This window comes from Bos indicus x Bos taurus, chromosome 18 (assembly GCF_003369695.1).
Source record: "Bos indicus x Bos taurus breed Angus x Brahman F1 hybrid chromosome 18, Bos_hybrid_MaternalHap_v2.0, whole genome shotgun sequence".
Classification (NCBI taxonomy): domain Eukaryota; kingdom Metazoa; phylum Chordata; class Mammalia; order Artiodactyla; family Bovidae; genus Bos; species Bos indicus x Bos taurus.
Window position 1 is genome coordinate 6763794 of NC_040093.1, and position 66127 is coordinate 6829920.

At 43.9% G+C, this 66127-nt stretch overlaps 1 protein-coding gene and 1 long non-coding RNA gene across 3 annotated transcripts; one reads left to right on the forward strand and one right to left on the reverse strand.

Moving 5' to 3' along the window:
- Nucleotides 1-36906: 36906 nt before the first annotated feature.
- Nucleotides 36907-39483, reverse strand: LOC113875622. The gene is made up of 3 exons (XR_003506316.1): nt 39292-39483; nt 37835-37931; nt 36907-36961 (listed from the first exon to the last, which is right to left on the reverse strand). It is a non-coding gene; the product is annotated as an uncharacterized LOC113875622 (long non-coding RNA).
- Nucleotides 39484-43506: 4023 nt separating this feature from the next.
- Nucleotides 43507-60681, forward strand: LOC113875589 (zinc finger protein 347-like). 2 transcript variants are annotated; one of them, XM_027514123.1, is made up of 5 exons: nt 43507-43591; nt 44724-44799; nt 45398-45448; nt 48275-48401; nt 55944-60681. In XM_027514123.1, exons 4-5 carry the CDS (start codon nt 48368-48370, stop codon nt 57527-57529), a joined length of 1620 nt encoding a protein of 539 aa, XP_027369924.1. In that variant the 5' UTR covers nt 43507-43591; nt 44724-44799; nt 45398-45448; nt 48275-48367; the 3' UTR covers nt 57530-60681. The 2 variants fall into 2 exon arrangements, with proteins under 2 accessions (XP_027369924.1, XP_027369923.1); XM_027514122.1 differs by lacking the exon at nt 45398-45448.
- Nucleotides 60682-66127: the final 5446 nt, after the last annotated feature.

The following is a 66127-nucleotide window of genomic DNA, read 5'->3' on the forward strand; positions in this document are numbered from 1 at the left end:
CAGCTTTGGGATGAGCTGAAGTTCTTTCTCGAGTGTTAGGGAGGCATATTACTGTCCTTTTTTATATGAGCATGGTAGCAAACTGACTACAAAGACTTCATTTTAGGAGATTATTTTCAGTGATGCTGATTGCTTGTATGAGCATAAGAATCAAAGAGAAACATAAAATGGTCGCAGTGCTCACTCAGATCTCTTTGAGATCCCCAGGGTCTGTAGCCCGCCAGGCTCCTGTGTCCATGGGATTTCCCAGGCAAGAATACTAGAGTGGGTCGTTGTTAATCCGCTCAGTCCTGTCGGACTCTTGGCAACCCTATGGACTGCAGCAGGCAGGGTTCCCTGCCCTTCACCATCTCCAGAACTTGCTCAAATTCCTGTCCATCGAGTCCGTGATGACATCCAACCATCCCATCCTCTTTCCCGCCTGCTTTCCATCTTTCCCAGCATCAGGGTCTTTTCTGATGAGTCAGCTCTTCACATCAGGTAGCCAAAGTATTGGAGCTTCAGATTCAGCATCAGTCCTTCCAGTGAATATTCAGGGTTGATTTCCTTTAGGATTTGTTATGGAAAAAATGAGAATCCAGAGTCACAAAGCACACCTCAGAGGACACTCAAGAAAGCAGAGTACGGTTTATTACGCCAGCACGTCCCAGGGGAATCAGCTCCGAACAAGGACCCCAACATTTTCTAGAGATTCGGTTTTACATCCCTCACTAAGTGAGCGTTTATATGTTTGCAACTTTTTTTTTTTTTGATGTATATAATTTAGTTTTACAACCTGTAGGTGTAGGGAGAACTAACAATTAAGGTTAAAGGGGAACAGTAATTATACTTCAAGGGGGATATCTTCATTGTTAATCTAACCAGGGCAGCCTGACCTTAACTCCAATCTTTGCCATCTGTGGAGAAAGAGGTCTCCAAGGAGACCTGGTTTTACTTTAAGGATGGTTTCCTCATTCTTGGGCAAAGTTCAGGCCCAGTTTACCTGCTGTCTTAAGATGGCTGATAGGCCTCAAGATGGAGTTCTTCCTGTTCTCCTAAAAGCAGCCCCAAGGGATTGGTGGTCCTAGATGACTCGCCTTGCTGTCCAAGAGACTCTCGAGAGTCTTCTTCAGCACCACAGTCCAAAAACATGAATTCTTCTATGTTCAGCCTTCTTTATGGACCAGCATTCAAAAAGCAAAACTGTGATTCTAATTTTTATATCATAGGCTCTTCAGATAAAACATTCAGTTGCTTAAGCACTGCATAAGAACATTATAAAATTTTTATTTTCTAGTGTTCCCCTTACATAATTGTTGAAATGGAGATGATCTGTAATGTATACATAATATTTAAGTCATGAATAATGTTGATAATGCCATTTATCATGTTTTAAAAATAGTCCACAAAAATGTCGTCTTACCTATTTACACCTCTCATACAGAGGGTTACCATATGCAGCTGTTTTTGGTTAGATGCCACATCCAGACTCAACGGCAGTATGTTACGTGACAGGTTAAAGCAAAATCAAACAAAAAACCCATGAATTAAATTTGAAACTGTATATGATATTACATATTTGCTAGGAATTTGATATTTGGAGAGAAGAAAATACAATGGACCCTTCGTATCTGCATATCCATGGATTCAATCGAAGCATGGAAAATATTTGGGGAAAAAATTCCATGATATTCCAAAAAACACAACTTGAATTTGCCACTCATCTCAACTATTTCCATAGCACTTACATTATATCTGAGCTTCCCTGGTGGCTCAGACAGTAAAGAATGTGCTTGCATTGTAGGAGACATGATTTGATACGTAGGTCAGGAAGATCCCCTGGAGAAGGAAATAGCCACCCACTCCAGAATTCTTGCCTGGAGAATTCCCGGGACAGAGGAGCCTGGCGGACAGAGGAGTCTGACTCCATGGGGTTGCAAAGAGTCGGACTGAGCGACTAACATTACGTTATTTTGACTATAGGGACCTTTGTTGTCAATGTGATACCTTTGCTTTTTAACTTCCCTTCCAGGAAGCAGACATCTTTTAATTTCCTGCAGTCACCTTCCTCAGAGATTACACTATTGAATTGTTCGGCCCCGCCCGCCTCACCTTCCCATGGTGCAGGGCAGACCCGGCTTCCCTCCACGGCCCGCACCGTGACAGCTTGTCTCCATTTAGGCCGCTTCCCCAGGCCGCCCCCGCTGTTTCACTGCCGGCCCGCGCAGCTTCCCACATCTGGAAGCGGAGAGCCAGCAGTGCAGCTGTCTCAGCAGCGCGGCCTGAGTTTCTCTCTTAGTCGCACGTGCCGTTCTCACTCGGCTTCCCTCGGTACCCCGGGTCTGAGGGTCTCTGCTGACTCTAAATCCCCAGGCTCGCCCTACCAACCCCAGCAAATTCAGACGTCTCCGTGAGCGGTGAAGGGGCGCCTCCCTTTTGGTTTAAAGTCTGCACTGAAGCCGGTTCCTGCTTTTGGAACTCGGAAACGCTGTGTTTCGCACCTCTTTCCATCTTAAAACCATTTACTGTCCCATCTGTACTGCATAAAATTCTCTTCCACGAGGTGGGCATTTACGCTCCGTGGTCCTCAGCCTCGCCTTCTCGGCCCCTGGAGGCCACGTCCTCTCCCAGGTCCTGGGATTCTGGGGAGTGCGCCCCACTCCTGAGGCTCACTCCCTCTCAGCGGCCGTGTCTCCTCCGGCGTTGTCTTCATAATGATCTTTCCCCTGATCCTGTGTCGGGGTGGGTGACCTGGGCCAGCCACTTGACCCCCATGGTTCTTCCATCCCAAATTCAACCAGCTGGAATTTGGCTCTTGCAGGAGGAGGGCTTCTAATTCAGCAGCCATTCCCGTAAATAGTGGGGTGGGGTGGGGTGTGGTGTCATGAGAAGCAAAGACATCCACTTTGAGAGAAATAGGAAACTGAAAAAAGCCTGAGGAAGAATCGATGACAAGAGAGTTGATGAGGAACTTGCCAAGAGACGGTAACATGAAAGAGAGGAAGTCTTGAAGGTTGCGGGTAGTCAAGGACAGAAGTTTAGAGAAAAGCAGGATCTCCAGAGAGTTAAAGGTGAGCAAAATAGGAAGGTGTTGTGCTGGGAGGCAGCGTGAGGAACTCTGCCCATGGCAAAGGTCATGAGGAAGGAGGCTCAGCATATGCAAAAGCGGGATCGAGCCTCAGGAGTCCCCCTGGAAATTCTCAAGCATCTACCCCCAAAACCAGAGTCTGCCTACTTTACTGCTTTGTGCTGTCACCTACACCTCTGACTTTACGGGGGGCTGTCCCCCACCACCTCTCTCTGAAAAAGAGTTAATTTACAGTTCCAGTTACTAAAGTTCCTGTGGGTGACAAGAGTGTTTCAACCTATAAACTCCTTTGGAAATCCTCTAGCGTGCCTGAACAGGTTCTTCCAGCCACATGTGATTGTTCACAGCCTCCCAACTGTGAGAGGCATGAGATGTTCTAAACTGTCTAAATACAGATTCCGCTGAACAGTTAAAAGATTGATTAGAAATTGTATTGGTGAAGGGTTTTTCACTTGTTGGGTCAATGTTTGCTGCTAAGTTTCCATATCCCTTACCTACTGTGTCCCTGGGAGTATATTGATTAATAGAATTGGTATATAGGAATATAAGTAGTAGCTTTAATGTTTGTAACCTTGGACCCTTGAGTTAATTCTTTTCTTATTATAGCCCACCACACCTTTGCCCTATAGGAATGCAACTTTATCTAATGCTTTCAAAGGGTGGCGCCTGACTTTAGAATAATCACCTTTAGAGAAAAATAAGTTTTCTGAAGAAAGGATCTTAAAATGTTAACAGGCCTCTTGGCCAGAAGATGATGTAATTCACCTAAACTTTTGCATATGATAAGTTTGCAGGAAGAAAGCCTGGCTTACTGCTGACTCTACCCCTTCCCCCATTATCCCTATGCACAACTTAAGGTATAAAAACAACTTTGGAAAATAAAGTGCAGGCCTTGTTCACCAAAGCTTGGTCTCCTCATGTCATTCTTTCTCTCACCTTCTGGCTGAATTCCCATCTGAAGCGTGGAGGCTCGTCAAGCCTACTAATTATGCCTGGGCTTCTAAGATCTAACTGGGGAGGCCTTAGTGTCTCCTCTCCTTTGGGAGAATGGGAGGACGCCTGCAGCCTATGTAGGTGACGCAAGTTCCTTATCTTGGAATTTAATTAGCTTTTCACACAAACCAAGTTATTCAGCCTCTTTTCTCCACTGAATTTTCTCACTGAGTTATCCTTATTTAACCACTCTTTATATCTTTAATTCTATCATATCCTGATCGCCAAAGCCGTCTCCCCTTCGAATCCCCTGAATCCTGCTGGGGCTGGACCCCGGTAGTGTTGTTCAGTCCGAGTCTTTGCGACCCCTGTATCTCTCAGAGTTTGCTCAAATTCATGTTCATTGAGTCCAGGGATGCTATCTAACCATCTGATCCTCTGCCGACCCCTTCTATAGCCTTCACGTAGAGGGGCTGTAAATCAGGGGTCCCAAAGAGGGCGACAGTGGAGAGGCAGTTCACATAGAGAGCCCGCAAAGGGGATACAAGAGTTGGAACCTTGGCTTACAGAGCAATATCCTGCTGGGTGAGAAAGGGGACTCCTAGTGATCGGGCTTCCCTCGTGGCTCAGCTAGTAAAGAATCCGCTGGCAATGAGGGAGACCTGGGTTCAATCCCTGGGTTTGGAAGATCCCTTGGAGAAGGGAACCCACTCCAGTATTCTCCAGACCTGGAGAATTCCATGGACTACAGCCATGGGGTCGCAAGAGTCAGACAGGACTGAGTGACTTTCACTCACATCCAATAATTGGAGGAGCTGAGAAAGCAAGCAAGGTGAAAGGAAGCATAGCCACTTGGGGGTGCCAGAGAGTTGGGAGGAAGGGAGGGCAGAGATGGAGGAAGAAAGGCAGAAATTCATGGAGATTTAGGATCATCAAGGAGGTTGGATTAGAAGCATTTTACAGGGAACAGATGGCAGCGAGAGGCTGGATGGGAGTCAAGGAAGAAGTAGAGAGGAGGACAGCTGGAGAGCAGAGGGGAAGAGAAAGAGAGACTGAGAAAGAAGTAGGGAAACAGATCAACTAAATGAAGTGGGAAAAAAGTGTGCAGGTGGTGGACAGGACTAGATCCAGGAGAGTGTTGAATTGGTACAGTCTCCAGACAGAGTCCTGGTTCCTACTCAAAGAAATATGCATAACAATGTCTTTGAGCCCCCACCCAGGTGGAGGGTGGTAACTTCAGACTGAAGACAAGATTCCTGGAGCACAGTTCTGTTGCCTCACCACCAACCAATCAAAAAGGGTCACAAACCCTGCAACCCTCACCCCAAATGTTGCCTTCTGTTTCCGGGGACCAGAGATGACCATCCTGTTAGGTCTCCTGTTTGGCCCCTGTCTGTTTCCTCTCTGAGAGAGGCCAACAGTTTCAAACTAAATTGCTGTTATTATAAGGGTTAATGCTGGTTTCAGGCAAAAAATACCTTGACTTAGATCTGGTAGACAGAGACTTCTGCTCTGCTAGGCAGGCCTACGCCCATGCATAGCAGGAAGAAGTTACAGAAGAAGGAGACCTCTGCCCTAATTTCCAAGAAGTATCTTGAGTATGAAGTCTCTCAGGGGGGAGTTGATAGGGGAAACACACTGATTGAAACCGCCCACCCTGGCCAGGTACCATAGTAACCATTTGCATGAGTTGTTTTATGACAGGAGATCCTGATAAGGAATACGGAACTAATAAGCCACCACCAACTGGAAGAGTTCAGGAAAGGTCTAAAGGAGACATTGCGTGTCCATCCAGTTCCCAGAATCCCTCTCACTAGCATCCATCTTGGCTGAGCGATGCGTGCACCACCAGGAAAGACTCTGAATTAGAATGATTGGTCAAAGACCACCTGGAAACTAATCCCATCACCATAAAGCCCGACATTGCGAGCCATGCAGCAGAGCAGTTCTCCTGGGTTCTCTTACCCTACTGCTCTCCACCTGGGTGCCCTTTCCCAATAAAATCTCTTGCTTTGTCAGCACATGTGTCTCCTCGGACAATTCATTTCTGATTATTAGACAAGAGCCCAGTTTTGGGCCCTGGAAGGGGTCCACCTTCCTGCAACAGTTGGATAAGGATTATGAAGTCGTAATACATTGATTTTTGCCTTACCTCATAGCTCAGTTGGTAAAGAATCTGCCTGCAATGCAGGAGACTTGAGTTCAATTTCTGGGTGGGGAAGATCCTCTGGAGAAGGAAATGGCAACCACTCCAGTATTCTTGCCTGGAGAATCCCATGGACAGAAGAGCCTGGTGGGCTACAGTCCATGGGATCGCGAGAGTCTGACACGACTTAGTGACAAAACCACCACATTGATTTTTGTCTTTAGGATCTAATAAATTTAAAACTTGTAATAAATTTAAAACTTGTTTCTTTACATTCTACTTCCCTGGTGGCTCAGATGGTAAAGCATCTGTCTACAATGCGGGAGACCCGGGTTCGAGCCCTGGGTTGGGAAGATCCCCTGGAGAAGGAAATGGCAACCCATTTCAGTATTATTGCCTGGAAAATCTCATGGACAGAGGAGCCTGGTAGGCTACAGTCCATGGGGTCACAAAGAGTTGGACACGACTGAGCGACTTCACTTTCCCTTTCTTTACATTATACAGGTGAGAATTGCAAAACTTCTGTCTGTAAGGCTTGTGCCTTTTGTAATTATTTGTATTAAAAGATAACATCCATGTGTAGAACTGACTGACTCTTACTACATTATGCCTTTTCCAGGAACATTAAATATGTTCTTTGTGATCATTTTCCTTTTTGCTTTCTCCTTTACGTTTAATTCTTTTTATAGCTTGGGATAGATTAGATCATTCAATACCGACTTTCTTGTAAAGAATTATTCGCTTCTGAAATAAGATTTGTTGCCCTTCTGTAATTAATTCATGTCATTGTTTTCTAAGTATGCTGTGTTTTCAAAAGTTTTTTTTCACTTGACACCATAATTCTTCAGTGGAGAATTTTTTAACAAGCTGATTCACTTTAGGTCTGTTTCATGTTTATTTGAGGCCCATTTGCTGTTTCTTCTTGATGTTATATTTTCGAAGCATTTTTCTGGTAACTAGTAAAGAGAAGTAGACTGTTTTGATGAGTACTTAGGAAGAATGTCAGTGATCTTTTATATTAAGAGTCACGACCTAATTTAAGCAGTTCGTCTGATACTCCATTTTCCTCTCTTTTATGTGATCTGGTAACTAGTGAGCAATGAGGTGGTCTGATGATGTTTCCCTCGGGTCCAGAATCTGAGCAACAGTGACCGCTGAAATGATTGGCCAAATTGGGTGTGGGACTGTGTGTGGCAGTTCTTCTTTGAGGGAGAGCCCAGTTGTTACTAGAATTTGAAATGGGTCCGTTTTGCAAACTGAAAACGGACAACAGTAGGATGGAGGCAGGAACATATGCTTAGAGTGAGATAGATTATCTTCAAATGTCTTCTATGAATAAGGGTCAATCTGCAGGGAGGCCTCCCACCTTTACTGGCTTCCCCGTGTCCTCAGGGCAGCATCCTGACTCCTCAGATGGCTCCACAGCCCTTTGTCACCCTCAGGTCGCTGCCAGTGTCTCCAGCCTCATCCTGGGAGCTGACCCCGTTCTCATGGTCAGGCTGTCCTGGTCACATTCACTTAGTCCTTGCTCATAGACACCAAAACCTTCTCTGTCTCAGATCTTAGTTTCTATGCCTGCCTTTGGTCATTAATCACCGTGGCTCTTGCTCTTTCTGTTCCTTCAGGTCTAGGCCAGCGAGGTCTCCCCGTCTCTTTCCCATATTCTCTGTCACATTAACCAGGTTTACTGCCTCTATATTAACCACCTTCATCAGAAATGCCCTTGTCCTTTGACTGTTTGGAGTCTTTCCTCTTTTCCCTCCATTGAAGGATGCACCATGTTCCTCTTCCTCCATGGATGCTCACAGCATCTCACTCTGGAGGTGAAGACTGGGAATGTGGGTTGGGCTGAAGAATCCTCAGGGGAGACAGAGGGGACAGGGTAGGTGATGATGGTTCCTGTATCTGTTCTGGACATTTAAACTCTAATTGATCCTTACCCCGTTGTGGACACTTAATTACTGAAAAGCAAAAACATATGGGGAGTCCTAATGAGCCTGATAGATCTAGTGTCTTGAGATGTCCCCATGTTTTAGTCTGCTGTGTCACTCCTCACTGCAGCCCCCAGGTCTTCTAAGCTCTGTCCATCCAGGGACCGGTTGCCATCTTAGACAGCAGCTCTGCCTTCCAGCAGTTTATCTGCTCAGATCAGGGGATGCTGAGTTTACTGTGGTTTGAATGGCCAGGAGGTTTGGAATCCAAGGGGATATTAAGGAGTCCCCCCTCTTTAAAAGATCAGGGATATCTTCCAGTTAGCTCTCACTGGGGAGAACAGGGATCAGTGAGACTGGGGCCTCTCTCTTTGTTAATTCTTCACTGAGCTCAATCCAACCAAATCTCAAGGACATGTAAAACATTATGATATCCCAAGTTGCTGGCAGGTTTTCCCAGGAAGGCCAGCTTCTTGGTCTCTGTACTGAGTGCCGAGTGTCCTTGGATTTGCAGCTTGTGCGCAACTCTGTTGCGATGCTCATGCCCTTGGTCTCTGCTGTTTAGCCCTCTTGTTCAACCATGCATGAAGAGGTAGAAAAATAGGGGAAAGTGAAGGGGAGCTTGTCAGAGTCTCCAGGAGGGCTGTGGCAGCAAGAGTAGGCCTCTGGATGAACCCAATGAATGGGGATGTGTGTGTGTATGTGTGTGTATGAGAGAGAGAGAGACATTCATACTTGTGGGATCATGTTGTGTGGAACTGTTGACAAAGGTGGTCTCAGTTCTACCTGGAGGACCTGGGTGTGGGCTCATGGCCAATTGTGGGCTGCATGGAACTGTGGGCATGCCATAGTGTCTTAGCTCAGTTTCCCTGGGACACAGATGCTGTGACTGAGGTTTGCGTGACTGGGTTTCGTTGGGAAACACATGATCACACCTCTGAAGGAAGGAAGGAAGTGGAATTGGATTGAGGACTGTTACCCTGCAGTGTGTTAGAATCAAGGCCTGAGCTGAGCCCACAGGGAGGTCTGGGTGCAGGAGGATGGGCACAGTGGTCACAGAGAAGGGGGATGGGATCCAGGAGGTGCCCCACAGCACCCTCTCCACACAGTGGATTCTGTAGTCTTTAGGGAAGGCGAGAATTAGGCCCATAGAATAACTGTCGTTAAAATTCCAGAGATCACTTTGTGGATTACCCATAGTTTTTCTCTTAGTTTAAGTTACTAATGAAGAAGATTTCAGATGGAAGGTAAAAAAAAGAGAAGTTGGCGTGTTCCTTGGAAGATGTTGAAGTTGCACTGGGGCGTGTGCATCAGCCTACACATCTGTCTTGTATTATTAGATTTTTGTGATGACAGTTTGGGGCTGCTGGGGTCACTGTGACTGATAAGATGTCTTGAGTCTGGTTGGTGTTTGGGCATCTTCGTGTATATTATTCCATCATTAACACAGGGGTTGTTAAGGCTTGGAACCTTCTGGGGATTGCATAGCAGGATAGGTGGATTATTACTACATCTCTGGGGAGTGTGTTGGCCCAGATGCAGGTTTGGAAGTTTCTTTCAGCCTCAGAGGGTAATGATTGGGCCTCAGCTTTGATGGTAGAAGTTTCGCATGATGCACTGAAGGCTTGTTCTTAGAATCCGAGGGTTATCAGCTCCACAGTAACCTGTAGTACAGAGGCTTATTCTGGAGATGACGCAGCTGCTACTTGTTGCTGCCAGCGCAGTGGATTCCTCTACTGTTCTCTCATCATCTTTACAGGTCTCGGGCGTCTGCTATGTACATGCACAGTACAGTTAATGGTTGTAAACGGTTGAAGGCAAGTAAATGGTACATGGAAAACAGTACTGCTGCTACTGCTGCTAAGTTGCTTCAGTCGTGTCCGACTCTGTTCGACCCTATAGACGGCAGCCCACCAGGCTTCCCTGTCCCTGGGATTCTCCAGGCAAGAACACTGGAGTGGGTTGCCACTTCCTTCTCCACTGCATAAAAGTGAAAAGTGAAAGTGAAGTCGCTCAGTCGTGCCTGACTCTCAGCGACCCCATGGACTGCAGCCCACCAGGCTCCTCCGTCCATGGGATTTTCCAGGCAAGACTACTGGAGTGGGGTGCCATTGCCTTCTCCAGGAAAACAGTACCGAGTTACCCAAAGATTAAAAATAGAACATGCATAGGATCGCGCAAGCTCACTTCTAATTATATAGCTAAGAAAAGCAAATTTTTAAAAACTTTATGTATTTGGCTTTGCCTGCGTCCTCCAGGATCTTTGGTTTCAGTGCACCGAAATTCTAGTGTGGTGCTCAGGCTTAGTCCCTCCGCTGCCTTTGGGATCTTAGTTCCCCCACCAGCGATTGAACCCACATCCCCCAAAGAGCTAGGCAGGTTCTTCACCACTGGACCATCAGGGAAGTCCTGTGCAAAAATCAGTATTTTGCAGGAGTAACCAGCACTCCCGTAACCCATTCTGTATGATTCACAACAGCCATGTGTTGTAGAAACAACCTGAATGTCTGTGGTCAGCCGAGTGGATGATGAAACCGTGATGTGTGTATGAGACAGGCTGGGTCCTGGGACCTTTTACTGCAGTTCTTGCACCTGGACGAACATCTTCTCGGGCAACAGACCTCAAAGAAAATGTAATTGAATGAAAAAACTATAACCACATTCATGAGCGGACAGCAATTCTGAACAATAAGTAAAAGTACCACAAACCAAGCTTGATTTCTGAGGCTCCAGAAGCAAAAGCAGGTCACTTCCCGTGATCCCGGCTCACAGCACCACCGGGGGGCCCGAGGCAGGGCAGATCACCTCAGCTTCCTTCCAGCCTTAACCAAAGGGATCAACTCACCCCGCTTTTTGGGAGGAGCAGGGGCACACACTTCTTTTTCTGTCTCTCCTTACTGCAGCAGGAGTCCCAATAAAGCCTTTCTTGAAATTCCCCCCTGGTCTCATAACTATTTCTATTGATTAAAGAGCCCCAGGATCCAGGTTGAAAACATGTAAATGTAAGTGTTAGTCACTCAGTCATTCAGACTCTTTGTGACCCCAGGGACTGTACTCTGCCAGGCTTCTCTGTCCATGGAATTCTCTAGGCAAGAATACTGGAGTGGGTTGCCATTCCCTTCTCCAGGGGATCTTTCCATCCAAGGGGTCAAATCTGGGTCTTCTGCATTGCTGGCAGATTCTTTACCTTCTGAGCTCCCAGGGAAGTCCTCACGGGTAACCCAGGCAAATATACACACATATTTGTAATGACATATTCAGTTCAGTTTAGTTGCTCATCCATGTCTGACTCTTTGCCAGCTCATGGACTGCAGCACGCCTGGCTTCCCTGTCCATCATCAACTCCCAGAACTTACTCAAACTCATGTCCATCGCATCAGTGATGCCATCCAACCATCTTACCCTGTGTCATCCCCTTCTCCCACCTTCAATCTTTCCAAGCATCAGGGTTTTTGCCCGTGACTCAGTTCTTTTCATCAGGTGGCCAAAGTATTGGAGTTTCAGCTTCAGCATCAATACTTCCAATGAATAGGAATGATTTCGTTTAGGATTGACTGGTTGGATTTCTTTGCTGTCCAAGGGACTCTCAAGAGTCTTCTCCAACACCACGGTTCAAAAGCATCAATTCTTCGCCACTCAGCTTTCTTTATATTCCAACTCTCACATCCATACATGACTACTGGAAAAACCATAGCTTTGACTAGACAGACCTTTGTGGGTAAAGTAATGTCTCTGCTTTTTAATATGCTGTCTAGGTTGGTCATAGACATAGCTTTTCTTCCAAGGAGCAAGCGTCTTTTAATTTCATTTCTGCAGTCATCATAAGCAGTGATCTTGGAGCCCCCCAGAATAAAGTCTGTCACTGTTTCCACCGTTTCCCCATCTATTTCCCATGAAGTGATGAGACCAGATGCCATGATCTTCATTTTCTGAATGTTGAGCTTTAAGCCAACTTTTTCACTCTCCTCTTTCACTTTCATCAAGAGGCTTTTGAGTTCCTCTTCACTTTCTGCCATAAGGGTGGTGTCATCTGCATATCTGAGGTTATTGATATTTCTCCCAGCAATCTTGATTCCAGCTTGTGCTTCATCCAGCCCAGCATTTCACATAATGTGCTCTGCGTGTAAGTTAGGTAAGCAGGGTAATAGTATGCAGCCTTGATGAACTCCTTTCCGAATGTGGAACAAATCTGTTATTCCATGTCCAGTTCTAACTGTTGCCTCTTGACCTGCATGCAGATTTCTCAGGAGGCAGGTCAGGTGGTCTGGTAGTCCCAGCTCTTTAAGATTTTTCCACACTTTGTTGTGATCCACACAGTCAAAGGGTTTGGCATATTCAATAAAGCAGAATTAGAAGTTTCTGTGGAACTCTCTTGCTTTTTCCATGATCCAGTGGATGTTGGCAATTTGATCTCTGGTTCCTCTGCCTTTTCTAAATCCAACTTGAACATCTGGAAGTTCACAGTTCACATACTGTTGAAGCCTGGCTTGGAGAACGTTTAGCATTACTTTGCTAGCATGTAAGCTGAGTGCAATTGTGTGGTAGTTTGAACATTCTTTGGCATTGCCTTTCTTTGAGATTGGAATGAAAACTGACCTTTTCCAGTCCTGTGGCCACTGCTGAGTTTTCCGGATTGGCTGTCGTATTGAGTGCAACACTTCCACAGCATCATCTTTCAGGATTTGAAATAGCTCAGCTGGAATTCCATCACCTCCACTAGCTTTGTTCTTAGTGGTGCTTCCTAAGGCCCACTTGAATTTGCATTCCAGGGTGTCTCACTCTGGGTGAGTGATCACACCATCGTGGTTATCTGGGTCGTGAAGATCCTTTTTGTACAGTTCTTCTGTGTATTCTTGCCATGTCTTCTTAATATCTTCCGTTTCTGTTAGGTCCATACCATTTCTGTCCATTATTGTGCCCATCTTTGCATGAAATGTTCCCTTGGTATCTCTAATTTTCTTGAAGAGATCTCTAGTCTTTCCCATTCTGTTGTTTTCCTCTATTTCTTTGTGTTGATCACTGAGGAAGGTTTTCTTATCCCTTCCCGTGTAGATGGAGATTTTTGTCACTTGGGACAGCCTGGATGAATGCAGAGAATATTATGCTAAGTGAATTAGGACAGACGGGGTAACACTGATATTGTATGGGCTTGCTTATATGTGGAATGTAAAAAAGTGAAACTCACTAGTACCAGACAGTGAGATGGTGGTTATCTGGGGCTGGGAGGTGGGGAGGTTGGGGAGATATTGGTCGAAGGGTGGTACAGACTTTGAGTTGTAAAATGAGTGCGTCCTGGGGAGGTATGTGCAGCACACTGACCTTAGTTAATCCCATTCTGTTACTGCATGCTGGGAATTTGTCAGAAGAGTGCATCGTCAGTGTTTTCACCACATACAGAACATGGGAATTTGAAGGTGATAGATGTGTTGGTTCGTAGATTGTGATAAATATTTCACAGTGGACACGTGTCACATGATCACATGGTGTATGGTATATGTACACATAACCCTTTGCGTTAGTCTCAGTAAAGCTGGAAAAGAAGAAAGTGGGAGGTGGCCTGGCCTTAATCCTTCACTAGTGATCAACCCAGGCTTCACATGAGATCATGAGGCATTTTGCCCAGGCATGTTTTGTACCCCTCCCTCAAAAAACACACTCCTCAAGATCTCGTGTGGGGTCTCACCCCAGGAATGTTCACAGGCTGCGGATGATTCCGATCTGGATCCTGCTTTGAGCACCAGGGCTCTTAGCCTCCACTTCTGAGACTGAGATCAAGCCCTGGGGGAGGGAAGGGCACTCTGCTCTGAGTGCGGCTGGACCAGGGCCTGCTGTGTGACCTGAAGGGGATTGTGGGTTGAGTGGAGGTGTCCTCTGCTTCTGTGTACATAAGGCCTCACCAGGAGGGGGGTGTGATCCGAGGGAAAGTGTGGGAAATTCCCGTGTTGGTCTCTCTGTGGGAGTTGACCGTCCTGCGTCCCTCCTGAGACAGTGGGCACAGAGGACTGTCTGTTCCACAGTGTGAGGGCTTCCCTGTATGTGCGGTTGGGGCTCAGGAAGGGAATGTGTTGACCCTAAGCACTAAACAGTATGTTTTCCACTTTCATGATAGAACTGTGAAGACTCACGGATGAAGAAGTCCAGAAGAGGAAAAAACAGGAGTCAGGCATGGCTCTTTCTCTGGTAAGGTCATATTCTCAGTGGATTCTCACACTGCCTTCCTGAAATGGCCTTCTCTGGACTCGCTAATCATGTCTGACTCCGAAGTATCCTGTCTGACTCCTGTACATGAACACTCACCCAGGGCCTTCCCTCAGGGCCTGGTGTCTCCACTTAGATCCCATCTCCCCATGACCCGGTGACCTGGACCTTGTGAGGAGGCTCCCCTGAGTGCCGTCCTGGGCAGAGCTTCTCACTCATGGGTTGGAGACGGGGTCTCAGTGCTGTTGAGCAGCAGGGGTTGCTTAAGGCCCATGTGGATACGCTGTCTGCTCTCTGTCAATCAGGGTAAAGAAGCTGTAGGTGGACCTCAGGTATTAACATGTACAGTACATGGTAAAATCTGCCAAAGAGGCCAATGAGGGGAAATCAGTTCTGACTTTTTATAGTACATTTAAAATTAAATGAGCACCTCCTTGAAAACTTAAGTGTTTGGGAATGGAATGGAAGATTCAGAAAGAAATGTCAGGGCTTGGGAGTGTTTCGTTACATCATCTAATTTAAACTGTGAAATCGGGCTTACTAATTTTTTTTTCTTTCTTTTTTGACCACATGATTCAGCTTCCAGGGTCATAGTTCGCTGAGTAGGGATCAAACCTGAAACCCTGCAGTGGAAGTGAGAGATCTTAAGCACTGGACCATGAGGGAATTCTCCAACTTTACTAATCTTGATTCAGTATTTTCTTAGTGGAATAAAATCATAAATTTTGGAGTTTGTTAATAAGTACATACCTAAAATTAATGATAAAAATCACATTATTATTTTAAAAATATATTTATTTCCTGTACTCTGACTTCCTTGCTTCAGTGTCTTTTCCCTAGTTCTGGAGAGCGGTGACCACTCTGGTAGCGGTGTGCACACTTCCCATTGTGGTGGCTTCTCTTGTCTTGCAGCCCAGGCTCTAGAGCGTGCTGGCTTCAGTAGTTTCACCTCCAGGGCTCTACAGCTCTGGCTCAGGAATTGAGACTCACGGGCTTAGTTGCCCCTCAGCATGTGGGATCTTAATGGGCCAGGCAACAACCTGTGTTTCTTACATTGGTCAGTGGACTCTTTATAACTGAGCCACCAGGGATGCCATCATATTGTTTTTAAATACAGGTATTTTATATAGATTGGCGTTAAAGTATTTTCTGTATTATTTCTGCTTGTACTACTTTTTATGTTTTTAATAGTATAAGATAATGTTGAGGACTTCCCTGGTGATACAGTGGATAGCAATGTGTCTGCCAATGTAGGGAACACGGGTTCCATCCCAATTCCTGGAAGATGCTGCAGAGCAACTAAGCCCATGCCCAACAACTGCTGTGGCTGTGCTCTGGAGCCTGGAATCCTTAACTACTGAAGCCCACATGCTTGAGCTTGTCTTCTGAAACAAGAGAAGCCACTGCAATGAGAGCCTGGGCACTGCAGCCACAACTCCATGCAGTGCAGCCACAAGTAGAGACAGCTGGGTCACAGCAACGAAGGCCCAGCATAACCAAACCAGATAAGCTGTAAAAAGGAAATAGAATGTTAACAAACTTACTGAATCAAACTTACATTTGACTCACTTTTAATGTGCCAAAGATGCCAAAATGTAGGAGAAGGGAATGGCCACCCACTCCAGTTTTCTTGCCTGGAGAATCCCATGGACAGAGGAGCCTGGCAGGCTACAGTCCATGGAGTCCCATAGAGTCTGACATGACTGAGCCAACTGAACAACAACCTCCTCACATAGCAGAGTGAGTGCTGAAAAACAAACCTAAACCTCTAACTTTCCTCCTGCAGATTCTTAAGTTATGTCCAGTTGCTTTTGAAATAACGTCTTCAATTTATACGCCTTGCAGAAATCAGCCTCTACCTGGCATTACCCCGTCTTCATTCCCACGTTGCAGTCACACTGGCTGGTTTTCTGTTCAGTAAATATCTTCCCGTGTCAGAGCACTCAGGTCTTCTCTCTGCTTACAAGACTCTTCCATTTCCCACCTTGCCAATCCTAAGTGTTTCTTCTTCACAGAGACCTTGTCTGACTTCTCGATGTAGGTCAAGACTTTCTGCTGAATCTTCTATTGGCACCAGGCCTGTTTCAGAGCACATAAAAAAATAGTGATGTTAAAACTATGGATGTAATTGGCTGGCTGGCTGCTGGATGGTAAGCTCTGTCGTGTTCACTGCTGTACTCCCAGTTAGGGACACAGAGTTGATACTCACTAAGTTTTGATTGAACGAAGGAAAAAAATAAAGACAACGTTTCTTGTTTCAATCAATTGTGTGTTTCCATGTGCATGCATGAGTGCATGGATGTGTAACTCCATGATTTTATTACAAAACCATCTCATAAATACGGTTTATGCTTAGAGCAGTTGCAGTTGTATCTTAAGTGTGTATTCCATGGCCTTTAATAGTTTCTACCTCATCACATGAGTAATGTAAATAGTAGTCAGATTATTGACATTGTGTGGGTTGTGGGGTAGAGGGGGTGACTTGTACAGTGACTATTCATGCTGTTCCATTGCCCTTCAGCTCCCCTGAACTTGTTTCAGGTATTCTCAGGGGACTCTCTGGGGATGGTCTTTTATACTGTTACTTAACTCTTTGATTCCTTAGGTTCAGTTGTCTCTCCCAACCACCTGAGCTCAGGTGCTGTTGCCTCATTTCTTAACTGTTTGATCAGAGCTATTTATTAGAGTGACAGAGTCTTCTCCCCAGTAAGATGGACACAGATCTTTCTCTACTGTTGCTGTTATGTTGATGACAAGTTCATATGGGTAAAGTCTTTAGGCTAATGCTTAGTGTGTATGAAGTGTTGAGACACCTCTCGTGAGTGTGATGATGACATCCTCATCACAGTCTGTGTTCTTTTAAAGCCACTGTGGACTTTGTCCTCTCTGAAGACAGCAGTCTTGCTGTAACTCATCTAGATAGTGAATGTCACTCAGTGTGTTGAACATAACACTTCTGCATCAATGACCCACTGTTGATTGTAATCTGTATATTTTTCATGTCTTGTCCACACTCATGATGAATTCATGTTGATTGGAGGATATCATCATCTTAGAAAAAACAGGAAACTAAATTAGAGAGCAACAATTTGCTCCATATAGATTTGCATGGATCTATCAGAATATTACTTCAGCTGAATTGACCTCACTTGTCTCACCTCTTCTCCTTTTCTGTGAAAATAATAACCCTCCTCAGGGCCCGTTGGTGACATGTGTTTTCATTTCAGGCACAGTTGACCTCCAAGGATGTTTTCATAGATTTCACTCCCGAGGAGTGGGACTGTCTGGACCCTGCCCAGAGGACCTTGTACAAGGACATGATGGTGGAGACCCTCAGGAACCTGCTATCTGTGGGTGAGGATGACTTCCCTCTGAAGTAGGGATCTACTTTGGGGTATCTCTGCATTTTCCCTCACTGTGTCTTGGGAGCCCTGTTTTTCTTGACTGAGCTGAAAACCTTGTTCACTCAGACATGTAAGGCTTCGTGATTGGCATCGGGAGTTCAAACTTGTCTTTCCTTCTGATGACCTGCCCACTGTGTGATACACAAGGAGTTTTTCCAGAGCTTGAGTGTTTATAAAGCTGATTTCAAACTTTGAAATATCCAGATGCCTTTTTATACCCCTGTATTCTTGGTCCAGTAACTCTTGGAAAGGAACTAGATACCTGATATATACTATACTGTATATTGTACTGTTCCTGTGCATTCAGAAGGAGGCAAATAGTAAAGTAATTTGTGAAATATTTTCTGTCCATCATAATGTCCTCACTTCTTTTTTGTTTGTTTGTTTGTTTCTCTTTTTTTGTCCTCACTTCTTGACTGACAAAAGATCTGGGATTTTCCACCTGCCAATGCAGGAGACACAGGTTCGATGCCTGGTCTGGAAGATCCCACGTCACAGAGCAGCTAAGCCTGTGGGCCAGAACTACTAAAGCAGCATTATAGACCTGGAAGCTGCAATTACTGAGCCCACATTGGAGAACTACTGAAGCCCATGGACTCAGGAGAAGCCAAAGCAAATGAGAAGCCCAAACACTGCAACTGGAGAGTAACCCCTACTTGCCCAACTTGGGAAAAGTCCAAGCAGCAAGGATCACTCACTGGAACCAAAATAAATGAATAAACAAAATTATTAAAGATAGCAAATGCATTTATTTTTAAAAAAGAAAGTTTGGATTCTGGAAAAAGCCAAGTATATGACATTTCTTCTGAGCAGGAATTTCTGATTCTGACCTGAATCATAACTCTATTTTTGTAGCACGAGAAAGATCCCTGGATTGTGGAGAATGAGGTGCTAATAGCAGAAAACCAGATTAATGGGAAAGGATGAACAGTGTGATTTCAGGTCAGCTGTCACAAGGACAGAGAGGAAGCCACACAATTCATCGTGTTTGGGAAACTCTTGAAGTGCTAGAGTTCTATGAGAAAACAGATATTTAGTGTTTATGAACTCTCACATGAGATTTTTCTTCTCTTCAACTTCCTGCTGTGTTCTTTGATGTGTGAAATGTACATCACCCTCCAGTGGTGCTTTACAGTGGTGCCCACAGAGACAAAGACAAGGCCTTTTGGTTTTGTTTGGTTTTGTTTTTGGCTGTACTGGGTCTATTTCCCGTATGGCCATTTCTCTATTTGAGACAAGTGGGGGCTACTCTCTGCTTGCAGGGTGCATGGCTTCTCATTGCAGTGGCTTCTTTTGTTGTGGAGCACCGGCTCTAGGCACACACACTTCAGTAGTTTTGCTACACAGGCTCAGTATCTGTCCTTCATCAGCTTAGTTGCTCCTTGGCATGTGAGATCTTCCCAGAACAAGGATTGAACCCATGTCTCCCACATCGGCAAGCTAACTTATTACCATGCGGCCACCAGAGTGTTAGGGAAATTAAATAAATAGTCCTGTTTAGGATTCAAGACAAAGAAGTGCATCCCTTTGTGCTTGCCTCCATCCTCCCTGGACACACCCTGACTGTGAGTACCATGACTGCCTGCTGTGAGTTCAAGGCTTGCAGCAACATAGATAAATTAGGACACAAATCTTGAGATTGTTCACCCTTGAGATTGTTCAAAGAGGCTCTGACCAACCCAGCCCCAGGCTTAGGAAAATCCAAGTTTCATAAGACAAAACAAACAGCATTAAGATGAAACCAGAGCTGCTGTTTGCTCACAGATTGATGATATCGGTTTGCATCCTGGGATGATAAGCAGAAACCCTGAACTGCAATGTTAGAGCCTCACCCATGGAGTGGACAGGCTGCCTGGGACCTTTATTCAGTTGAGACTCCAGATGTGCTGTGTCCTGGTACTTCTCAGGGCTGTTCCAGTCTGGATGTTGGTCAGAAGCCAATTTGGTGATTGTCAGGAGTTGTGTTAGGCATTACTGACAAAATGGAGGCACAGCCCCAACCTCCTCTCTTTGTCCTGCAGGCACGGAGCTGGGATGAAGGAGTTAGGCCTTGTGATTCTGACTTGTTTTTTCCTCTCCTCGACTGAGTTGACTGAGAAGAATATTAAGGTGCTTATTTTTCTTGAGAGGAGCATGAGAAGGCCTAAAGCCTTCTGCAGCTGTGCTCAGAGAATAATTCATAAAGTTAATCATTGACATTTGTATAAGGACTTTTACAAAAGAGTGTTCCAGAATAGTCCACAGCCATAGGAGGGATTGCTATTTGAAGCCTATTTGTGAAGAAAATGTTTATGGCAAAGGAGTTTGCTGAATTTAGGGCTTAGGAATAATTAAAATAGTTGGAAGTTAAAGATTTAAGGAATGTTGTAATGTTAGCATATTTTACTATAGCTTATAGAGGTTAGAAACTTTAGAGATATTAATAGCTAGAAGCCCTTTTTAAGAGATAGTGAGCTCAGGATACTAGGGGCAAACAGGACTTAGAAAGATAAGAAATAAGCTGAGATTTGTGGTATGCAGCCCAGACTTAAGCACGAGTTACAATGTAATCACGAGTTAAAGCAAACACTATTCTGAGAGAACCGCTGGAGCAGAAACTCTGTTTGAAGGGCAACAATGATTTATGGAGACAATAAATCTGGGTGAGGGGAAATTGAAAATGTCAAACCCCTGACCTAATGCTTTTGTTAAAGTATAAAAAGAATCTTAAGCTTGAAATAAAGTTACGCAGTCCAAGAAAATTGTGAGGCTGTGTCGTTACTCGCTGACACTGCCCCTCCCTTCAGGTTGAATCCCTGGCTGCTGGAGCTGGACTCCCGCAGGTGATGTATCCTCTGCTGTTTCTATTTCCTTGTCTTTTCAGTTCAGTTCAGTTGCTCAGTCATGTCCAACTCTTTGTGACCTCATGAACCGCAGCACTCCAGGCCACCCTGTCCATCACCAACTTCCAGAGTTTACCCAAACTCATGTCCATTGAGTCGGTGATTCCATCCAACCATCCCATCCTCTGTCCTCACCTTCTCCTCCTGCCCTCAATCTTTCCCAGCATCAGGGTCTTTTCAAATGAGTCAGCTCTTCACATCAGGTGGCCAAAGTACTGGAGCTTCAGCTTCAACATCAGTCCTTCCAATGAACACCCAGGACTGATCTCCTTTAGGATGGACTGGTTGGATTAGTATATTGAAAGTCAGCTAGATAATTCTCTAATAAATATTGGAATATTTATTTGTATAGAACGAGTGGCATATTTTCTTAACAAATTCTTGGAACCTGAGACAAAAGTGAAAACTTTTGGCAAGGCATTAATTGGCGCTGTGAGCAGGATTTGTGAGACAAAACGCCACTCTTTAGGATTCAAGAGATTAAGGTTGATGACATTTTCATCCCCACATGGTAAGATTCACCTTATTACTCATTAGCTAATACATGGGACATCTTCTCTGGATTGTGTGAGAATTGGAACCATAAATTAAACAGGGCTTTCAGTACATCATGAGAAATGCTGGGCTGGAAAAAGCACAAGCTGGAATCAAGATTGCCAGGAGAAATATCAATAGCCTCAGATATGCAGATGACACCACCCTTATGGCAAAAAGTGAAGAGGAACTCAAAAGCCTCTTGATGAAGGTGAAAGAGGAGATTGAAAAAGTTGGCTTAAAGCTCAACATTCAGAAAACTAAGATCATGACATCTGGTCCCATCACTTCATGGGAAATAGGTGGGGAAACAGTGGAAACAGTGTCAGACTTTATTTTTGGGGGGCTCCAAAATCACTGCAGATGGTGACTGCAGCCATGAAAGAAAAAGACGCTTACTCCTTGGAAGGAAAGTTATGTCCAACCTAGATAGCATGTTCAAAAGCAGAGACATTACTTTGCCAACAAAGGTTCGTCTAGTCAAGGCTATGGTTTTTCCTGTGGTCACGTGTGGATGTGAGAGTTGGACTGTGAAGAAGGCTGAGCGCCAAAGAATTGATACTTTTGAACTGTGGTGTTGGAGAAGACTCTTGAGAGTCCCTTGGACTGCAAGGAGATCCAACCAGTCCATTCTAAAGGAGATCAGCCCTGGGATTTCTTTGGAAGGAATGATGCTAAAGCTGAAACTCCAGTACTTTGGCCACCTCATGCGAAGAGTTGACTCATTGGAAAAGACTCTGATGCTGGGAGGGATTGGGGGCAGGAGGAGAAGGGGATGACAGAGGATGAGATGGCTGGATGGCATCACTGACTCGATGGACGTGAGTCTGGGTGAACTCTGGGAGTTGGTGATGGACAGGGAGGCCTGGCCTGCTGCGATTCATGGGGTCGCGAAGAGTCGGACGCGACTCAGCGACTGATCTGACCTGATCTGATCTGATCTAAAAGGTCTTATAGGTCTTCATAGAACCGTTCAGCTTCTTCAGCGTTACTGTTTGGGGCATAGACTTGGATTACTGTGATATTGAATGGTTTGCCTTGGAAACGAACAGAGATCATTCTGTCATTTTGAGATTGCATCGAAGTACTGCATTTCGGACTCTTATTGACCATGATGGCTACTCCATTTCATCTGAGAGATTCCTGCCCGCAGTAATAGATATAATGGTCATCTGAGTTAAATTCACCCATTCCAGTCCATTTTAGTTCTCTGATTCCTAGAATGTTGACGTTCACTCTTGCCATCTCTTGTTTGACCACTTCCAATTTGCCTTGATTCATGGACCTGACATTCTAGGTTCCTATGCAATATTGCTCTTTACAGCATCAGACCTTGCTTCTATTACCAGTCACATCCACAACTGGGTGTTGTTTTTGCTTTGGCTCCATCCCTTCATTCTTTCTGGAGTTATTTCTCCACTTATCTCCAGTAGCATATTGGGCACCTACCGACCTGCGGAGTTCCTCTTTCAGTATCCTATCATTTTGCCTATTCATACTGTTCATAGGGTTCTCAAGGCAAGAATACTGAAGTGGTTTGCCATTCCCTTCTCCAGTGGAGCACCTTCTGTCAGACCTCTCCACCATGACCCGCCCGTCTTGGGTTGCCCCACAGGCATGGCTTAGTTTCATTGAGTTAGACAAGGCTGTGGTCCTAGTGTGATTAGAGTGACTAGTTTCTGGAGTAAGGTTTCAGTGTGTCTGCCCTCTGATGCCCTGTTGCAAAACCTACTGTCTTACTTGGGTTTCTCTTACTTTGGACATGGGGTATCTCTTCACGGCTGCTCCAGCAAAGCACAGCCGCTGCTCCTACCTTGGACGAGGGGTATCTCCTCACCGCCGCCCCCCCTGACCTTGAACGTGGAATATCTCCTCTAGGCCCTCCTGCGCCCGCGCAGCCACCGCTCCTTGGACATGGGGTTGCCCCTCCCGGCCGTCGCCCCTGGCCTCAGATGCTAGAAAGGCCTTTATTTGCAAACAAAGCCATTCACTTCATCAGATCCTTCATACTGGAGAGAAACCGTATAAATGTGATATGTGTGGCCATAGATATACTTGAAAGTCATGACTTGCAATTCATCACGGAGTGCATACTGGAGAGAACCCTTATAAATGTGGTGTATGTGGCTGTGATGTGACTGGAAAGAGACAACGTAGAATTCATCGGAGAAGTCATAGTGAAGTGAAATCTTACAAATGTGATAGCCGTGGCAAACGTTTTTTTGCACTGTCATCCTTAAATAAAAATCAGGCAGTTCAAACAGATGAGAAAGCATGTAAATGTAATTTGTGTGGCAAAATGTTCAGTTCCAGGTGTTATTTAGCATCACATCACATACTGGAGAGAAACCATATAAATGTGATGTGTGTGGCTGTGGCTATACTCGAAAGTCACAACTTGGAATTCATCAGAAAGTTCATACTGGAGAGAAGCCATATAAATGTGATGTATGTGGCTGTGACTTTACCGGATGGAGACAACTTAGAAATCATCAGAGAATTCATACTGAAGTGAAATCTTACAAGTGTAACAGCTGTGGCAAACTTTTTTTTTTGCAATGCCATCATTAATAAACATCAGGCAGTTCAATCAGATAAGAAAGCATGTAAATGTAATTTGTGTGCCAAAATGATCAGTTCCAAGTGTTGTCTAGCAGTTCATCAGAGAACTCATACTGGAGAGAAACCATATAAATGTGATGTGTGTGGAAAGGCCTTTACTCACAAAGAAAGCTGTGTACTTCATCAGATCCTTCATACTGGAGAGAAACAATATAAATGGAATGTATGTGGCCATGGCTATACTCGAAAGTCACAACTTGAAATTCATCAGAGAGTTCATACTGGAGAGAAGCCATATAAATGTGATGTGTGTGGAAAGGCCTTTACTCGCAAAGAAAGCTGTGTACTTCATCACATCCTTCATACTGGAGAGAAACCATAAAAATGTGATGTATGTGGCCATGGCTATATTTGAAAGTCAAAGCCTGGAATTCATCAGAGAATTCATACTGGAGAGAATTCGTATACATGTGATGTATGTGGCTGTGGCTTAACCGGAAACAGACAACTTGGAATTCATCGGAGAATTCATACTGAAGTGAAACCTTTCAAATATAACAGCTGTGACAAACGTTTTTTCACTCGGGCGTCCTTAAAAATACATGAAGTCATTCATACACGGAGAAGGCACGGGCACCCCACTCCAGTACTCTTGCCTGGAAAATCCCATGGACGGAGGAGTCTAGTAGGCTGCAGTCCATGAGGTCATCAAGAGTCATGTCATTTTCCCTTTTCCTTTTCATGCATTGGGGAAGGAAATGGCAACCCACTCCAGTGTTCTTGCCTGGAGAATCCCAGGGACGGAGGAGCCTGGTGGGCTGCCATCTGTGGGGTCGCACAGAGTCGGACATGACTGAAGCGACTTAGCAGCAGCAGTTCATTTAGATGAGAAAGCACGGAAATGTACTTTATGTGGCAAAGTCTTCAGTTCCAGGTGTTACCTTGCAGTTCATCAGAGAACTCATACTGGAGAGAAACTAAACAAATGTGACGTGTGTGGACAGGTGTTTACTCGCAAAGAAAACCATGCAGTTCATCAGATCCTTTATACTGGAGAGAAACCATATAAATGTGATATATGTGGCTGTGGCTATACGCGAAGCACGCAACTTGCAGTTCATCAGAAGGTTCATACTGGAGAGAAACACTATAAATGTGATGTATGTGGCAAGGCCTTTAGAGTAAACGGCAGCCTTACATCTCATCAGAAAATTCATTGCCGAGAGAAACCATGTAAGTGTGATGTATGTGGCAAGGCCTTTAGAGTAAACAGAACCCTTACATTGCATCAGAAAATTCATACTGGAGAGAAACCGTATAAATGCGATGTATGTGGCAAGGCCTTTAGAGTAAATGGAACCCTTACATCGCATCAGAAAATTCATACTGGAGAGAAACCATATAAATGTGTTGTATGTGGTAAGGCCTTTACTATAAATGGAAGCCTTGCAACTCATTGGAAAATTCATTCTGGAGAGAAACCATATAAATGTGATATATGTGGCAAGACCTTTAGTTTAAATGGAAGCCTCACATATCAGAAAATTCATTCAGACGAGAAACCATACAAATGTGATATATGTGGCAAGGCCTTTAGAGTTAAAAGGAAGCCTTACATCTCATCAGAAAATTCATACTGGATAGAAAGCATATAAATGTGATGTATGTGGCAAGGTCTTTAGTTTCAAATCAGCCCTTGCATTTCATCAAAGAATTCATATTGCAGAGAAACATTACGAATTAGCAATGGTGACAGAGCTTTTAGTGCACAGTCATCCTTATCTCTTCATCAGGCAGTTCATACAAGAGAAAAGCATAGAAATGTATCTATGGGGCAGACTCTTCAATTCCAGCTGTTACTTTGCTGTTCATTGGAGAACTAATATTTGAGAGAAACCATATAAATGTGATGTATGTGGCAAGGCCTTTAGCCAAACTGCAAACCTTGCAATTCATCGGGGAATTCATATTGGAGAGAAAGCATATGAATGTGTTGTCTGTGTCAAGGCCTTTAGTCATATTGGTAAGCTTGAAGTTTATCCAAAATTCATACTGGAGAGAAACCATATAAATGTTTGTGGCTGATGCTTTACTTGATGTGCACAACTTGGGATTCATCTGGAGATGAATTCATACTGGAGAGAAAACACATAAATATGATCTCAAGGTCAAGGCTTGTAATCTAAATGCAAACCTTACGGTTCATCAGAAAATTCATGTTGGAGAGAAACCTTAAAATTGAAACAATGGTGACAAACGTTTTAATGGACAGTCAGTCTCACCATCAGGCTGTTCATACAGGAGAGAAAGCATAGAAATGTGATGTATGTGCTTTATTTGAAATGACCATCATAAGAAGCATCAGATAATTCATAGTGGAGAAAACTGTTACAAATGGAACAATTGTGAGAAACATTTTAGTGCAAATGTAATGAGTATGGCAAAGCCTTTAATCTTAGTTCAGGCCTTATAATTCATCAGAGAATTCATACTATATTGAAAGCATAAAAATGAATATGGCAAAGTTTCTAGTTCACGTTCAGCCATAACTGACCATTCGGCCGTTCATACGGGAGAGAAGCCACATAAATGGGATTTATATGACAAAGCCTGCAGTCACAAGGAATGACTTTGCAGATCATCTGAGAGTCAGTAGTGCGGTGAAAACTTACAAATGTAGTGAATGAAGTAAAGTATATGAAGTTTTAGGCCTTCAGAAAAGTCAGACTGGAGGAAAACTGCATGAATGTGGTAGATGTGGTAAAGTTTTGATTTTGTATTCAGACCTAACTGATCCTCAGGTAATTAATGTGAATTGAAATCTTACGCACATAGTGCATGTGGTAAGTCTTTTGGAAGGTGTTCAGTTTTTTACAAAACACGAGAAAATACCTACTGACAAGAATCCGTACATTCAGAGCACAATCAATCCCTCCAGTGGAGGAAATCATATGTCTGTGGCCAGGATTTCAGTAATGGGCGGATCATTCCCTTCATCAGGAAAATTCATTATTCCTTCAGGTGCCATTCAGGCCTAAAGATATCAGGTGACGCATACTCGAGAGACCTTCCAAATGTTATCAGTGTGGCCAGGCTTTTTGTTTACACCTTAAGCTTCTTGAGACTATTCACACTAGATAAAAACTGTATCAATGTAATAATAAATGTGTCAGGGATTTTAGGCAACAATCTGAAGTCAGGTTTCAGAAAAGAACTAATTTTGTAGAGAACGCTGACAAGTGACATGAGTATGTAAACCTTAACTCGGGATCACATCTCACCATTCATCAGTTTATCCATACTAGAGAGAACCTTACCAGTGTAGAATATGTGGCAAGGCTTTTAGGTACTCTCTGTGTCTCGGTTTTCACCAAATATTTTATACTTAGAAATGCAAATTTTATGGCAGTTGTGATAATTACTGCTCACTCTTTAGGTATCTAAGAACATATACCCTGGAGATAAACCACTAATACAATATTTGTGGAAAGCTATTGTGAAGAAACTTGAGTCAAAAGAACCAGAAAAGTATGCGTGTGTATCTATTTCATCATTGATAGCTGCCATTTCTGTTGTACCGTTGTTTTCTTCAGAATGTGTCATAAGTCTTGTGCTCTAATAAAATTTGTGTAATTTTCCCCATAACCCTGAATGGATCCTGTTTCTTCCAACAACACAGTTTTCACCATCTCAGTACTTCGTAACAGAAAGTAGCAACGCACCAAAGGCTCTCAAGGTTGAAAGAACGTAGAAGAATTTCTTTTCATGATTAAATCAAACAATAGCCAATTTTGGGATTATAGTCTAATAATTTTCACTTGAGTTATTCTTTCCACACTCTGTACATAACAGTGCAGTTATATTTCCTGAGTCCTCTTGTGCCAAAATGAAACTAATGGCGTGTGCCTAATTTACATGAAGTGAAAATAGGATTAATAACTGTGCAAAAATTAGGAAATAAAAAACTTTGGCAATAAGGTTAAAAGTGAGCTGGGAGCATTCTGAAATATTTTTTATTATTCACTTGTTATTGGTCATATAGTTGTGGCTCGTGGGATATCTACAAAACATGTAGGAATTTTTCAGACCAGGGATTTGTCCCATGTTTCCTCCTTGGCAGGCAGATTCCTTACCACTGAGCACCAGGGAAGATCCAGAAATACTTTACAATCCACACTATATGATGGGAATATTCTTTGTTAACTAGAAATTTCATATATTCAGTTCCCAACATGTTGGTTCTTGTTACTTTGCAGTCACTGAAAAAAGAGGGTGGAACCACACCCAAAGTTTGCTTTGGATGTTGAGACAGATGAAGCCATACGCTGAAGTCTTATGAAAATGTTTAACTGCTGAAGCTTTCTAGTTGAATCATGGTAGACTTCCAAGTTGTTCAGTTTAGTCACTCAGTAGTGTCCGACTCTTTCCGACCCCATGGACTGCAGCATGCCAGGCTTCCCTATCCATCATCAACTCTTGGAGCTTGTCACACTCATGGCCATCAAGTCGGTGGTGCCATCCAACCATCTCATCCTCTGACATCCCCTCCTCCTCCTGCCTTCGATCGTTCCCAGCATCAGAGTCTCTTCAAATGAGTCAGTTCTTCTCATCAGGTAGCCACAGTATTGGAGTTTCAGCTTCAGCATCAATCCTTCCAATGAATATTCAGGTCTGATTTCCTTTAGGATGGACTCTTTGGATCTCCTTGCATTCCAAGGGACTCACAAGAGTCTTCTTCAACACCACGGTTCAAAAGCATCAATTCTTTGGTACTCAGTGTTCTTTATAGTCCAAATCTCACATCAATACATGACTACTGGAAAAACCATAGCTTTGACTAGACAGATCTTTGTTGGCAAAGAAATGTCTCTGCTTTTTAATGTGCTGTTTAGGCTAGTCATAACTTTTCTTCTAGGAAGCAAGCGTCTTTTAATTTCATGGCTGCAGTCACCATCTGCAGTGATTTTGGAGACCAGGAAAATAAAGTCTGCTACTGTTTGCAATGTTTCCCCATCTATTTGCCATGAAGTGATGGGACCAGATGCCATGATCTTAGTTTTCGGAATGTTGAGTTTAAGCCAACTTTTTCACTCTCCTCTTTCATTAAAAGGCTCTTCAGTTCTTCACTTTCTGACATAAGGCTGGTGTCATCTGCATATCTGAGATTATTGACATTTCTCCTGGCAATCGGAGAAGGCAGTGGCAATGCACTCAAGTACTCTTGGCTCGAAAATCCTATGGACAGAGGAGCCTGGTAGGCTGCAGTCCATGGGGTCACTAAGAGCTGAACATGACTGAGTGACTTCACTTTCACTTTTCGCTTTCACACATTGGAGAAGGAAATGGCTACCCACTCCAGTGTTCTTGCCTGGAGAATCCCAGGGACGGTGGAGCCTGGTGGGCTGCCATCTGTAGGGTCACACAGAGTCAGACAGGACTGAAGCAACTTAGCAGCAGCAGCAGCTCCCGGCAATCTTGATTCCATCTTGTGCTTCATGCAGTCCAGGATTTCTCATGATGTAGTCTTCATATAAGTTAAGTAAGCAGGGTGATAAAATACAGTCTTTGCGTACTCCTTTCCCTATTTGCGATCAGTCTGGTGTTCCATATCCAGTTCTAATTGTTGCTTCCTGACCTGCATACAAGTTTCTCAAGAGGCAGGTCAGGTGGTCTGGTATTCCCATCTCTTGAAGAATTTTCCTGAGATTGTTGTGATCCACACAATCAAAGGCTTTGGCATAGTCAATAAAGCAGAAGTAGATATTTTTCTGGAACTCTTTTGCTTTTCCAATGATCCAACAGTTCGGTTCAGTCGCTCAGTCATGTCCGACTCTTTGTGACCCCAGGAACCGCAGCTTGCAAGGCCTCCCTTTCCATCACCAAATCCCGGAGTCTACCCAAACTGATGTCTATGAGTCGGTGATGCCATCCAACCATCTCATCCTCTGTCGTCCCCTTCTCCTCCTGTCCTCAATCTTTCCCAGCATCAGGGTCTTTTCAAATGAGTCAGCTCTTTGCATCAGGTGGCCAAAGTATTGGGAGTTTCAGCTTCAACATCAGTCCTTCCAATGAACACCCAGTACTAAACTCCTCGCAGTCCAAGGGACTGTCAAAATTCTTCTCTATCCCCACAATCTAAAAGCACCAATTCTTTGCTCTTCTTTGTTTATGGACCGACTCTCACATCTGTACCTGCTACTGGAAAAACAATAGCTTTGACATCAGGGACCCTCGTTTGCAAAGTGATGCCTTTGCTTTAAAATACACTGTCTACTTTTATGATACCTTTCCTCTCAAGGAGCAGGCCCTCTTTTCATTTACTGACTGCACCGAGACCCCGGCCGCCTCACCCTCCCACTGTCTTCACGCAGGCCTGATTTCTCTCCAGCCCGCGCCCCTGAGCGCTGGCTCCGCTCGGGCCCCGCCTCCAGGCCGCTACGGCTTGTCACTGCGCGTGCGCACAGCGTCACACACGTGTAGTCTGAGAGGAGAGAGCGGAGGTCTCAGCCAAAATTGAGTTTCTGTCTTTCCTTTCAAATTTTCTTCTGGTTGTTAGCTTTCCTCTGTAATGTGAGTTGAGGGTCGCTACTGAACCTAAATTCCCGCGGCCGTCCCCAAGCAAATTCAGATGTCCCTGTGTGGCGAAGAGGCGACCCCATTTTGCTTTATACTCGCTCTGAAACGGATGCCTGCGTTTGGTCTGAGACGCTTCGTTTCCCACCTCTTTCCTGCTTAAAACCAATTTCTGAGTTCAGTGACCCCTCTACCCTTCCTGCACCACGTGAAATTCTTTTGGGCGACGTGAGTTTATTCACTCCGCTGTCCCCAGGCTCGCTCTCTGGACCCCTGGAGGCCGCGCCGGCCCCCGCTCCCGGAGAGGCCGGGTTCTTTCCCCGGTCCTGGGATTCTGGAGAGCCCGTCGCGCTCATGAGCCCCACAGGCTCCCAGCCGTTCAGTCGTCGCGTCTCATCAGGCGGGTAATTCTGCCCCTCAGTCATTCCTTAGAGCGTTACCCCGACTCCGTGTGGGGGGAGGTGGCCTGGGTCAGCCATGTGACACCTATGGTTCTGTGTCCCAAATACTACCCGCTGGAATGTGTCTCTTGCGGATGGGGGCTTCTTAATCAGTCGCCATCCCTGCAAATAGGAGGCCAGGAGGGTTAGGAGAAGCAGGGAGAGCGACTCCGAGAGAATTAGAAATTGAAGAAAACATGATGGAGAAACGATGGCAGCAAAGCGGATTGGTGAGGAACTTGGGAAGAGATAGCAACAAGATAGAGCATAAGCCTTGAAAGTAACGGTGGGTAAAGGAGAGAAGCTTAGAGAACAGCAGGGTCTCCGTTTAGTTAAAGGTGTGCAACATAGGGAGGTAGTGTTGAGTCTGCTGCTGCTACTGCTAAGCCGCGTCAGTCATGTCTGACTCTGTGCGACCCCATAGACGGCAGCCCACCAGGCTCCTCTGTCCCTGGGATTCTCCAGGCAAGAATATTGGAGTGGGTTGCCATTTCCTTCTCCAATGCATGAAACTGAAAAGTGAAAGTGAAGTCGCTCAGTCGTGTCCGACCCTTAGCGACCCCATGGACTGTAGCCTACCAGGCTCCTCCGTCCATGGGATTCTCCAGGCAACAGTACTGGAGTGGGTCGCCATTGCCTTCTCCGGGTGTTGAGTCCAGGGATGCTGTCTAACCATCTCATCCTCTGCCGCCCTCTTCTATAGCCTTCTATAGGGAGAAGGGCTGTAAATCAGCGGTCCCAAAGAGGGCGACAGTGGAGAGGCAGTTCACACAGAGACCCCGCAAAGGGGATACAAGATTTGGAACCTTGACCTACAGACAATATCCTGCTGGCAGAGAAAGGGGACTACTAGTGAATGGAATCAGCGATGCACTTTATATTCCTGGGCTCCAAAATCACTGCAGACGGTGACTGCAGCCATGAAACTAAAAGACACTTGCTCCTTGAAAGAAAAGCTATGACCAACCTAGACAGCATATTAAAACGTAGAGATATTAATTTGCAGACGAAGGTTTATATAGTCAAAGCTATGATTTTTCCAGTAGTTATGTATGGATGTGAGAGTTGGACTGTGAAGAAAGCTGAGCACCAAAGAACTGATGCTTTTGAAGTCTGGTGTTGGAGAAGACTCTTGAGAGTCCCTTGGACTGCAAGGAGATAAAACCACTTAATCCTAATGGAGATCAGTCCTGAATATTCATTTGAAGAATTGATGCTGAAGCTGAAGCTCCAATACTTTAGCCAGTTGTTGCAAAGAGCTGAGTCTTTAGAAAAGACCCTGATGCTGGGAAAGACTGAAGGCGGGAGGAGAAGGGGATGACAGAGGATGCGATGGTTGGATGGCATCACCGAGTTGGGGTGCATGTGAGTTTGAGCAGACTGCGGAAGTTGGTGAAGTGAAGCCGCTCAGAAGTATCCGACTCTTTGTGACCCCACGGACTGTAGCCTACCAGGCTTCTCCATCCATGGGATTTTCCAAACAAGGGTACTGGAGTGGGTTGCCATTTCCTTCTCCAGGGGATCTTCCTGACCCAGGAATCGAACTTGGGTCTCCTGCATTGCAGGCAGACGCTTAACCCTCTGAGCCACCAGGGAAGCCCAGGGAGTTAATGATGGACAGGGAAGTCTGGCATGCTGCAGTCCATGGGGTCACAAAGAGTCCAACACGACTGAGCAATTGAACTGAACTGAATGATTCGAGGAGCTGAGAAAGAAATTGAGCTGAAATGAAGCATTGCACTTGGAGGTACCAGAGAGTTCGGAGGAAGGGAGGGCAGAGATGGAGGAAGAAAGGCAGAAATACAGGGAGATTTTGGATTATCAGGGAGGTTGGAGAGTAAGCATCTTTATGGGGAACAAATGGCAGAGAGAGGCAGGATGGGAGTCAGGGAAGAAGTAGAGAGGAGGACAGGCACAGCCAGAGAGCAGAGGGGAAGAGGAAGGGAGACAGAGAAAGAAATAGGGAATCAGATAAACCAAATGAGGTGGAAACAACTAGTGTGCAGGTGGGGGAGGGGACTAGATCCAGATGAGTGCTGAATTGGTTGGATAAAGAATTAAGACGTGATACATTGATTTTTTAGCTTTACAGTCTAATAAATTTAAATCTTCTTCCTTTAAATTATACAGAGGAGGATGAGAATTTCTAAACTTTCTGTAAGGCTTGTGGGTGTTATAATTACTTGTATTGAAAGATAACGTCCATGTGCAGAGTCTGTTGAGGTGGGGGCTAAGGCAGTGACTTGACTCTCAGAGGTGGGTCACCCGCTTCCCTTTTCCTGGTGTGGAGTAGAGGTTGTGGGAGAGGAAAAGTGGTCTAAGGATTGACAGACTCTGTTACTACATGGTACCTTTTCAAGGAATTTTAAACATGCTCTTAGTGATGGTTTTCCTTTTTGCTTTCTCCTTTGTTTACATTTAATTCTTTTTGTAGCTTGGGTTAACAATTAGTTCATTTGGTACCTACTTTCTTTTCAACAGCTATTTGCTTCTGATAAGATTTCGTGGTCTCCTATAATTAGTTCGAATCATTCTTTTCTAAATATATGCTATATTAACAGTTGTTTTTTCACTTTGCACCAGAATTATTCAAGGAAAAATTTTTAATAAGCTGATTAACTTTAGGTTTGTTTCATGTTTATTTGAGGCCGTTTTGCTGTCTTCTCTTTATGTTATATTTTGGAAATGTTTTTTGGTAACTAATAAATAGTTATAGACTATTTTGATGAGTGCTTAGTAAGGATGTCAGTGATAATTTTTATTGAATCAAGACCTAATTTCAGCAGGCAGTATGATGGTCCATTTTCCTCTCTTTTATGTGGTCTGGTGACTAGTGAGCTATGAGTTGATCTGATGCTGTTTCCTCAAGTCCAGAAGGTGAGCAGCAGTGACCCCTGAAATGATGGCCAAATTGGGTGTGTGACTGTGTGTGGCAGTTCTTGGAGGGAGTTGCCACTTGTCCTTAGAATTTGAAATACATCAGTTTTCCACAATGAAGCAAGGACAACAGTAGGATGGAAGCAGGAACATAGGCTCAGAGTCAGAGAGACAATCGTGAGCTGTCTTCTGTGAATAAAGGTCAATATGAAGCGATGCCTCCCACCTCCACTTGCTTCCCCGTGTCCTCAGGGCAGCATCCTGACTCCTCAGGTGGCTCTACAGCCCTTTGTCATCCTCAGGTCTCTGCCAGTGTCTCCAGCCTCATCCTGGAAGCTGACCCTGTTTTCATTGTCTGTCTGTCCTGGTCACATTCACTTAATCCTTGTTCATAGACAACAAAACCTTCTCTGTCTCAGATCTTAGTTTTTTTCTTCTACCCTTGGTCATTACATCACTGTGGCTCTTGCTCTTTCTGTTCCTTCAGGTCTAAGCCAGAGAGGTCTCCCCATTTCCTTCTGATACTTGCTGTCACGTTAACCAGATTTACTGCTTCTATATCACATTCATCAGAGACGCCCTTCTTCCTTAATTATTTGTAATCTTTCCTCTTTTCCCTTCACTGAAGGATGCCCTGTATTCCTCTTCCTCGCAGCATGCTTGCAGCATCTCACTCTGGGGGTGAGGACTGGGAATGTGGGTTCGGCTGAAGAATTCTCAGAGGAGACAGAGGAGATAGGGTAAGTGATGATGGTTGCTATATCTGTTCTAGACATTTCAAGTCTAATTGATCCTTACCCCATGTGTTCACTTAATTACTCAATAAAAAAAAGATGTGAGGAATCCTGAAAAGCCCGATAGATCTAGTGTCTTGAAGTGCCACCTTGTTTTAGTCTGCTGTGTCTGCTCACTGCAGCCCCCAGGTCTTCTAATCTCTGTCCATCCAGGGACCATTTGCCATCTTGGACAGCAGCTTTGCTTTCTAGCAGTTCATCTACTCAGAGCGGGGGATGCTGAGTTTACTACTGTGGTTAGAGTGGCCAGAAGGTATGCAAGCTAAATGCATATGAAGGAGACATCTCCCCATCCAACAACCGCACACCCCCTTAATGACCTGAAGTATCTGGCAGTGAGGTGTGAGCACGGAGAAGAGGAGCCAGTGAGCTGGGACCTTTCTCCTGTGACTTCTTTACCAACCATCCCTCATTTGCCATTGCTGCCAGGTTTTCCCAAGAGGACCAGGTTCTTGGTCTCCATTCTGAATGCTCAGTGTTCTTGGATTTACAGCTTGGGTGTGTTTCTGTTGTGATGCCCACGCCCAGTAGTCTCTGCTCTTTAGCCCTCTTGTTCAGCTGTACTGGAGAAGAGGCAGTGAAAAGGGTTTCAGGTCAGCTGAGGTGCCCCCTGCTGCTGTGTACATGAGGCCTCACCAGGAGGGGAGTGTGATGCCAGGGAAAGTGTGGGAAAGTGCCTGTGTTGGACTCTGTGCCAGAGTTGACTGTCCTGCATCCCTCCTGAGACATCGCGTGGCAGAGAACTGTCTGTTCCACATGGTGAGGTCCTCCCTGTGTGTGTGGTTGGGACACAGGAAGGGGCTGTGTTGACTCTAAGCATTAAACAGCATGTTTTCCACTTTCTTGACACCCCTCTGAAGCTTCCTGTTGCCCCAGGACGCCCAGAAAAGGAGGAAGAGGAAAAAACAGTCAGGAATGGCTATTTCTCAGATAAGAAGTATTTCTTACTGTATTTTCAGTTGATTCTCAGTCTGTCCTTCCTGAAATACCTGTCTTTGGACTCGCTAATCTTGTCTGACTCTGGAGTATCCTGTCTCACACTTTTACATGCACATTCAACCAGACACCTTCTGTCAGGATCTGTCATCCTCACTTAGATCCCATCTCCCCATGACCCTGTGACCTGGACCTTGTGAGGAGGCTCCCCTGGGCACCACCCTGGGCAGGGCTTCACACCCACGGGTTGGAGACAGGGTCTCAGTGCTGTTGGGCAGCAAGGATTGCTAGGGCCCATCTGGATGTGCTGTCTGCTCTCTGTCAACCAGGGTAAGGAAGCTGCAGGTGGACGTCAGGTATTAACATGCACAGTATGTTGTAAAATACGGATAGAGACCACTAAGGGGAAATCAGTTCTGACTTTGTGTAGTACATTTAAAAGTAATTGAGGATTTTGGAATGGAATGGAAAATTCAGAAAGAGACTTCAGGGCCAGGGTATGTTTCATTATACCATCTAATTGAAACTATGAAATCAACATTTTTTGTTTTTGTTTTTTTACTTTATTTTCTGGCCACATGATGCAGCTAGTGGAGTCTTAGTTCCCTGAGTAGGAATTGCACCTGAAACCCTGCAATAAAATATGAGTACTTGACCACTTGACTTCCAGGAAATTCCCCAGCTTTCCTAATTTCAATGCAATATTTTGTTCATGGAATAAAAAGATAAACTTTGGCTTTTGTTAATAACTGGATACCTAACATTAAGGATTAAATCATATTACTGTGTTTTAAATATTTTTATTGGCTGTACTGGCTCTTCATTGCTGCAGTGGTTTTTATCTAGTTCTGTGTGGTGGCCACTCTCTAGTTGCAGTGTGTGGGCATTGTTGGGGCTTCTCTTTTCTTGCAGCATAGGCTCTAGAGGAGGCTGGATTCAGTGGTTTCACCTTCTGGGCTCTAGAGCCTGGCTCAGAAATTGAGGCTCATGGGTTTAGTTACCCTTGGCATATGGGATCGTACCAGAGCAGGGATCAAAGCCATGTCTCTTGCACTGACCAATGGGTCCTTTACCACTTTGCTACCAGGGAAGCCCTCATATTATTTTTAAATATAGGTATTTTATAGAGATTGTAGTTAAAGTCTTTTGTATGTTACTTTATGCTTACACTACTTTTTATTTTTTTGAACAAGTATAAAATAATGTTGAGGACTCCTCCTGATACAGTGGAGAAGAATGTGCCTGCCAATGTAGGGTACACGGTTCCACCCCAGGTCCAGGAAGATCCCTCAAAACAACTAAGCCCATGCGGCACAATTACTGAGTCTGTGCTCTAGAGCCCGGGACCATCACTCCCAAAGCCTGCACACTCCAGAGCCTGTGCTCCAAAACAAGAGAAGGCACTGCAGTGAGAAGCCCGTTCACTGCAGCCTCAACTGGAGAAAACCCACTCATAGCAGCGTTCTGTGTGGCAAGGGCTTTAATCAAACTGCAAAGCTTGCAGTTCATCAGAGATATCATACTGGGGAGAAACTGTGTAAATGTGTGTGTGGAAAGGACTTCAGTCAAACTTCAAGCTGTGCAGTTCATGGAAGAATTCATACTGGAGAGAAACCTGACAAACGTAACAATTGTGACAAATGTTTTATTGCACAGTCATCCTTAACTCCGCATCAGGCAGTTCCTATAGGAGAGAAAGCATAGAAATGTAATTTGGTGGAGGAGTCTTCAGTTCCAGCTCTTACTTTGCATTTCATCAGAGAATTCATACCAGAGAGAAACCATGTAAATGTGATATCTGTTGCAAGGGTTTTAGTCATATTAGAAAACTTGTAGTTTAATTGAGGAAGTCATACTGGAGAGAAAGCATATAAATGAGATCTCAGCGGCAAGTCCTTTAATCTAAATGCAAACCTTGCAGTTCATTGTAGAATTCATACTGGGGAGCAACCTTAGAAAGGTAACAGTTGTGCCAAACATATTAGTGAACAGTCAGCTTTAACTCACTGCCATGCAGTTCATGTAGGAGAGAAAGCGTAGAGATGTGATGTATATGGGCAGTGCTATATTTGAAATGACCATGTAGAAATCATAGATAATTCATAGTGGAGAAAAATGTTAAGAATGGAACAATTGTGAGACACATTTAGTGCAAATGTAATGAGTATGGCAGAGCCTTTTATCTGAGTTCAGGCCTTATAATTCATCAGAGAATTCATACTGTATAGAAAGCATTCAAATTTGGCAGAGCTTCTAGTGCTTGCTCAGCCTTAACTGACCTTTTGGCAGTTCCTAGAGGAGAGAAACCACATAAATGTAATTTATGTGACAAACTCTTCAGTCACAAGGAATGACTTTGCAGATCATCTGAGAATCAATATGGCAATGAAAACTTACAAGTGTAGTAAATGAAGTAAAGTATATCTACTTTTTGACTCTCAGAAAAGTCAAACTGGAGGAAAACCACATGAAATGTGCTAGGTGTGGCAAAGCTTTGATTCTGTGTTCAGATGTAACTAACCATCAGATAATTAATTAGAATTGAAGTCTTACTCACCTAGTGCCTGTGTTATGTGTTTCGGAAGCCATTTGGTTTTTACAAAATTCATACTGGTGAGAAGCCATACATTTAGAACGCAGTCAATCCCTCCAGTCTAGATTGGAGGGAATCATAAATATAATGTGTGTGGTCAGAGCTTCAGTAATGGGCTGATCATTCCCATCATCAGATTATTCATAATATAGAGAGACTTTACAAGTGTACGAGGGTGCAAATCCTTCAGTTGGCATTCAGGCCTGAAAAGACATCAGGTGATCCATACTGCAGAGACCATACGAATGCAATCAATATGCAACCAGGCTTTTCAGGTGTTTACACCTTCGGCTTCTTGAGAATATTCCCTAGGTAGAAGCTACATCACTGAAAGGAGTGCATCAGGGGTTTTAGACAACAGTCTGCCGTCAGGATTCAGTAAAGAACTCATTCTGGATAGAAAGCTTACATGTGACCTGAGTGTGTAGAACCTTTACCTCAGGGTCACACCTTACCAACCATCAGATGATCCGTCCTAGCGAGAACCTTGCTAGTGTACAGAATGTGGCAAGGCCTTCAGGTACTGCTTCAAACTCATGGTTCACCACTTTATACTTAGAAATGCAACGACTATGATAGCTTTCAAAATTGCGTTTCACTCTTTAGGTATTCTGGAATTATATATGCCTTTTCAATACAATGTCTGGGTTTATCATAAATTTCCTTGCAAGGAACAGACCTGTTTTAATATTCCGGCTACAGTCACCTTCAGAGGTGATTACAGTAATGAATTGTTTATCCCCGCTGCCCCGCCCCGCCCACTGCGCCCGGAGGCCCGGCCCCCCACGCCCCGAAGCTCCTCCTAACACTTCCGCTGTCCCCACGCGTCTTCGGCTTCGCTCAGTGCCCCGCCCCTCGACGACCAGGCTCCGCTGAGTCCCCGCCCCCAGGCCGCTCCGCCCTTTCACGGCGCGTGCGGGCAGCGTCCCACAAACCAGGAAGCGGAGCGCGGCGAGTGGAGGTCTCTCAGCTCAGCGTGAGTTTCTCTCTTTCTAATTAAACCTGCGGCCTGCTGCCTCCTTTCCTCGGTACCAGGAGCCTCAGGTTCGCTAGTGACTCTCAATCCCTGCGCCCGTCTCACCATCCCCAGCAAGTTCAGACGTCTTGGTGAGCAGCAAAGGGGCTCCTCCATTTTGCTTTAAAGTCGCTCTGAAGCCGCTTCCAGCTTTTGGTCCACAGCGACGCTTCGTTTCGCACCTCTTTCGTGCTTCAAACCATTTACTGACCTCACTGACCCCTCTGCCCTTCTTACACCGCATACAGTTCTCTACGGCTAGGTGGGTTTATTAGCTCCGCGGCCCCCAACCTCGTCCTCTCGGCCCCTGGCCGCGCCGACCGCCACGACCACCCCGCTCCCCGGTCCTGGGATTTTGGAGAGCCAGCCCCGCTGCTGAGACCGCTTCCCTCCCAGTCCCTCTCACCTCAAGTCTCCTCAGGCCGGCCCTTCCGCCCCGCAGGCCATGCCTTCATAGTGACGTTGCCCTGTCCCGTGTCGGGGAGGCGACCTGCGCCAGTCACGTGACACCCGAGGTTCTTCCGTTCCAAATTCCACCCGTTGCGGTTTGGCTCTTGAGGGAACCGGGCTTCTTATTCAGTCGCCATCCCTGCAAATAGGAGGCCGGGGCGGGGCGGGGGTGGGGGTGGGGGTGGGTGGGGTTAGAAGCAGCAGAGACAGCGACTCCTAGAGAAATATTTAATTGAGAAAAGGATGACGGATAAGCGATGGCAATGAAAAGTAATGGTGAGGAACTTGTGAAGAGACAACAGCATGAAAAAGAATCGGCCTTGAAGGTAGCGGTTAGGTAAAACGTTTAGAGAAAAGCAGCATTTCCTGAGAATTAAAGGTGAGCAAGATAGGGAGGTAGTGGTGTTCATTCCGAGTCTTTACGACCCCTCTATTCCTCAGAGTTTGCTCAGATTCATGTCTGTTGAGTCCAGGGATGGTATCTAACCATCTCATCCTCTGTCGCCCCCTTCTATAGCTTTCAAGGGAGAGGGGCTGTAAATCACAGGTCCCAAAGAGGGCAACAGTGGAGAGGCAGTTCACACAGAGAGCCCGCAAAGGGGACACAAGCGTTGGGGTCTTGGCTTACAGAGCAATATCCTGCTGAGAGACAAAGGGGACTCCTAGTGATTGGAGAAGGAAATGGCAACCCACTCCAGTGTTCCTGCCTGGAGAATCCCAGGGACGGCGGTGCCTCGTGGGCTGCCGTCTATGGAGTCACCCAGAGTCGGACACGACTGAAGCGACTTAGCAGTGATTGGAGGAGCTGAGAAAGGAAGCTGAGAGGAAGCATAGCCACTTGGGGGTGCCAGAGAGGGGAGGAAAGGAGGGCAGAGATTGTTGGAGATTTAGGATCATCAAAGAGGTTGGATTAGAAGCATTTTACAGGGAACAGATGGCAGAGAGAGGCCGGATGGGAGTCAGGGAAGAAGTAGAGAGGAGGACAGGCACAGCAGGAGCGCAGAGGGGAAGAGAAAGGGAGACGGAGAAAAAAGTAGGGAAACATAAACTAAATGAAGTGGAAACAAGTAGTGTGCAGGTTTGGGAGCGGATTAGATCTAGATGAGTGCTGAATCGATTTGATCAGGATTTTTAACTCGTGGTACATTGATTTTTGGCTTTAGAATCTACTAAGTTTAAAACTTTCTTTTTTAAATTATACAGATGAAAATGAGAATTGCAAAACTTCTGTCTGTAAGGCTTGTGCGTGTTGTAATTTTCTGTATTAAAAGATAACATCCACGTGCAGAAGCTATAGAGGTGGGGGTTGCGGCAGTGACTTGATTCCCTTAGAGGTGAGTCGGGGTACCCCCTTCCCTTTTCCTGGTGCAGAGTAGAGGTTATGGAGAGGAGAAATGGGACAAGAACTGACTCTCTTACTACATGATGCCTTTTCCAGGCACAGTAAAAATATTCTTTGTGATGGTTTTACTTTTTGCTTTCTCCTTTCTTTATATTTCATTATTTTGTATCTTGGATTAGTTAATTGAATTAGTTCATTGAATAGTTCATTGAATACCCACCTTCTTATAAACAATTATTCATTTGTGAAATAAGATTTGGTGGACTCCTGTAACTAATTCATGTCATTCTTTTCTAAATACTCTATATTCTGAAATTTTTTTTAAACTTTACACCGGAATTCTTCAATGAAAAAAATTTTAATAAGCTGATTCACTTTAGGTTTGTTTCACATTTATTAGAGGCCCATTTGCTGTTTCTTGTTTATGTTATATTTTGAAAACATTTTTTGGTAACTAATAAATAGTTATAGACCATTTTGATGAATGTTTGGTAAGGGTGTCAGTGATCTTTTATATTAAGAGTCACAACCTAATTTAAGCAGTTAGTCTGATACTCCATTTTCCTCTCTTTTATGTGATCTAGTAACTAGTGAGCTATGATTTGGTCTGATGATGCTTCCTCAGGTCCAGAAGCTGAGCAACACTGACCCCTGAAATGATTGGCCAAATTGGGTGTGTGACTGTGTGTGTGGCAGTTCTGCTTGTAGGGAGAGCCCACGTGTTATTAGAATTTGAAATAGGTCCCAGTCTTCGAAAATGAAAAAGGACAACAGTAGGATGGAGGCGGGAACATAAGCTCAGACCCTGAGAGGAAGTCATGAGCCATCTTCTGTGAATAAAGCTCAGTCTGTAGGGAGGCCTCCCACCTCTTGCCAGGGTCTCCAGCCTCATCCTGGGAGCCGACCCCGTTCTCATGGTCAGTCTGTCCTGGTCACATTCACTTAGTCCTTGTTCATAAACACCAAAACCTTCTTGTCTCGGATCTTAGTTTCTACTCCTACCTTTGGTCATTATATCACTGTTGCCCTAGCGCTTTCTGTTCCTTCAGGTCTGGGCCAGAGAGGTCTCCCCATCTCCTTCTGATATTCTCTGTCATGTTAACCAGGTTTATTGCTTCGGTATTAATTACCCTGATCAGATATGCCCTTCTCCTTTAATTATTTGGAGTCTTTCCTCTTTTCCCTTCATTGAAGGGTTCACCGTATTCCTCTTCCTCCCAGGATGCTTGCAGCATCTCACTCTGGGGGTGAGGACTGGGACTGTGGGCTGGGCTGAAGAATCCTCAGGGATGATGGAGGTTATAGGCTTGGTGATGACGGCTCCCGTATTTGTTCTGGACATGTCAACTCTGATTGATCCTTACCCCATGTGGAGACTTAATTACTCAAAAGCAAAAGGATGTTGGAGTCCTAAAAAGCCTGGCAGATCCAGTGTCTTGAGGTGTCCCCATGTTTTAGTTTGCAGTGTCACTGCTCACTGCAGCCCCCAGGTCTTCTAAGCTCTGTCCATGCAGGGACCAATTGCCATCTTGGACAGCAGCTTTGCCTTCTAGCAGCTCATCTGCTCAGCGGCAGATGCTGAGTTTCCTGTGATTAGACTGGTCAGTATCTTAGGGGAGTATGTAGGAGACGACACCTCCCTATCCCCAAACCACCTTCCCCCCATTAATGACCTGGGGTATCTTCCAGTTAGCCATGAGCAGGGAGAACAGGAGCCGGTGAGATTGGGGCCTCTCTCTCTTTGTGACTTCTTTACTGAACTCAGTCCAACCATCCTCAACTACATAACGTCCTTTTTGCTAAGTGGTTTCCCCAAGAGGACCAGCTTCTTGGTCTCCATACTGAGTGTCCAGTGTCCTTGGATTTGCAGCTAGGGTGCATTTCTTTTGCAATGCCCACGCCTAGAGGTCTCTGTTCTTGTTCAGCTGTGCACGGAGAAGGGGTAGAAAAATAGGAGAAAGTGAGGGGGAGCGTGTCGGGGTTTCCAGGAGGGTTGTGGGAGCAGGAGTGCACCTTTTAATGAACCCAATGAATGGTGTGTTTGCGTGTGAGAGAGAGAGACAAGCATAGTTGTGGGATCACGGAGCATGTGGACCTGTTGACAAAGGGGGTCTCAGTTCTGGCTGGAGGTCCTGGACGTGGGCTCATGGCTAATTGTGGGCTGTGTGGAATGGTGGGCGTGCCAGTGTCTTGGCTCAGTTTTCCAGGGACACAGATGCTGTGACTGAGGTTTGCATGACTGGGTTTAATTGGGAATCTCGTGATCACACCTGTGGAGGAAGAAAGGCTGTGGGATTGGGAAGAAGAATGTTATCCTGCAGTGTGTTAGAAGCAAGGGCTGAGCTGAGCCCACAGGGAGGTCTGGGTGCAGGAGGATGGGGACAGTGGTCCCAGAGAAGGGGGGCGGGATCCAGGAGGTGCCTCACAGCACCCCCTCCACACTGGATTTTTTGTGGTCTTTAGGGGGGGCGAGAATTAAGTATGCAACCCATAGCATAACTGTGGGTAAAACCCCAGAGATCACTTCGTGTGTTACCTTTGGTATTTCTGTTATTTTGAGTTGCTCATAAAGTTTCAGATGCATTTGGAAGTTAAAAAAAAAAACAAAACTTGCAGTGTTTCTGTGGAAGATATTGAAGTTGCATTGAGATATGTGCATCAGCCTACACATCTGTCTTTTATTATTAGAGTTTGGAGATAACAGTTTGGGGACTGGCTGGGGTCACTCATTTCTGACTCTTGTAACCCCTTGGCCTGTAGCCTGCAGGCTCCTCTCCATAGAATTCTCCAGGCAGGAATACTGGAGTGAGCTGCCATTCTCTTCTCCAGGGCGTCTTCCCAACCGAGGGATCGAACCCGGGTCTCCAACATTGGCAGCGGATTCTTTAACGTCTGAGCTACCAGAAAAGTCCTGGTAGGTAGCATACACTCAGAGAAACACAAACACGTATATAATGACATGCACCCATAAAAATGGCGATTTTTGTCACTTGGGATCACTTGGATGAATGTAGAGAATATTATGCTAAGTGAATTAAGGCAGGTAGGAAAAGACTGATTATATGTGCTTGCTTATATGTGGAATGTAAAAATCTGAAACCACTAGTAGCAGACAGTGGGATGGTGGTTATCTGGGGCTGGGAGGTGGGGAAAATGGGGAGATGCTGGTCAAAAGGTAGAGACTTTTGAGTTGTAAAATGAGTGCGTCCTGGGGAGGTGTGTGCAGCATGCTGACCGTAGTTAATGCTGTTCTGTTACTGCATGCTGGGAATTTGTCAGGAGAGTACGTCATGAGTGTTGTCACCACACATGGAACATGGGAATTTGGAGGTGATGGATGTGTTGGTTCGTGGATTGTTATAAATATTTCACAGTGTAGACATGTGTCACATGGTCACATCGTGCATGGTATGTGTACACATCCCTTCTTGTTAGTCCATTCAATGTCAGTCAGGCTGGAAAAGAAGAAAGTGGGAGGTAGGCTAGACTTGACCCCTTGAGTGGTATTCAACCCAGGCTTCACATGAGATCATGAGGCATTTTGCCTGGGCATGTATTGTACCCCTCCCCCAACAGACACGCTCCTCAGGTTCTCATGTGGGGCCTCGCCCCAGGAATGTGAACAGAGCCACAGATGATTCCGATCTGGATCCTGCATTGGGCACCAGGGCTCTTAGCCTCCACTTCTGAGACTGAGATCAGGCCCTGGGGGAGGGGAGGGTGCTCTGCTCTGAGTGGGGCTGGACCAGGGCCTGCTGTGTGACCTGAACGGCATCGTGGGGTCAGCGGAGGTACCCCCTGCTGCTGTGTGCATGAGGCCTCACCAGGAAGGAAGTGTGATCCCAGGGAAAGTGTGGAAAAGTCCCGTGTTGAACTCTATGCTGCAGTTGACTGTCCTGAGTCCCTCCTGAGACAGTGGCCACAGAGGACTGTTTGTTTCACACGGTGAAGGCTTCCCTGTGTGTGTGGTTGGGGCTCAGGAAGCGGATGTGTTGACCCTAAGCATTAAATACCATGTTTTCCACCTTCTTGACACTCCTCTGAAGACTTGCGTTAGCTGAGGAATAAGCCCAGAACAGGAGGAAGGTGAAAGAAAACGTGTCAGGAATGGCTCTTTCTCAGGTAAGGTCATATTCTCAGTGGATTCTCAATCTGTCCTGCCTGAAGTATCCATTTTTGGACTCGCTAATCTTGTCTGACTCTGCAGTGCCTTGTCTGACTCCTGTACATTCACACTCACCCCGGGGCTTTCCCTCAGGGTTTGTCGTCCTCACTTAGATCCTGTCTCCCCATGACCCCGTGACCTGGCCCTTTTGAGGAGGCTCCCCTGGGCACCGTGTTGGGCAGGGCTTCTCACCCACGGGTTGGAGACAGGGTCTCAGTGCTGTTGGGCAGCAGGGATTGCTTAGGGCCCATCTGGATGCCCTGTCTGCTCTCTGTCAACCAGGGTAAAGAAGCTGCATGTAGATGTGAGATATTAAAATGCTTAATACATGCCAAAATCTGAAAAAGAGTCCAATAAGGGGAAATCAGTCCTACTTTTTATAGTACATTTAAAACTAAGTGAGGACCTCCTTGAAAATCTTAAATGTTTGGGAGTGAAATGAAAAGTTCAGAAAGAGACCTCAGGGCTAGAGAATGTTTCATTACAGCATCTAATTTAAACTATGAAATATATTTTGCTAATTATTTATTCTTCCTTTTTGGCCACACGATGCAGCTTGCAGGGTCTTAGTTCCTTGAGGAGGACTTGAACCTGAAATGCTATGGTGTAAGTGCAAGATCTTAAACCCTGGACTGACAGGGAATTCCCCCAACTTTCCTAATCATGATGCAATATTTGGTCATGGAATGAAAACATAAACTTTGGATTTTGTTAATAACTACATACCTAACAATAAGAATAAGATAATATTACTATATTTAAATATACTTTTTCTGCTGTACTGGCTCTTCATTGCTTCACTGGCTTTATCCAGTTCTGGCGAGTGATGGCCACTCTCTAGTTGTGGTGTGTGGGCTCCTCATTACGGTGGCTTCTCTTTTCTTGCAGCCCAGGCTCTAGAGCATGCTGGCTTCAGTAGTTTCACCTGCTGGGCTCTAGAGCTCTGGCTCAGAAATTGAGGCCCACAGGCTTAGATGCCCTTTGGCATGTGGAATCTTTATTGACCAGGTATCAAACTTGTGTCTCTTGCACTGCCCAGTGGATTCTTTACCACTGAGCCTCCAGGAAAGCCCTCATATTATTTTTAAATATAGCTATTATATACAGATTAGAATAAATCTTCTGTATATTACTTTCTGCTTGTATTTTCATTTTTTTGAACTAATATAAGATAATGTTGAGGACTTCCCTGGTGGTACAGTGGATAAGAATGTGCCTGCCAATGTAGGGTGCATGGGTCCCATCCCAGGTCCAGGAAGATGCCTCAGAGCAAAGACGCCCAGGCGCCATAACTACTGAAACCCACACACTCTATGCTCCAAAACAAGAGAAGCCACTGTAATGAGAAGCCCGTGCACTGCAGCTGCAAATACAGAAAGCCTCCTCACAGCAAGAAAGACTCAGCAAAACCAAAGTAAATAACTTGAAAAAGACATAGAATGCAGACAAATTACTGAAGTACAAACTGATGCATTTTTAATGTCCTAAAGATGCTGAAATACACGTGAATAAAAGAAAACGAGAGTATCATCCCAGAATGTGTCAAAAGGCATCACCTTGGAGTAGGAGATGGCCACTCACTCCAGTATTCTTGCCTGAAAATCCCATGAACAGAGGAGCATGGCAGGCTACCATGAGGTCGCAAAGATCTGACCCGACAGCAACAAAGCAACAACAACCTCCACACACAGCAGAGTGAGCTCCCAAAAACAAATCTAAACCTCTGATTTACCTCCTGCAGATTCTTCAGTGACTTCCAGTTACTTTTGGAATAAAGTCCTAAATCCAAAGACCTTGTAGAAAGCGGCCTCTACCTGGCATCACCCCTCTTTGTTCCCTGTGTCCCAGTTAGACTGACTGACTTTCTGTTCACTAAATACCTTCCTGCCTCAGAGCCAGCACTCAGGCTGTTCTCTCTGCTTGCAACACTCTTCCATTTCCCACCTTGCCAATCCTAAGTGTTTCCTCCTCATGGAGACCTTGTGTGATTTCTTGATGTACGTCAAGACTTTCTGATAAATCTTCTCTTAGCACCAGGCCTGTTTCAGAGCACATGTTGCAATAGTAACTTTAAAATTATGGATGTAATTGGGTGGCTGGCTGCTAGACTGTAAGCTCCATTATGTTCACTGCTGTACTCCCAGTTTGGGGACCACGTTGACACTCTGTAAATTTGGATTGAAAGAAAAAATAGACAGGTCTTCCTTGTTTCAACCAGTTGTGTGTTTACATTTGCATGTGTGAGTGCATGGATCTGTAATCCCATGGTTTTATTACAGAACATCATCTCATAAACATGTTTTATGCTTTGTAGCAGTTGAAATTGTATCTTAAGTGTTTTCCTTTCCTTTAAGTTTTTTCTATCTCATTACATGAATGATGTAAACAGTAGTAAGAGTATTGACATTGTGTGGTTGGTGGGAAGAGCGGGTGACCCTGTACAGTGACCATTTATCCTATCATCGTGTCCGACTCTTTGTGACCCAATGGGCCATACATAACCCTTCAGGCTCCTCTGTCCCTGGAATTCTCCAGGCAAGAATACGGGAGTGGGTTGCCATGCCCTCCTCCAGGGGGATCTTCCCCCTGGAGATATGAACACCATGTCCCCTGCATTGCAGGCAGATTCTTTACCGCTGAGCCTTAGGGCAACCCAGATACCTACATATGATACTGCATGTTATAGTGTTCCCTGTGCATTCAGAAGGAGGTAGATAGTAAATTAATTTGTGAATATTTTTCTGTCCATCTATCATGTCTGTCTTTCCTTGGCTAACAAAAGATCTGGGATTCTACACCTCCATTGCACTTCAGCTTTCTTGAACTTGTTTCAGGTATTCTTGGAACTCTCTCTGGATATACTTTGCTGCTCTGGTATTTCTGTTGCCAGTCCCAACCACCTGACCTCAGGTGCTGTTGCCTCATTTCTTAACTGTTTGATCTGCGCAAATTCTTAGAATGACAGAGTTTTCATGGTAAGATGGACCCAGATCTTTCTCTAATGTGCTGTTATGTTGATGATAAGTTCATCTGTGTAAAGTCTTAGAGTAATGCTTAGTGTGTAGGAAGTGTTGAGACACCTGTCATCAGTGTGATGATGTCATAATCAAAACAATGTGTGTTCTTTAAAGCCGCTGTGGACTTTGTCATCTCTGAAGACACCAGTCTTGTAACTCATCTAGATATTGAATGTCCCTTGGTGTGTATAGTGTAACACTTATGCATAAAGAACTCACTGGTTGAATTTATTTGTATATTCTGCATGTATTGTCCATACGAGTGACAAATTCATGTTTATTGGAAGATGTCATAGTCTTATGAAACAACAGGAAAATTACCCGAATTGATCATTACCCCTCTAACCTCTTCTCATTTCGTGTAAAAATAAGAATCCTCCCCAGCGCCTGTTAGTAAAATATGCTTTCATTTCAGACACAGTTGACCATTGAGGATGTGGACATCAAGTTCACTCCAGAGGAGTGGGAATGCCTGGACCCTGCTCAGAGGGCCTTGTACCGGGACGTGATGGTGGAGACCTACAAGAACCTGCTGTCTGTGGGTGAGGATCACTTCCCTGTGAAGTTGGATTCCGGTTTGGGGGTATCTCTGTGTTTTCCCTCTGTGTCTCTTGGCAGCCCCTGTTTTGCTTGACTGAGTTCATAGCCTTGTCCTTTCTTTGGGTGATCTGCCCACTGTGTGATACACAAATTTCTACACAGTTTAAGTATTTATAAAGGTGATTTCAAACTTTGAAATATCCAATTCCCTGTTTTCTACCCTTGTATTCTTGGTTCAGTAGTTCTTGGAAAGAACTAGATACATGGATGCCTGTGTGCTCAGTTGGTACAGTTGTGTCTGACTCTGCAACCCAGTAGACCGTAGCCCTCCAAGCTGCTCTATCCGTGGGACTCTCCCGGCAAGAGTCCTGGAGTAGGTTCCCATGCCCTGGTCCAGGTGCTTTTCCCCCGCATGGGTCGAAGCCATGTCTCCTGCGTGGCAGGTGGATACTTTACCTTTGAGCCCCAAGGAAGCCCAGGTATCTGCATATTATACTGTATATTATACTGTTTCCTGTGCATTCAGAAGGATGCAGATAGTAAATTAATTTGTGAATGTTTTTCTGTCCGTCTATAATGGCCATCACTTCTTGGCTGACAAAAGAAGTTGGATTCTACACCTGGCAATGCAGGAGGCACAGGGTCTACGTCCTCTTTAAAGCAGGCCTGTGAGCTTGCTTCTAACTGGCTGGACATTGCCCTGACTGTGAGTGCCCTGACTGCTTGCTGTGAGTGCAAGGCTTGCAGCACCAGAGATAGATAGGGGACAACTCTTGAGATTGTTGAGCCCTTGGAGGTGCCCTGGCCTACTCAGCTGTAGGCTTAGCAACATTATAAGTTTTGTAAGACAAACAAATAGTATTAACATGCAACCAAAGCTGCTATTTGCTCACAGATTGCCGATGATATCAATTACCGTCCTGGGATTATAAGGGCGAACCCAAAACTGCAATCTTTGAAGTCTCACCCATGACTGTAACATGCTGCCTGGGACCTTTTCCCCACTGGGTCTCCAGATGGGCTGTGTCCCGATACTTCCCAGCACTGTTTGAGTCTGGATGTTGGTCAGAACCCAATTTGGTTGTGTACCTTCTGCTGTTTCTACTTCGCTTTTCTTTTATTGTTAGCATATTGAAAGTCAGCTTGATAATTCTATAATAAGTATTTGTATTACTTATTTCTACAGAACAAGTGGCTTATTTTGTTAACAAATCTTTGAACTTGAGGTGAAAGTGACAACATTTGGCAAAACTTTAATTGGCCCTGTGAGCAGTATTTGTGAGACAAAATGCCACTCTGTAAGAAGAAAGCGGTTAAGGTTGATGAAGTTTTTATTTCCTAATAGGAAGATCTGCATTACTGCTAGTTCGCTGATACTGCAGAAGACAATGGCACCCCACTCCAGTACTGTAGCCTGGAAAATCCCATGGACAGAGGAGCCTGGTGGGCTGCAGTCCATGGGGTCACTAAGAGTCAGACACGACTGAGCGACTTCTCTTTCACTTTTCACTTTCATGCATTGGAGAAGGAAATGGCAACCCACTCCAGTGTTCTTGCCTGGAGAATCCCAGGGACGGAGGACCCTAGTGGGCTGCTGTCTATGGGGTCGCACAGAGTTGGACACGACTGAAGCGACTTAGCAGCAGCAGCAGTAGCAGTTAGCTGATACATGGGATGTTTTCACTGGATAGTGTGAAAATTGGAACCTTAAAGAGGGCTGTACCCTTAGAAGTTACTGAATATTTGTGACTCTCACCCATTGAGAAAGGATAAGAATGCCATGCTGGATGAGAGGCTGGATCCTTCTCTCTCCTACTGTGAGGTACATAAAATGAAAGGGAAACTCACCCAGTCATGTCGGAGTCTTTGCGACCCCATGGACTATAGAGTCCATGGAATTCTCCAGGCCAGAATTCTGCAGTGAGTAGCCTTTCCCTTCTTCAAGGGATCTTCCCAACCCAGGTATTGAACCCAGGTCTCCCCTTTATTGCTGGAGGATTCTTTACCAGCTGAGCCACCAGGGAAGTACAGGAGGTACATAAAGCGATCTTAAAATTGTCTGAAGAGAAGTTACAACTGGAAACAGAATTATGCGATTGGTGATAATGGTTGTCCATATTACAATGTCAAATTATATATTAGCTGATCAAATTCTCACATTTTAAGTGGGCTCTCTCCTGTGCTGGCCCACATCTCTTAACAGTGACCCCCACTGCCTTTCTGTCTCCATTATCTTTGTCCTGTTGTGGCCTTTCACCCCTCCTACTGCTCTGTCTCTCTCTCCATCAGCTAGTCCCCTTCTAACTTCCCCTGTCTGTCAGTGGGGAGGGGGAGCCCAGCTTCCCCCACTCCTGCCCCCACTCTAACAAATGTCTTTACCCCTTCAGATTCTTCTGATCAAGTGAAGAGCCCCATTTCCCAAGATGGACAATCTATGATTTTTATCATCCATCTGCCCCAGTTAATCACAGTCAATTTGAACACTGTTTACTCTGTATTTTAGATATAAGACTGTGACTATTGAAAGGGAAGATAAGTTTTTTGACACAGGGATTGCTGTGATATTCTTTAGACTCTGGAGAAAACTGGTTAAAATGATTTTTTCTTTTTTCTTTTGAAACTAAAAAACCATTTCTTTTTGCATATGGAATAAAAACAGCTAGCTTCTTAAAAAGCCCTGCCTACAGAAAAGCTTGAAGTTAACCTTTACCAGGGATCCCAGATGACTCTAGTGGTAAAGAAGCTGCCTGCCAGTGTGGGAGACACTGGAGATAACCCACAGGAGATGTGGGTTCAATCGCTGGCTTGGGAAGATCCCCTGGAGGAGGATACCAACTCCAATAGAGTCAGAGAGACATTTTAAATCTGTTTGGATTTATGCATGTCTCAGTGTGTGTCTTTGATTTTGGATAATATCGCTGAGGTTTATTTTTAAATGAGCTCTTACTCAATTGGCTTTAAAAGAAAGGAAGCACTTGGGCTTCCCTGGTGGCTCAATGGTAAAGAATCCACCTGCCAGTACAAAGGACAGGTTCTATCCCTGGTCCAGGGAGACTACACATGCCGCAGAGCAGCTAAGCCCGTACACCACCACTACTGAAGCCCACGTTCTCTAGAGCTCATGGTCCACAAGAGAAGTAGGTACAATGAGAAGCTCATTCACCACAACTAGAGAGTAGTCCCCGCTTGACATAATGAGAGAAAGACAGAGCAGTGATGATGACCCAGTGAAGCCAAAAATAATAAGTGAATTAAAAAAACAAAAAACAGTAAGTGCATACAAATCAGTTAGAAGGGAAATTAACCTAAATGAATTTCAGGTTCATGTGAACTGGGAAATATTCAATATTAAATATCTAGTATTAATGTTTACTCATCTAATTAAGACTTATCTTGAGTCATCCACATTGTGTAATAATTCTGTTGTGTTACATTGAGAGATTTAGGACTATTGATGAATATGTTTGGTGCTACTCTGAGATGCTCTCTATAAGAAAGCAAATGTTTTTAGAAGTTATGGTAGTATTTATGTTCACTAATCTAGAAAATGCAATATAAAGCACAGTTCATGGTTGCTTAAGGAAGGTAAGATGTGTGTTTTCAGTGAGAAAGGTGTGAGAAATGAAGTTGAGTTTGGATGCTCATAGCAATGAGTGGAAGCTGGAAGGAAGGTCTTCATTTCCCAGGCCAAGAGTCCTGACCATTGGACCACAGCAGCCAACAATTAGGGCTGAGGTCCCTAGTGTTGCCTGCCTAGTCAATAAAGAATTCAGATGAAGAAGCACAAGGTAAAGAGTAAAGGAAAATGTTTATTGAAAGGAAAAGTACATGCAGAAAGGTGCATGGGCTAGATCAGAGAGACCGCCCCACCTTTGGTAAATGTCAATTCTTTTTAAAGGTACAGTTTTCCAGGTCTTCGTCTCCCCTTGGGCTAGTCACCTTCCTTTGTCCCCTCTGGTTAATTTGTCTCAGGACCTCCCCCTGGGGTGTGAACGCACACCCTAACCAAGATGTATCTCAAAGTGAAGGCTTCTGGGAGAAGCAAGACTCATTATGGCCTGAATTATCCTCTGACTTGACCTCAAGCGACCTTTCTGCACATGTGTAGTGTCTCCGTTAATAGAGTTTTTTCCTTTCTTTGTCATTGCTGTGATTATTCCCTTGAGGTAAGAGACAAAGACTGGCTATTTACCCTGTATTTGTTAGCTATAGATTCCTCAACTGGAGCCCAGCTATCTCTTGTCTCAGGGAATGCAGAGAGAAGGGTGACTGATTGTAGATATCCAATCTGGAGCCCATCTGTCTCCTACGTAAAAATTACATTTTATTAAGGAAGAAGAAATTCAGTCTGACTTACAGGTGGCTGTTTATGTTCATCGCAGCACTGTTTATAATAGCCAGGACATGGAAGCAACCTAGATGTCCATCAGCAGATGAATGGATAAGAAAGCTGCGGTACATATACACAATGGAGTATTACTCAGCCATTAAAAAGAATACATTTGAATCAGTTCTAATGAGGTGGATGAAACTGGAGCCTATTATACAGAGTGAAGTAAGCCAGAAGGAAAAACATAAATACAGTATACTAACGCATATATATGGAATTTAGAAAGATGGTAACAATAACCCAGTGTACGAGACAGTAAAAGAGACACTGATGTATAGAACAGTCTTATGGACTCTGTGGGAGAGGGAGAGGGTGGGAAGATTTGGGAGAATGACATTGAAACATGTAAAATATCATGTAAGAAACGAGTTGCCAGTCCAGGTTCGATGCACAATACTGGATGCTTGGGGCTAGTGCACTGGGACGACCCAGAGGGATGGTATGGGGAGGGAGGAGGGAGGAGGGTTCAGCATGGGGAACACATGTATACCTGTGGTGGATTCATTGTGATATTTGGCAAAACTAATACAATTATGTAAAGTTTAAAAATAAAATAAAATTAAAAAATTAAAAAAAATTAAAAAAAAAAAAAGGAGAGAAAGGTTTATGGAAAGTGGACCCCAAGAAAAGAGGTGTCAAAGGTTAGGTCTTTCTATGATCTGTAGCAGTGTGTCATTTGACTCCTGTCAATGTTATTGCTTGATTTTGGGGAGCATGTGATGAGGTGTTTCAAAGGGATCTAATTCCTCTCTGTCCCCCTTCTGTGCTGGATTCCGTGGGATGTCCACTTTTTGGTCCATGTAGAGCAATAGTAACACCTCCAGAGCTGTAATCCCTGGAGCCAGCCTGCTTCTCTTCGTATTTGCTGCACTTGGGAGACCTCATTGGAAGAAGGGAAGAGAATGGCCAACCTTTGATTGCATTTGGTATCTCGGATCCTACACAGAGCTGCCTTCAACCTGTCTTCCTGTTCAGAACCCTCAGCTATTCCTGTTGTTACTGCTTTTGCCACAACCTTCAGCAGTACGTTGGGAGAAGGCAATGGCAACCCACTCCAGTACTCTTGCCTGGCAAATCCCATGGACAGAGGAGCCTGGTAGGCTGTAGTCCATGGGGTCGCTAGGAGTTGGACACTACTGAGCGACTTCCCTTTCACTTTTTCACTTTCATGCATTGGAGAAGGAAATGGTAACCCACTCCAGTGTTCTTGCCTGGAGAATCCCAGGGACGGGGGAGCCTGGTGGGCTGCCGTCTCTGGGGTCACACAGAGTCGGACACAACTGAAGTGACTTAGCAGTAGCAGTAGCAGTCAGCGGTATATGTAACAGGAATGTGGTTTTTATCTTCTGTGATTGTAACTCAGGAAGCCTGTAAGGACGGTGGACTCAGATCTTCTCTTCCATCCCCAGTCTTGCATATGTGAATCATGCTCCAGGTTCCTTCCGTCCATGCTCATACTGTACAAAATGACCCGTGCTCATCCACTGAACCACATTTTCAGGACATGGATTGATATGTGGGGGAGTGGTACTTGAGAAACCATTTATAGGTGAGATGGCTGAGTAAGGCTGTTTGTTACGCAGATCAGTTCTTGTGTCTCACTTGACCTTATGTTTTTAAAGTCCTGAAGTTTGTTGTAACCTTTTGTAATGTGTTCTGCCCAAGTGGGCCCTGGTGGTTAAGAACATGCATGAATCTGTAGGTCTGGGTTTCAGTCCTGCTTTGCTCATTACTTCATGTGCCATGGAATTATGTTCATGAACCCTGGGAATCTACTACTTTTATTTGAAAAATTGAGGTAATTCATGCTTTTAGGTGTCATAGAATTTTGACTATTTTACTGAAAAGGTCAGAAGTTACTTTTTTTTTTTTTTTTCCTGAAGCATGTGGCTGACGGGATCTTAGTACTCCACTCAGGGATGGAATCTGTACCCCCTACAGTGTAATCATGTAATGCTATCCACTAGACCATCAGGAAATTTGCCTCAAAGATTACTTTTGCTTAAAATGCATATTTACTTCATGTCATTGTTATTGTGACATATCTCTTTGTCTGCATTACATCCTGTATATTGTTAATTTACATTTCGTTCTGAAGAGTTTGTCTCTGACTCTAGTTAATAAGTTTTCAAATAATATTCCTCTTTTATAGCGTATTCTTTACCTCTCAGCCATAAGGAACGCCCCAAAGCTTGTTCCTTTACATGTATCTTAGAGCCAATGAACCGAGTAAGTGAAGGATACTGTATAGATAGGCAGTTGCTATATTGAGTGGCTGTTATTTAAGTAGAGATTGTTTCATTTATTAATTCTTTGTCATTTAAAGATGACAGTATGTTTTACACAGTATAACTCACACGAACCACTTGTTATAAAATGACATATGTCTGTCTAGTCATTGATTTATAAGAGGTATTTAGAAAAGTGTTCTTTCTTTTTTGTAAAAAGTATTTTAGGGAATTCCCTGACAGTCCAGTGGATAGGAGCACTTTCACTGCAGTGATCCTGGGTTTAATCCATGGTTAGAGAACTAAGATCTCATAAGCCCTCATAGGGAGGGGGGCTGTTTTAATAAATTCTTTATTTTCACTATGCAGTGTTTGTTGAACAGTTGTCAACTGCCATTTATGTTTTACAGTTTTCGTTAGAATGCTTCCTGTGGATTATTTACCATTACAGTGTATTGCCTTGTTGATCCTTTCTTGCTTAGTTGCTCAGTCCTTTCTGACACTTTGTGGTGTCATGGACTGTAGCCCGCCAATCTCCCCATCCGTGGAATTTGTACTATTTTTTTATCCTCAATTATGAGACAGAAGTGTGTTTCTACCAAGTAGAATGAGCTTTGAGATCATGGTGGGAAAAGATCTTTTCCTTTGAGAATTGACATGGGTTTGCATAAAATGAATGTTTTCCTGATTGTGTCTTTCAAACTTGGGTACCCTAAAATTAATTTGAATTCTGTGTGATTGCTCTTTTCTTTTTTAAGGAGTTCTATTCCTTTAGTGTCCCTTATATTTTTAGTTCATCATTGGGAAGATTCAAAATACTGTTCAGGATGGGTATGACTTTTGGTATAATATGATGTGTTCAACAGGAAAAAATTTATTTATGAATTGTAATTAATACGATACCTATGGTTCTTTATATCTTGTAGATGTGTCTCGTATAGATATGACCATGAAATTACAAGCAAAAGGAAACAGTGGAAAAGGAGAAATTTTTCAAAGAGTGATATTTGGGAGAGCTGAAACTTCTGAAATTAAAGATTTTTTCCTCGGGAAGATACAGGAAACTGTGGATGGTTTTGAGAGTCTGTGGACAGATAATGAAAGAAGAGACTACGGAATATCTATATCCCATAACAAAAATCTCACTGACGGAAGAGATCATCAGAGTAGAAATGATGCAGGAGATAAGCCTGTTGAAAGGCACGAATCAAACTTTCATGATGAATTGCAGATGCTTCAGTCTGAAGGGACAATTTTTGAATGTAGTCAAGTCGTGATGCATATGAACAGTAGTGCTTCAGTTTTGCCAATTCAGAGAACTCATAGTGTCTACAAAGGCAATTCTCATAAAAATGAGTGTGCTGTTATGCATCCCTCAGAACAGGCCCCAGACCCAGAAGGACACAAGAAAAAATCTTACAAAAGTAATGAGTGTGGCATAACCATGCTTCAGGACTCAGAACTCACTAGACATCAAAGAATCCATATAGGAAGATTACCATATAAAGCTGACGTATGTGGCAAGGCGTTTAATGATAATGTGAGGCTTGCAGTTCATCAGAGAAATCATACCGGAGAGAAACCGTATAAATGTGATGTATTTGGTCACTGCTTTAAGCACAATGCACACCTTCAAAACCATGGGAGAACTCATACTGGAGAGAAACCATATAAATGTGATGTGTGTGCAAAAGCCTTTACTTGCAAAGAAAGTCAGGCACTTCATCCGATCCTTCATACTGGAGAGAAACCATATAAATGTGATATATGTGGCCGTGGCTATACTAGAAAGTCAGACCTTGGAATTCATCAGAGAGTTCATACTGGAGAGAAGCCATATACATGTGATGTGTGTGGCCGTGGCTATACTCGAAAATCAGACCTTGGAATTCATCAGAGAGTTCATACTGGAGAGAAGCCATATAAGTGTGATCTCTGTGGACAGGCCTTTACTCGCAAAGAAAGCTACACAGTTCATCAGATCCTTCATACTGGAGAGAAACCATATAAATGTGATGTGTGTGGCTGTGGGTATACTCGAAAGTCACGCCTTGGAATTCATCAGAGAGTTCATACTGGAGAGAAGCCATATAAGTGTGATCTCTGTGGACAGGCCTTTACTTACAAAGAAAGCCACACAGTTCATCAGATCCTTCATACTGGAGAGAAACCATATAAATGTGATGTGTGTGGCCGTGGCTATACTCAAAAAGCACAACTTGTAATTCATCAGAGAGTTCATTCTGGAGAGAAGCCATATAAGTGTGATCTGTGTGAACAGGCCTTTACTCGCAAAGAAAGCCACACAGTTCATCAGATCCTTCATACTGGAGAGAAACCATATAAATGTGATGTATGTGGCCGTGGCTATACTCGAAGCAGACAACTTGCAATTCATTGGAGACTTCATACTGGAGAGAAGCCATATAAATGTGATGTATGTGGCAAGGCCTTTAGTGTAAATAGAAGCCTTAGAACGCATCGGAAAATTCATACTGAAGAGAAACCATAAAAATGTGATATATGTGGCAAGGCCTTTAGAGTAAAAGGAAGCCTTACATCTCATCAGAAAATTCATACTGGATAGAAAGCATATCAATGTGATGCATGTGGCAAGGTCTTTAGTTTCAAATCAGCCTTAACTCTCCATCAGGCAGTTCATACAGGAGAGAAAGCACAGAAATGTATCTATGGGGCAAAGTCTTCAATTCCAGCTGTTACTTTGCAGTTCATTGGAGAACTCATTTTCGAGAGATGTTTGTGGCAAGCCCTTTAGTCAAACTGCAAACCTTGCAATTCATCGGAGAATTCATACTGGAGAGAAAGCATATGAATGTGTTGTCTGTGGCAAGGCCTTTAGTCATATTGGTAAGCTTGCAGTGTATCCAAAATTCATACTAGAGAATAACCATATAAATGTGTTGCGTGTAGCTGATCCTTTCCTTGAAGTGCACAACATGGAATTCATCAGAGAATTAATACTGGAGAGAAAACAAATGTGATCTCAGTGTCAAGGCTTGTAATCTAAACACAAACCTTGTAGTTCATCAGAGAATTCATATTAGAAACCTTACAATTGAAACAATGGTTACAAACTTTAGTGCTCAGTCAGCCTTAACTCACCATCAGGTAGTTCATATAGGAGAGAAAGCATGGAAATATAATGTATGTGGCCAGTTTTTTACTTGAAATGACTGTCATAGGAAGCATCAGATAATTCATAGTGGAGAAAACTGTTACAAATGGAACAATTGTGAGAAGCATTTTAGTGCAACTGTGATGAGTGTGGCAGAGCGTTTAATCTGAGTTCAGGCCTTATGATTCACCAGAGAATTTGTACTGTATAGAAAGTGTACAAATGAAATGATTGTGGCAAAGCTTTTAGTTCATGTTCAGCCTTAACTGACCATTCGGCAGTTCATACAGGAGAGAAGCCACATAAATGGGATTTATATGGCAAAGCCTGCAGTCACAAGGAATGGCTTTGCAGATCATCTGAGAATCAGTACTGCAGTGAAAACATACAAATGACTACATTTGTATGTAAATGTAGTAAACTACTGCAGTAAACTACGTGAAGTTTTTGACCTTCCAAAAAGTCAAACGAGGAAACTGCACAAATGTGGTCGATGTGGCAGAGGCTTGATTCTGTATTCAGATCTAACTAATCCTCAGGTAATTAATTCTGAATTGAAATCTTGCCCACATAGTGCATGTGGTAAGTCTTTTGCATGGCATTCAGTTTTTTACAAAACACGAGAAAATGCCTACTGTCAAGATTCCATACATTCAGAGCACAGTCAATCCCTCCAGTGGAGGAAATCATGTAAATGTCTGCAGCCAGGATTTCAATAATGGGCTGATCATTCCCATCATCAGAGAATTCATAATGCAAAGAAATCTTACAAATATGAGTGTGGAAAATCCTTCAGGTGGCATACAGGCCTAAAAAGACATCAGGTGACCCATACTCAAGAGGACTTCCAAAGATAATCAATGTGGCCAGGCTTTTTGTTTACACCTTAGGCTTCTTGAGCCCAAACTGTATCAATGTAATAAGTGTGTCGGGTTTTTAGGCAACAATCCAACTTCAGGCTTCATTAAAGAAGTCATTTTGCAGAGAAAGTTTAGAAGTGACATGAGTATGTAAAACCTTTACTCAGGGGTCACATCTCACCAACTATCAAATCATCCATGCTACAGAGAAGCTTACTAGTGCAGAATATGTGGCAAGGCTTTTAGGTGCTCCCTGTATCTCAGTGTTCAGCAAATACTTTATACTTAGAAATGCAACTTTTATGGCAGTCGTCACAATTACTGCTCAGTCTTTAGGTATCTAAGAACATATATCCTATAGATAAACCACACAAATACAATATCTGGGAAGAATTTTACCCAAACATCAAAGTTGGGAAACATTCTGGAGCAGTGCTTTACAAATGCAATGGAGGTGGAGAAAGTTTCAGCTTGAGTTGAAGTATTAGACAAGACTCCATAGTAAAGAGGAGTCTTGGAATTGGATGGCAAAGGCCTTTCTGCAGGCTTCAGAGTGCACTAGGCTTCAGAATATATGTTTCAGAGAAACCACACAGAAGTAATGTGCTCAGTAAAGCCTTAAGGCAAAGATCAAAATGATGGAACCTGAGAGGGCAAGCTTACAGAAGTAATGAATTTTTTCATGAGATATTCACACCTTGGGTGTGATTTATGCAGGCCAGAAACTACAGATAAACTGAATTTGGAAATACATTTAAGAAAATTTATTTCCTCAAGATTCTCCCCAAGATTCATATCGGGGAGAATCCTTAGAATTGTAATGACTTTCATAAAATTTTGGGACAGTTCTTACAACAGATCACATGAGAAGATTCATTTTAGGATTAAATCTTTAGTTTTCCAACAATTAACCTCCTGTTTTATGGCAGTATAATTATGTTAAGTGTGTTGAAACTTCCTGACCTTTTGAAATGATCACTAATCTTCAGTGTATATTTAATTCCTTGAGTTTTCTTGAAAAGGTGATGTTATTTTTTAATGACATTTCTGCAAGGTTTGACAGCTTTTATAGCTTTCTTAGGGAGTTTCATGATGGTTTCTGCAAAGAAATCAGTAAGATGAAGGAGCAGACTTCATTAGGTGTGCTTCGTTAATATCCATCTTTCATGGGTAAACAGGGACACTAAAATATCAAATTCAGTGGTGTGTGAATTAGGATCAGCGAGGGACAGAGAACCATGTCAAACCATGACAGGACTCAGCATGCTCATTATGTTCAGGATGCCCTTCTGTACACAGGCCACCGTGATTATAGGACTGAATGATGTACCATCTGCCTATGCAAAGAGCAACCTGGACATTAAGGGACTTGGGCTTTTCATGGGAGGGGAGTTGACAGGTTACTGAAGACTGATTACGTGGGAGAAATTATAGCAGGGAAATGCTGGTCATTTTCTCCCTTAACTGGCTGTTGCCATTGCATATAAATGATTAATGGAAACGTCTTGGAAATTGAAGAAAATGGGATCCAAAGAACCAGAAAAGTATGCATGTGTATCTGTTTCATCACTGATTGCTGCAATTTGTGTTGTACTTCTGTTTTCTTCAGAATGTATCCTAAGTCTTGTAATCTAATAAAATTTGTATCATTTTCCCCATAACCCTGAATGGATCATGTTTCTTCCAACAACACAGTTTTTCACCACCTCAACTTCATAACAGAAACTAGGAATGCACCAAAGGCACTCCAGGTAGAAAAAATGTAGAATTTCTTTTCATGATGACATCAAACAATAAGCAATTTGGGGATTATATACTTATAATTTGCAATTCAGTTATTACAGCACACTCTGTCCATAACGGAACAATTGTATTTCCGATGTCCGCTTGTGCCAAAATGAAACTAATAGCATGTGCCTAATTTACATGAAGTGAAAATATGAATAATAAATGTACAAAAACTAGGAAATAAAACACTTTCAAAATAAGATTAAAGGTGATAGCTCTTTTTGAGCTGGGAGGATCCTGAAATAAATTATTTTTTGTTATTCATTTGTTATTGGTCATATAGTTGTGGCTTATAGGATATCTCCAAAGCATATAGGAATTTCCCAGACCAGGGATCTCTCCCATGTCTCTATTTGGCAGGTGGATTCCTTACCACTGAGCACCAGGGAAGACCCAGAAATAGTTTAGAGTCCACACTATATTATGGGAATATTTTTGTTTGATAAACTAGAAATTTCATATATTCAGTCCCCAATATGTTGGATCTTGTTACTTTGCAGTCACTGAAAGAACAAGATGCAACGAAACCCAAAGTTTGGTTTGGATTTTGAGACAAATGAAGCCATATGTTGAACTCTTATGAGAATGTTAACTGCTGAAGCTTTCTAGTGGAAGCATGGTAGCCTGCCAAACTGTTCGGTTCAGTTCAGTCGCTCAGTCGTGTCCGACTCTGCGATCTTATGGACTGCAGCATGCCAGGCTTCCCTGTTCATCACCAACTCCTGGAGCTTGTCAAACTCATGGCCATCGAGTCAGTGATACGATCTAACCATCTCATCGTCTGCCGTCCATTTCTCCTGCTCTCAATCTTTGCCAGCACCAGGGCCTCTTCAAATGAGACCGTTCTTTTCATCAGGGGGCCAAAGTATTAGAGTTTCAGCTTCAGCATTAGTCCTTCCAATGAATATTAGGACTGATTTCCTTTAGGATAGACTGGTTGGATCTCCTTGCAGTGCAAGGGACTGTCAAGATTCTCCAACACCACGGTTCAAAATAATCAGTTCTTTGGCGCTCAGCTTTCTTTATAGTCCAACTCTCAAATCCATACATGAATACTGGAAAAACCATACGTTTGATCAGACAGATCTCTGTTGGCAAATAATGTCTGCTTTTTAATATGCTGTCTAGATTGGTCATAACTTTTCTTCCAAGGAGGAAGTGTCTTTTAATTTCATGGATGCAGTCACGATCTGCAGTGATTTGGGAGCCCAAGAAAATAGTCTGCCACTGTTTTCACTGTTTCCCCTTTAATTTTCCTTGAAATGATGGGACCAGATGCCATCATCTTAGTTTTCTGAATGTTGATTTCAAACCAACGTTTTCACTCTCGTCTTTCACTTTTCTCAAGAGGCTCTTTAGTTCTTCACTTTCTGCCATAAATGTGGTGTCATCTGCATGTCTGAGGTTGTTGACATTTCTCCCGGAAATCTCGATTCCAGCTTGTGCTTCTTTCAGCCCAGCATTTCTCTTAATGTATTTTGCATGTAAGTTAAATAAGCAGGGTGACAATATACAGTCTTCATGTAACCCTTTCCCTATTTGGAACCAGTCTGTTGATGTCCAGTTCTAACTTTTGCTTCCTGACCTGCACACAGATTTCTCAAGAGGCAGGTCAGGTGTTCTGGTATTCCCATCTGAAGAATTTTCTAGAGTTTGTTGTGGTCCACACAATCAAAGGCATTGGCATAGTCGATAAAGCAGAAGTAGATACTTTTCTGGAACTGTCTTGCTTTTTTGATGATTCAACTGATGTGGGCAATTTGATCTGTGGTTCCTCTGCCTTTTCTAAATCCAGATTGAAGGTCTGGAAGTTCATGGTTCACATCCTGTTGAAGCCTGGCTTGGAGAATTTTGAGCATTACTTTACTAGTGTGTGAGATGAGTGCGACTCTGCAGTAGTTTAGCATTCTTTGGCATTGCCTTTCGTTGAGATTGGAATGAAAACGGACCTTTTCCAGTCCTGTGGCCACTGCTGAGTTTTCCAAATTTGCTGGCCTATTGAGTGCAGCACATCCACAGCATCTTTTAGGATTTGAAATAGCTCAACTGGAATTCCATCACTTCCACTGGCTTTGTTCACAGTAATGCTTCCTAAGGCCCACTTGACTTCCCATTCCAGAATTTCTGGCTCTAGGTTGGTGATCACACCATCGTGTTTATCTGGGTCATGAAGATCTTTTGTGTATAGTTCTTCTGTGTGTTCTTACCACTTCTTCTTAATACCTTCTGCTGCTTTTTGGCCCATACCATTTCTGTACTTTATTGTGCCTGTCTTTGCATGAAATATTCCCTTGGTATCTCTAATTTTCTTGAAGAGATCTCTAGTCTTTCCCATTCTATGTTCCTCTATGTCTTTGCATTGATCCTGAGGAAGGCTTTCTCATCTCTCCTTGCTATTCTTGGGAACTCTGCATTCAAATAGTATATCGTTTCTTTTCCATGCTTTTGGGAAAAGCATACTTAAAAAGGAATGGTGACATTCTTGGAGTGTTAAGATGATTACTGGATGGCAAGGAGGGGAGAGTTTTTGCTCTGGTGAACTACTAGTTGGTATCAAAGGAAGGAGGCCTTAAATTTTTTTCTCAGCCTGCCCAGAGAGGCAGCACAGGAAGTGGTTGTTTTTAAAGTCTAAAGGAGTCAGTAGTCAAACATCGAAAAACCACAGTGAGACTGTTTAAGAAAACAATGAATGTTTACACATGCTATGAATTTATAATATTCCTGTATGGTACACATATGTTCCATTGTTCATATGGTTGAAGACGGCCATAGCTTACTATTTATCTATGTTACTAAACGGATAAACTACTAAACGAAGATCATGGCATCCGGTCCCACCACTTCATGGGAAATAGATGGGGAAACAGTGGAAACAGTGTCAGACTTTATTTTTCTGGGCTCCAAAATCACTACAGATGGTGACTGCAGCCATGAAATTAAAAGACGCTTACTCCTTAGAAGGAAAGTTATGACCAACCTAGATAGCATATTCAAAAGCAGAGACATTACTTTGCCAACAAAGATTTGTCTAGTTAAGGCTATGGTTTTTCCTGTGGTCATGTATGGATGTGAGAGTTGGACTGTGAAGAAGGCTAAGCGCCAAAGAATTGATGCTTTTGAACTGTGGTGTTGGAGAAGACTCTTGAGAGTCCCTTGGACTGCAAGGAGATCCAACCAGTCCATTCTGAAGGAGATCAGCCCTGGGATTTCTTTGGAAGGAATGATGCTAAAGCTGAAAGTCCAGTACTTTGGCCACCTGATGCGAAGAGTTGACTCATTGGAAAAGACTCTGATGCTGGGAGGGATTGGGGGCAGAAGGAGAAGGGGACGACAGAGGATGAGATGGCTGGATGGCATCAGTGACTCGATGGACGTGAGTCTGAGTGAACTCCAGGAGTTGGTGATGGACAGGGAGGCCTGGCGTGCTGCGATTCATGGGGTCGCAAAGAGTCGGACATGACTGAGCGACTGATCTGATCTGATCTTTTACCTAAGGTATTTTTACAGTAGCCTAATGAACATTACATATCTATACAAAAAAGATCTTCATGACCCAGATAACTGTGATGGTGTGATCACTCACTTAGTTGAGGTATTGCAAATCCTTAAAGTGCTGCACTCAACATTCCAGCAATTTTGGAAAACTCAGGGGTGGCAATAAGACTGCAAAAAGTCAGTTTTCATTCCAACCCCCTAAAAAAGCAATGCCAAATAATCTTCAAACTACCTCACATTTGTACTCATCTCACATGCTTGCTCAAAATTCTCCAACCCAGGCTTCAACAGGTTGTGAACCATGAACTTCCAGATGTTTGAGCTGGATTTAGTAAAGGCAGAGGAACCAGAGATCAAATTGCCCACATCCATTGGATCATTGAAAAAGCAAGATAGTTCAAAAAAAATATCTACTTCTGCTTTATTGACTATGCCAAAGCCTTTGATTGTGTGGACCACAACAAAGTCTGGAAAGTTCTTCCAGAAATGGGAATACCAGACCACTTACCTGCCTCTTGAGAAATCTGTGTGCAGGTCAGGAAGCAACAGTTAGAACTGGACATCAACAAGAGACTGGATCCAAATAGGGTAAGGATTACATGAAGACTGTATATTGTCACCCTGCTTATTTAACGTATATGCAGAATACATTAAGAGAAATGCTGGGCTGGAGGAAGCCCAAGCTGGAATCGAGATTGCCGGAGAAAATGTCAATAACCTCAGATATGCAGATGACACCACCCTTATGGCTGAAAGTGAAGAACTAAAGAGCCTCTTGAGGAAAGTGAAAGATGAGAGTGAAAAAGTTGGCTTAAAACTCAACATTCAGAAAACTACGACCATGGCATCCATGGTAAGTAGGTAGGGAAACAATGGAACAAGTGAAAGACTTTATTTTCTAGGGCTTCCAGATCACTGCAAATGGTGACTGCATGCATGAAATTAAAAGATGCTTGCTCATTGGAAGAAAAGCTATAACCAACCTAGACAGCATATTAAAAAGCAGAGACATTACTTTGCCAACAAAGCCTTGTCTAGTCAAAGGTATGGTTTCTCTAGTAGTCGTATATGGATATAAAGAAAGCTGAGGGCCAAAGGATTGATTGTTTTGAACTGTGGTGTTGGAGAAAACTCTTGAGAGTCCCTTGGACTGCAAGGAGATCCAACCAGTCCATCCTAAAGGAACTCAGTCCTGAATATTCATTGGAAGGACTGATGCTGAAGCTGAAACTCCAATACTTTGACCACCTGAGGCGAAGAAGCGAGTCATTTGAAGAGACCCTGATGCTGGGAAAGATTGAAGGTGGGAGTAGAAGGGGACAACAGAGGATGAGATGGTTGAATGCCATCAACAACTCGATGGACCTGAGTTTGAATAAGCTCTGGGAGTTGGTGATGGATGGCAGGGAGTCCTCCTGTGCTGCAGTCCATGGGGTCACAAAGAGTCAGACACGACTGAGTGACTGAACTGAACTGAATGAACATTACGTGATTGGAAATATGTCTTGGGTTAAATACTAAAAAGAAGTTCTGTTTTCCAGAGGATATTAAACTGTTGATGTCACATTATAGAAATAAGTAATATGCTCCATGGTTCAGTGTCAGCTGTAGTAAAATTTGTTGTTGTTTTTTTTAACAATATTGTGATGGTTTCTGCAGTACACCAACATGAATAGGCTATAGGCATACATATATTCCCTCCCTCCTGAACCCACTTCCCTACCTACCCTATCCCTCCAGGTCTTCAGAGAGCAGTAGGTCTGGGTGCCTTGTCATACATCAAACTCCCATTGGCTATTTTACATATGGTAATATGTAAGTTTCAGTGATT

Coding starts and splice junctions, on each gene's coding strand:
- LOC113875589 (XM_027514122.1), top strand. Junction 48,402..55,943: donor CAAGAACCTGCTGTCTGTGG/GTGAGGATCACT, acceptor TATATCTTGTAG/ATGTGTCTCGTATAGATATG.